The following is a 60,984-nucleotide window of genomic DNA, read 5'->3' as shown; positions in this document are numbered from 1 at the left end:
TTGAGCATCAGGACCTGGAGACACACACAGGAACGGTCCTGGACTATATCCAGTTCTGTATCACGAATGTGACTGTGGAGAAAAACATCCGGGTTTTCCCTAACAAGAAACCCTGGATGACCAACCAGGTCCGCACGCTCCTCAGGGCCCGTGACACTGCCTTCAGGTCAGGGGATAAAGCGCTGTACAGTGCTGCTAGAGCTGACCTGAGACGAGGAGTGAAAAGGGCAAAAACAGACCACAGGATGCAGATAGAGTCCCATCTGTCCAGCAACAACTTACGGGAGGTATGGCAGGGAATACACGACATCACCAACTACAGAGGTCGTGATGCGTCTACAGCAGACCTGAGTGCACCACTGGCAGAAACAGCTTCTTTGCCCGGTTTGGATCATCCCAGCAGCACTCATCTGTTCCTGCCCTGCCCCCACCTCCACCTCCACCAGGCTCCTGCATCACTCCACTCACTGGCCCTCATTTATCAAACTTGCGTAAGACGAAAAACGTGCGTAGGTCGTGTGTACGTTCTTTTCTGCGCAAAGGTTGGCATTTATCAAATCCATCGTGAGCGCAGGAAAGATGAAATCGCCACGACAGGTCTGAGAGAGTGTACGCACTTTTCCATTTTGACTTGCGGTGACTGCAATAGCATACATAAACAGCAGCGTCACTAGTGCGTGCCTCATGAGTCGCAACAAATCCCTAGGTTAAAATTACAGACTTATCACTTCAAAGAAGGCCCATGTTTTATTTGACTTCAACATAAATATAAACATAAACGCAAATTAAATAAATAAAAAAATTAAACAAGTACAACTCCGTAATTGGAAGAGTGATGGCTCATTATTCAACCGCCTATTTAAGAGGTGATTCTAGCGGCGCGGTAATGGCTTAACGATGGCAGATCTGGCTTTGTTAGAGGACCTGAACGCGCGCATCAGGCGCGAGAGAGTGTTCCAGGACCGGCAGGATTTCTTTCGGGAAAATGATGAGTGGCTTATGAGCCGTACAGGAGAGGCGCTTTAACACTGCGCATAGTAACCTTGCCACTGTGGAGAGGTGTACAGGGCTCCTAAAGGGCAGGTGGATCTGTCTCTCGGCTGCGGGGGGAACCCTTCTATATACGCCCGATAAGGTATGCAATATTATTATTGCATGCGGAGTGCCATTTCCAGATGTACATCCAGAGGACCCCGTACCCAGAGATCCCTACCACCAGCCTGCACAGCCAAGAGCGCTCAGGAGGAGAGAGGAACTTATTCAGCGATTCTGACTTTTGGTAAGCATTCTGTTATTCAAGGAAAAAAGACGTAGCTCCGATCAGGCCAGCCACCCTCTCCTCCAAGGCACTCAAATCCAAACCTGGATCGGAGCCCCCCCCCCTGTTTGTGACATGCTGCGTCGGAGAGCTGCGACCTTTGGTGGCAAATTTCATATCGGACCACTTCTTCCTGATCTTATTGGAGAAAAAGTAAAACATCGTTCAATTTTAGATTTCATTTAATCTGGAGTTTATCACATTATATTGACCATCACAGTAGGGGAAAATACATAACTCGTCCGGTCTGCGATTTACATCGCCAACGCTGTTGACAGCGTTTCTTTGCCGCCTTTCGTCTTTCCATGTCGCAAATTCTAGAGGTGCAGCCTTTTGTAGAAGGCGTGATTAGGATGATTACGATGGATTTCAGCCGCCAGATTTATCAACAGCCGCTCGGTCTTACGATGGGATTGGTGTGGTACGCATGTTCTGTAAATCTCACTTGAGCCTCTGCGTACGACGAGTTCTCCGCTCATATCTACGATGCTTTCTACGACGGCTTGATAAATGAGGGCCACTGTCCAGGAGCACAATGTCAGAAGTGTGCTCCTGGCTGTGAACCCCAGGAAAGCTGCCGGCCCAGATGGAGTTCCTGGAAAGGTGCTCAGAGCGTGTGCCAACCAACTCGCCCCCACCTTCACCAGGATCTTCAACCTCTCCCTGGCCCAGGCAGTCATCCCATCCTGTCTGAAAGCATCAACAATAATTCCGGTGCCGAAGAAGTCTCCCATCACTAGCCTGAACGATTACCGTCCGGTGGCCCTCACTCCGGTAATCATGAAGTGCTTCGAGAGACTGGTCCTTCGGCACATCACGGACCACCTCCCCCCAGACCTCGACCCCCATCAGTTCGCATACCGGGCGAACAGATCCACAGAGGATGCCATCGCCGTAGCTCTCCACTCTGCGCTAAACCACCTGGAGCAGCAGCAGAGCTATGTCCGGATGCTCTTTGTGGATTACAGTTCTGCCTTCAATACTATAATCCCGGACAGACTCACCACAAAACTGGAAACCCTTGGCCTCCCCCCTTTCACATGTGCCTGGATCAATAACTTTTTGTCTGACCGACCCCAGACTGTACGACTGGGGCCCCACCTCTCATCCACCCGCACGCTGAGCATCAGCTCCCCACAGGGCTGTGTGCTGAGCCCCCTCCTCTACTGCCTCTACACCCACGACTGCAGACCGGCCCACAAGGATAACCTTATCGTTAAGTTTGCTGACGATACTACGGTGGTCGGTCTCATCTCCAGGGGTGATGAGGCTGCTTACAGGGAGGAGGTCCTGAAGCTGGCAGACTGGTGCTCAGAGAACAACCTTTCTCTGAACACCAAGAAAACCAGAGAGGTCATCATCGACTTCAGGAGGCACAGCACGGATACAGCCGCCCTTCACATCAATGGCGAGCACGTGGAACAGGTCCACACGTTCAAGTACCTCGGCGTCCTCATCTCTGACAACATTTCCTGGTCAGAGAACATCACAGCCATCATCAAGAGGGCTCGGCAGCGGCTACACTTCCTGAGAGTTCTCAGGAAGCACAACCTGCACTCCAACCTGCTGCTGACCTTCTACCGCTCATCCATCGAGAGCCTGCTGACATACTGCATCACAGTATGGTTCGGCAGCTCCACCACCGCTGACAGGGAGAGGCTGCAGAGAGTCGTCAAGGCAGCACAGAAGATCATCGGCTGCCCTCTCCCCTCCCTGATGGACATTTACACCTCCCGCTGCCTCAGCAGAGCCAAGGCAATCTCCAAAGACAGCTCCCACCCTGGCTCTGCCCTGTTTGACCTGTTGCCCTCAGGGCGGCGCTACAGGTGCATCAGGACAAGGACAAGCAGACTTAAAAACAGCTTTTTCCCCAAAGCCATCTAAACTCTGACACTCACTGATCATCCCTTTGGACAATTCCCTACTCTTGTGCAATATCCAAAAATAATGCCAAAAACTGTTGTGTGCAATATATCCTTTTACTTGAATTTACTTACACCTTATTTATCTATCACCACTAACACCATATTTTATTCTATTTATTTTATTTACCGTAAGTAAAACTGTTGAATCTTACACCCTTCCCTTATTGTACATACTTATATATATTTTTTAACATTTTTATTTTCTCTTTGCACTGTTTTGGTGGCTTTAAATCTCGCTGTACCATGTACAATGACAAATAAAGGCATTCTGATTCTGATTTAAAAAAAAATAAAAAATCCTGCATTTACAGCCAAGTTGAATTGTCTTCTCAGCGTAGTAGTTCCAGTCTAAAATATCACTTAAAGGCAAAACACACAACTGATAGCAGCAAGTCATTCAAGGAAACAGACAGTGGAGCGAGGCTTCTACATAAAAACTACAGAAAGATGCTGATGTTAAAAGTGTGTTTGCACAACAAATGTTATGGCACTTTCATTCATATGGCAGCACATTTAAAATAAAGCTAAATGCTAAAAGCTATACGCTACTTTTGGATTCATTTTTGGATTCTGCGTACAAATGTGATTAATCGTGATTAATCAGGGAAATCATGTGATTAATTAGATTAAACATTTTAATCGTTGCCCAGCCCTATTGTAAATATCTTCCAGACCCTTGATCGTTTCTTTCTCAGCATCGTTATGCATCTACAGTCTCCGTCCTGAAGTCCTCAGAGAGCTCTTTGGACCTCACCATGGTGATGCCACAATCAGGAATGAACCAGACTAAATGTCTGAAGCTTAGATACGAAGGCCTCCTCCAAAATCCTCAGTAACAGCTCTAATCCTTTGCACCTGATGCGGTGCACCTGAATCTAATCAAGGTATTTTAGGTAGTGATAATGATGGTTAAGGTGCCGTTTTTCTCTTAATTAAACCTTGCAAACGATTGTTTAAGACATTTTTGATTGCATTTGTTTTGTTATTACTTTCAGTTCTTGATATTGTTAAATGGAAGATTAAATGTCCATCTGTTGACCCATATCTAACAAAAGGATCAGGTTTATTATGGGATGCACTTTTTTCTTTTACAAGCAGCTACTGAAGTTGATTATTTTGATGGTTTTGTGGTATTTGTGTGGTTAAAGATACTTTATGATTTAATTGCACCAAATCCAAACACTGATTTAGACTTAACTAAATATTAATGCAATACTTTGATGTAAATTAATGGTGGATTTACAAAAAAAAGGAAAAAAATCCATGTATACTGATGATATTTGTAATATCAAATTAAAACAGTCATGCAGTCATAAACATAGCCTTAATTTAACCCTACAAATAACTCTATTTCATACAAATAGCCACCAAACACTCACTAAGTGACACCATGAGAGCATTGAGTTATAGAAGTGATGAAGAAGCTCATTTTAACACAGATAGTTGTGTAAAATGTTGCTGTACCACCAAGGATCTGCTGGTTTAAGGAGCACAAAAGAATATGCTGAGAAAACCTGATTTTAGAGTATGTGACGCTGGCTGCAAGCATTGAAGTTACAATATCTGCACTGAATTATTCTATTTACAGAGGTGTTTCATGAACTTTACTTCAAGAACTGCTTTTGGTTTTCTATTTCATAAAATATATGCTTTTTGTATAAATTAAGATATCTTTATGCTACACAAGCAGATTTTCCTCTTCACAAATGAACAATAATTCTGTAAATGTTCTTAAAACTCACAGTTATTCAACATAGTCATATACTGTTAAATACCCAGGTTATGCAGTAATAAATTATAATAAATTTCCTACCAAATTATACATTTAAAAAAGTTCTTAAAGTTTTTTTGAAAGCTAACTAGCTAAATGCTAACTAGCTAAATGCTAACTCAAAGCTTATCTGACTCAAGTTCCTGCATTAAACAAACAGTTTTCTGAACTTTTAGTCTTAAATCTGCATTAATCAGTTTGGAAATGAATAAAAATGACGATTTGATGGTTTCCTAAGCATGTCGACTTTTTAGGAAGTGGCATTTTATAAATACTACTGAATCCTAACTGAACTCGAATGAATCTGATTTAATTTCATCGGGCTTGAATTGAACTTGTTTACTTTCTGTTAAAGTGCTCTAAGACAACTTGTTGTGAACTGGTGCCATATAAATAAAATGAACTGAAATACATGTTGGTGCCTCGTCAGTGCTCTTAGCTCGTGGAGTTTTATTTGTAACATTAAGCAGTCAACATGTATTAAATGAAATACTTTACTTAGACAACTTCACATCTTGTGAATTTTTATTAAACAATAAACACTTGCTGTTCAGAAAAAAAATTACAAATTAATTATACCAAATTAACACATTCACAGTTGCATAGAATTCATGTCAGACTATGGCTGATTTTCCTACATTACATTTTCCTCCAGTTTCCATGTAGTGTTCTGCAGAATTAACTTACAAATACATAAACTGATACATCTGAAAGCAACTTCTCGTTCATCTCGTACTGTACAGCTCTCCAATAAGCAAAAATAATTGCACTACAATGTCAAACACCTTGTTTGATTAATTTGAATAGCATTTTTGTAAGCTTTTACCAAACAAATAGTCTCCATCAGACTCTGTTTATCAGTAAAATCAGATTTTTTGGGGGGGTTTCGCATTCAGACATTTGCCCAAGTTACCTTTTTAAAATTGCAGTTCGTATTTACATTTAACCTCGGTGGGGTCGAGGGGCCTCCATGATCAACAAGTTCAACGACTCTTCATGTGGAACAGAAGAACACCACCTGTGATGGATCCTTGTGGTTAACCTTAAGATAGTTGAGTGACAGAACAAAAGAGGGCTGCTCATCGCTGTGGAGGAACAGATCTTTTAATCAACGAAAACAGTCCCAACAAAGCCCGAGCCTTCCAGCAGTGGGTTAAATCGTGCCGCCCATCCAGAAGACTGCAACAGGGAGGTTGTTGCTTCTTTAAGGTTGGAAGGGGATTGCACATTAATGGCCGCCAAGACTTCGCTTCTCTCCGCTCATCCAGTCGAGCCCGATGAAGGTCAGACTCATGATCATAAAGATGAAACCCAATGTGGTGAAACACACAGCCTGAAAACCCAACAAAGAAGCGTCAGCTTTGGTTGTGCTGTAAAATATTTTTTTAAACTCTTTCCTAAATCAAATCAAATCAAAAGCAAAGCAAAAGCACTTTTCATACATCAAAATGTAGCACAAAGTGCTGTACATGTTTAAAAGCAGCCCCCATCCCCACCCCAGCACATACACACAAACAGACACATGTACACACAGATAAAAAGTCAATAAATAAATAAATAAATTAAATTAAATTAAATTAAATTAAATTAAATTAAATTAAATTAAATTAAATTAAATTAAATTAAATTAAATTGAATTAAATTAAATTAAATAAACTTAGAAACTTAGAAACATACCATGATCTTTGGTCTGGAGTTCAGGGGCTCCTGGCTGGTGGGGACAATGCGGACGTAGAACAGCCCGGGGAGGATGAAGATCAGAGTCGGAGCCGTGGTAGCACCTGGACCAAGATCAGGCACAACAGTCATTTTTACTACTACTACTACTAATACTACTACTTTATTTATAAAGCACTTTAAAACAACAGTAGCTGCGACAAAGTGCTGTACAGACGAAAATCAATAAACATGCAAAATATGGAAAAGACAACAAACAATAAAACACGATAACAGAAAGTAAGAGCAAAAGTCTCAACATGTGTTAAAAGCCAAAAGAATAAAAATGTGTTTTAAGATGAGTTTTAAAAGGGGACAATAAAGGGAAATACTTCTGATATGTAACGGCAGATCGTTCCATAGTTTGGGAGCTAAACACTAAAAGCTCCGTCTCCTCTGAGCTTTGGTTTAGACCTCGGTACCTCCAGGAGCAGCTGATCAGCTGACCTGAGGCAGCGAGCGGGAGAATATGGCTGAAGATGGGGCAAAAACAAATAAAAGAATCTTAAATGAACCCTAAAATGCACAGGCAGCCAGTGGAGAGAAGCCAGGATAGGGCTGATGTGCTCCCTCTGGTTAGAAGCCGAGCAGCAGCGTTCTGGACCAACTGGAGACGCCTGTAGTAAGTAAAGAGCGTTACAGTAATCCAGCCGAGTTGTATTGTAACGAAGGCATGAATTACTGTTTCAAAATCTTGTCTTAAAAGATTTTGCTTAACTCTTGCCAGCTGCCTGAGATGATAGAAACAGGACTTGACCACTGCTCCAACCTGGCGATCTAATTTAAGATCTATTATAAAACCCAAATTAGAAATTTTGTGCTTCAAATAAGACGTCAAGGGGCCCAGATCAATGAGGGATGTTTCACAGGGGCTGCTGGGACAAAACACCATCACTTCTGTTTTCTTGTCGTTAAAGTTTAGGAAATTTAAAGCCATCCAGGCTTTAATGTCTTCGATAATCATTAAGGCTCCTTTTTTTAGTGGCATGTATATTTGACTGTCGTCAGCATAACAATGAACAGAGATCCCATGCTTTCTGAGTATTGAGCCCAAAGGAAGCAAATAAAGAGAAAAAAGCAGGGGACCGAGGATTGAGCCCTGTGGAACCCCATAAAGTAGAGGAGCAGTGGAAGATTCAGAACCAGCTAAGTTTGCAGACATGGTTCTGTCTGACAAATTTTTACTGTCAAACTGAAGTTACCTGACAGCTCAGACAATAAACCATCAGTACTCTGTGACACTCAAATACTGAGCACAAAGTACCAACATAAAATACAGTTTAAAACATATTCAGGACTTAAACACCTACATTTAAGGAGTCTTGTTTAATCCAGAAAGTTAACCAAAATTCGACCAATCGGATTTATTGTTTTAAACTTTCATATTTTTGGTGAATTGTGAATTTTGTGGAGTAACTTTGGTTTTGATTTTTTTTAATTACTGTTATATTTCCTTCTTGGTTTCTTTATTTTAGTTTGATCTCTTGATTCTCTATTTACTTTCCTACAGTTCTTTAATCATCATCAGTTCTATCTTGCATTTTATTGACCTTACTTGTGCTTTAATTAAATCACAGATTTGCTCCACAGACACAAAGGAGTGATTATAGTAAAGAGATGAGGGGACAAAAATGAATTTCCATGTCATGTTTGTTCATCACAGAGTTCATATTCATTGTTCAGTAACCATAGCTACCAGAGCTCAGGCCTTGGATGTTCTGCCATTGTTTCTAGGTTCAGTTCAATTCAATAATACCTTATTAATTATACTGCTGCAGTATAAACGATTGTTACAGATAAAAACATATTTCTGGCTTCTCTCAGTTAAACGTCTTCATAACTATAGACTCACTGCCTGGATGGCAGGAGCAGGTGGATGGTGTCAGTTAAACAACAATAACACAACATGTCTGGTTTGAGCACAAAGTACCAACAAAAAATACAGTTTAAAACATATTCAGGACTTAAACACCTACATTTAAGGAGTCCCGTTTAATCCAGAAAGTTAACCAAAGTTCGACCAATCGGATTTATTGTGTCAAACTTTCATATTTTTGGTGAATTGTGAATTTTGTGGAGTAACTTTGGTTTTAAAACTTTCTGTAGAAATAAAGTTTACTTGTATTACTGTTATATTTCCTTCTTGGTTTCTTCGTTTTAGTTTGATCTCTTGATTCTCTATTTACTTTCCTTCAGTTCTTTAATCATCATCAGTTCTCTCTTGCATCTTATTGACCTTACTTATGGTTTAATTCAGCAGAGTTTCAGCTTTGTGTATTCTGTTGAGTTTCCTTCGGTTCTTGCTTCACACCGGGTCTAAATTTGCTGATTGCCTCACCTGCATGCCATTTCTCGTTATCTCCCTCTGTATATATGCTTCTTGGCGTTCTTTGCTCAGTGAAAGATCCTCGTCATTGTCTGTTGCAACAAGTTCTTTGACCGTGCTTTAATAAGCATTGATTCAGCCTCCTGGTTTCAGTTTTTTTTTTTTTTTACTTCAGCAGAACCTTTGCTTTATTTGAAATAAAGTTAATTTAGCTTTTAATTGACTGCCTCCTGCCCAGTCCTACAAGTCCTCCTTCAACCATAGAACATGACAAATACTTTCTATCCATAAAACTCCATTTAAACCAGTTTAGAACAGATTGTTCAGCCTATTGAGACGAATGGATGCTGATAAACTGATAAACCCTTCAAAAATAAGTAAAAAAACAACAAATAAAGACCTTTTTGCTTGAAATAAGCAAAAAAATCTGCCAATGGAACTAGTGAAAATCGGCTTGTCAAGATTTCTTGAAATAAGATGTGATATTTAGGACTTTTGAGTTAAAAGTGATCTTGAAATTAGCTTAAAAACCTCTTCAAATGAAAAAAAAAAGCTTGTTTCATGTGAAATATGCCTCAAAACAATTTGTTTTCAAGACTTTTTCATTTAACAAGATATTCCAGATGTATTGTATTAAAACAAGTCCCTATATCTGGCTGAAATGGTACTTGTTAGGCAATTGTGTCTTATATCAAGTGTAATGAGATACTCAATGAGAAAAATATACTTGGTAAGATTTAGAGTTTTTCCAGTGTGAAATCTAACCATGTAGATGCAGAATTTGCCATAGTGAACATTGATGTCTGTATAATCTCTATATTCTGATGTACAGTTGTTCTAATTTTAGATGAAAAAGCAACACAGACCATTTAGAAAAAACAAAAACCATAAATGAATGCAAAGATTAATTTAAAACATGATATATTGCTTTAATTCCTTAAAAGCTACTTTTCACAAATCCTCTCACCTGTGATGCCGAAAATATCTCGAATGTTAGGGACAAAGATGACCAGCAGGTTAACGGCAAACAGCAGACACACGGCAATGGCGATGTGACGTAACCAGTGGAAAGACTTCCCTGGAAACAGCAGCTGCATGAGTGCACGACGGATCTGACAAAAACAAAACAATGTTAGGATGCTCCAACCTGCTTATATACATCAGATAAAGTCAAACAGCCACGTTTCCACTCACAAGTATGCAGAACTTTAACTGAACTAAAACATTGCTTAAAGCTTTGTGTTGTGTTTGATGTGCTTTGCTCCACTCTAAAGAATTAAAAGGTTTGGGGGGAATTAGGCAGCTGACGTAAGAATGACTGATGCGCCCCTATACAACACTGCATGGTGTTATAAATGCCCATCACCGGTATCTATAAACTGTATTTCAAGTTTAAATGTGGTACTGAAAACTGCAAAGTCCATTAAAGAATAATTCCAAATGATGATCGTGAACTCTCTAATTAACATATAAATCAGGAAAATGGTAGAAATAACGAACTGGTGTTATTTCCAAGCTGCTGCGAATTCACATCCATGTTGAAGCTCAGTGTTTAAAGGCCTACAGAAAGCTGACACTACACCCAATACATAATGATAATACATACACAGAGGAACAATAATGATCATTGGACCCTACACCAAAACATTTCATAAAGACATGAAATTTGCGATTTTGAATTTGCCGCTTGGAAATCCTTCCTGGAATTCCAGACTGGGGGCGGGGCTTCCGTGCGACGTCACAGGTGCCATGGGTTTTCCTGGCTGCCGCTATTAGTATGCTTGTTGAGTGGTGAAGGCAATAAAACGTTGGGTTCAGTGCAGTTTTTATTGCGAGTAGATGTACGAAGTGCTGTGGGTGCGTGTGTTGCCCTCAGCACCAGCAGCTCACACCACCGGGGACAGAGGAAGCAGAGAGACCTGCGGTCGGAACTTGTGTCTGTGTCTCCCTGGCGGAGAGCGGACACACCACGGGATGGTTGCCCTGAAATCAGCCGGCTGATTTCCGCTCTCCACCTGGCGGAGAGCGGAAATTTTAAATGTTTTAAATGTTTTAAATGTTTAATCTAATTAATCACATGATTTCCCTGATTAATCACGATTAATCGCATTTGTACGCAGAATCCAAAAATGAATCCAAAAGTAGTGTATAGCTTTTAGCATTTAGCTTTATTTTAAATGTGCTGCCATATGAATGAAAGTGCCATAACATTTGTTGTGCAAACACACTTTTAACATCAGCATCTTTCTGTAGTTTTTATGTAGAAGCCTCGCTCCACTGTCTGTTTCCTTGAATGACTTGCTGCTATCAGTTGTGTGTTTTGCCTTTAAGTGATATTTTAGACTGGAACTACTACGCTGAGAAGACAATTCAACTTGGCAGTGTTTACAGATGACTTTGGTTCTGTCGACTCCGCCGTCTGGAAGAACTTTAAAATGAAAATGGCCGAGTAAAAGTTCCGTACCCTTCTCCATGTTTGGTGGATCCGCCGATTACTTTCTTTTCCGGTTCCGCAGCAGACAGCAACAGACTTTTACAAAATAAAAGCCTGTGAGCAACAGACTTTTACAAAATAAAAGCCTCTGAGCAACAGACTTTTACAAAATAAAAGCCAAAATAAAAACCCCGTTTGAGTCCCGTATCGGACGGCCCTGTGCTGCGTGTTGTTCCCCCTCTCTCTGCTCCCTGCTTCCTGTCTCTCTGAACTTTCCTAACCATTAAAGGCACAAAAGGCCCAAAAAATAATAATGAAAAAAAATAAATAAATAAATAAAACCTGCGTTAATGCGCGATAAAATATTTATCGGCGTTAAATAATTAACAAGTTAACGCGATAATAGCGAGTTAACTCGCCCAGCCCTAATTGTTATACTATTAAAGCCTTTTTTTTTTTTTTAGCTTTTTTCTAGAGGAACTCGACAAACCAACTTTAATGAATTATCATCAAAGTCCCCTGAAATTTCAAATATAATAGATGTTGGATGAAGCAGAAATACAGAGTCAGTGACCTGTCACAGCAGTCAGCTGGAGTGGAGCTCTCCACAGGCTGGCATAGCCAAACAACAGCAGCCAAACTATTATTTCAAGCAATAAAATGAGTTTAAGTACATTATTTCTAATTGTTGAATTCATTCAGAGTTCTGCTAAAATTTAAGGATCTCTGTAGGATTAGTCAAATGGCCACAGAGACTGTTCTTTACCTTTTTAGCAATATAATTGTCATGTATTCTCAATGTTTTCATGCTTACATGGTTTATCAAATTAAAAAAAAGTTACTTACAGGAAACAGGACCACGGGCACAGTCAGGGTAACGGCCACCAGGACAGCCAGCCGCACACACAGGATCAGAGTGTCCAAAGGATCAACCTTGTTGTAGGTGTGGAGGAGCTCGGCCTCCGTGTTGCCTGCATGCAAACCAAGGGTTGTGTTTGCATTACTTTCTCTTAGATTTAACCTAAACCTAACCCTAACCCTAACCACAAAAACTACCTAATCCCAAACCCTCCCTTAACTGCAAACCCGGTCTTCATAAAAACCTAATGATTTAGTTTATGGATGCCTAACCCTAACCTCTACCTCACAGTTACCCTAAAATCACTTTTATAATGCTCAAATAGTTGATTTATTTAATGTCATCAAGCATTTTGGGCCCCACGTGTATAGAACGCTCCCTGTTTTTGGCTTAAATGGCATTCAACTGAGGTACGTTTTGCAGCTGACTCAAAGAGAAAGTATGCTCACCGTAGAAGGTCAGATAGCCAAACGTGGCAGTGAAGAAGTACATGGTGAACATGCCCAGTATGGACACATTGCCAATGTTCTGCATCCTTCTCTTGGTTGGGCTTTAGGGAAACAACACCACAGACATGTTAAACAGGGTAAAGCCACGGCTTATCATCAGAGATGCACTCCTGTTATGGAGATCTAGACAATGCATTAATGAATAAATATTAAATAAACAGGCTATTTTGTGTAACAAGGCATATCGTGAGTCAAATCAGCAATCAATGGAGTGGCTTAAGAGTTGTCCAGAGCACCACCTGCATCCTAAGAGAGGCGGGGTTGGACGTGTATTCTACATAAAACATTTTCTCAGGTAGAATATACTTTAGTTAGTTTGGAATCAAAATTTGTAATTAATTTTTATCTTTGAAATTGTTTAGATTATTTTGGTAACTTTTAGACCCTCCTATTAATTAGAGAGTTGAAAGAGCTTTTTGTTTGTCAAATGTCCACTGTAAAGATGGGAAGTTTTGGTAAGCTAACTTTCGTTTTTTATCTAAATTGTAACAGATTTTTAGTTATTGTTTTGTTTATATTTTTTGTTGGAAATAAACTACATATATTTTTTTAAACAATCAAGTCTGAAGCACGTGCAAGAAACAAACCACCTGTTGCCCCCCACGGCCTTTGTTAGAAAATATAGTTTGGAAACTTAGAAGGCTGTGACAACCAGTCCTGAGCTCTTTTTTTAAAAATATTTTTAAACTGTTTTTTTTATTTGTTTATAATTGTATAAACATTTTTATTGCTTTATATCTTGCTACCAGATGCTTGAATTTTCCTCGGGATGAACAAAGTATCTATCTATCTATCTATCTATCTATCTATCTATCTATCTATCTATCTATCTATCTATCTATCTATCTATCTATCTATCTATCTATCTATCTATCTATCTATCTATCTATCTATCTATCTATCTATCTATCTATCTATCTATCTATCTATCTATCTATCTATCTATCTATCTATCCTAGTTCTCGGTTGAACAGATGAACATTAAATTTGAGAAACAGAAGACTATTTAAAGGGATTAATACTAGTCGGAATTGGACTTTAAGTGAATTGCTTTGTCTAAATGGACCCGTTGTTTTCAGGCTTGTTGTCTTAGTGTCTGCTCCTCTTTCTGGTGTTTTAAAGCCCAAATGTAATTGGCCTGTAATCTTTAGGTTATAAACTTTGGAATTGGTTGCATCATAAAAACATCAGGAGCGCAAACTTTGAAAAGCAAGAGGAAGAATTATGTGCATCTTACTTGCTCAGCTCAGTGTAGATGGGAAGTACTTCGGGGTGACATACAAAAGCAAATGCCAGGATGGGGATGGTATATGCAGTCTGTAAAGCAAGCCATAGATTAACTTCACTTGGCATTTTTCTTGGAAGGACATGAACTGAGGGACACGTGCAGCCATGTGTAACACGATGCACCCACGGTCGGTTCCAGGCTAAACATGTGCTCGGAGCATAGTCACACAGGAACAACTTCAAATGATAACCAGGGAGTGCATGTCTCACCTCCTGGTTGATGGTGAAATATTTGGCAGTGCACGTGTTTTCCACGGTGACTGCTTCCACAGAGTAGTTGCCAAACACCTCCAGCGGGCAAGCAATGTTAAATTTCTTGTAGATGACCTGATGTGAAAGAGAAACAGTCGAATGCATTAGACTTTACTGGTGACATTTGTTTGAATTTCCCCCCTTTTAGCCTGCAAACTGTGAACCTGCAGACACTTAAAAGATCCCACAAAGTTGTGCAGCGTGAGGACTCACCACAGACAGGAAGAACACCATGCAGGAGAGGGAAAACCCAGATGTGTAGCCCAGATATCCTGCAAAACGCAAGAGAGGCGTCCTCAGATAAATGGTCAAAACACATGCAAACACCACAACATGCAGAATAAAAATCATCCGGCTCTAAGTTCTTGTTGTTACTCTGGAGCGGCTGACTTACCCAGGTGTTTCATCGTGGCCAATGGAAGGATGATGGAGGCGGTGACTATGATAATGAGGTAGTTTCCATTCATGAACCAGTTACTAGAAGCAGAACACAAGACGCACAAACAACCTTTTAATATTCTATCACACAAAAAAATGGTGACCTTAAAGGGATAGTTCGCCTCTTTTGACATGAAGCTGTATGACATCCCATATCAGCAACATCATTTCTGAACATCTTCTTACCCCCTGCTGCGTCCTGTGAGCAGAGTTCCAGCCTCGTTTTGGTGTTGATGAAGGTAGTCCGGCTAGTTGGCTGGGGTTTAAAAAATAAAGCGTTTTGCTTCTCAGAACAATATGCGTTCAAAAGAGTAATACATTTGCATCACAAAATGGTTCTCCAGGAAAAAGTCAGACCTCACAATCGCTTGGCCCTATTTTCTCTCCCTTCGTATCACTGCCTGCTGTGCAGACCGAGCAGTAAACACCGTAACAGGCGCGGCTGTCGGCAGGCGGCAGCAGGCAGTGATACGAAGGGAGAGAAAATAGGGCCAAGCGATTGTGAGGTCTGACTTTTTCCTGGAGAACGATTTTGTGATGCAAATGTATTACTCTGTTGAACGCATATTGTTTTGAGAAGCAAAACGCTTTATTTTTTAAACCCCAGCCAACTAGCCGGACTACCTTCGTCAACACCAAAACGAGGCTGGAACTCTGCTCACAGGACGCAGCAGGGGGTAAGAAGATGTTCATAAATGATGTTGCTGATATGGGATGTTACACAGCTTCATGTCAAAAGAGGCGAACTGTCCCTTTAAATTGCTTTTAGCGCCTTTACAGAACTTTTCTCAGAGAATCTGAATCTACGTCACATTGGGCTGAATGTTGAGACGTTAGCACGATCTTGTGACGTGTTTATCTTTTAGTTTCATAGTAAATAATATTGTTGTTTAGTCTTGGAACGTGTTTTTTTTTTTTTAATTTGCAGTGTACAGGTGTGTTTCTCATTTGTGTGAGAATAAAAACATTTTCCTGAAGGTTAGCATGCAGGATCCCTGCACAAAGTCTGCGCTGATACAATAATTACAATGTAGCACATAAACAAACCCAATCACCCAAACTTTACACTCTTATAATTACTTCATAGACTAATATACTGCCTCTAACATTAGGTGAATTACATCTTATCAATGCAAAACATTCATAACCAGATTCAACTTTGAGCCCTTCATTTGCTGGTGGAAATCAATCCTAACTCTGGACTTACACCTCTATTTGCTGGACTCAGATTGGTGGTTTATGTGGTGCAGGGAAATCTGAAAAGAATATCGCCTCCATCTGTGTGCTTTGAACTATCGTGGAGATTTTTCAGTGCAGAAAGGAAGTCACTCTGAGCCCCTTTGCAAACATCAGGAGAGCAAACAGTTGGAGAGATAGGTACCTAAGCCTCACATTGTAATCTCAGGTATCCCTGATAGGGAGGCAGGCTCAGAGAGCCCAGCTCCTGGGGCTGAAAATAAACTTTAGAAATGGACTTTGAAAGGTATTCCCAGTATTTCCATCTCCCTGTCTCAATCATCTTGCATGTATTCTTCTTCATGTCTAATAAAATCTGTTAACTTTAAGTTCAGCAGCAGGAAATGCTTTTACTATAAACTAGGGCTGGGCAACGATTAAAATGTTTAATCTAATTAATCACATGATTTCCCTGATTAATCACGATTAATCTCATTTGTACGCAAAATCCAAAAATGAATCCAAAAGTAGTGTATAGCTTTTAGCATTTAGCTTTATTTTAAATGTGCTGCCATATGAATGAAAGTGCCATAACATTTGTTGTGCAAACACACTTTTAACATCAGCATCTTTCTGTAGTTTTTATGTAGAAGCCTCGCTCCACTGTCTGTTTCCTTGAATGACTTGCTGCTATCAGTTGTGTGTTTTGCCTTTAAGTGATATTTTAGACTGGAACTACTACGCTGAGAAGACAATTCAACTTGGCAGTGTTTACAGATGACTTTGGTTCTGTCGAAAATGGCCGAGTAAAAGTTCCGTACCCTTCTCCATGTTTGGTGGATCCGCCGATTACTTTCTTTTCCTGTTCCACAGCAGACAGCAGCAGACTTTTACAAAATAAAAGCCTGTGAGCAACAGACTTTTACAAAATAAAAGCCAAAATAAAAACCCGGTTCGAGTCTCACATCGGACGGCCCTGTGCTGCGTGTCGTTCCCCCTCTCTCTGCCCCCTGCTTCCTGTATCTCTGAACTTTCCTAAACATTAAAGGCACAAAAGCCCCCCCATTTTTTTTTAATTATTATTTAAAAATAAATAGATAAATAAATAAATAAATAAAACGCGTTAATGCGTGATAAAATATTTATCGGCGTTAAAAATATTTAATGCATTAACACGATAATAACAAGGTAACTCGCCCAGCCCTACTATTAACGTATCATTGAAACTCCTTGTAATTTAGTAATATTTTATTAAAAACACAGCGAGGGGCTGCTCAAACAGATGTGTTCTTTAAAATTTATGTCTTTTATCTTTAATGGACACACAAATGGAGGTGAACATCTTTTATCTATAACAGCTGGGTCTCGCTCCTGAGCAGGTGTTGAGTTTCTCTTTGGAACACGACTGTAAAATGCAGAATAATCAAAATAACTGAAGTTAATTGAACCAGTACTCACTCAGAGATGGACGTCTGACCGAGAAAGGCCTGGATTACCAGCGGTAACTCGTATTTTACGATGAACAGGTAGCTGGACATGGCTGCAGTGGAGGAGAACATAGATGACTTCCCGTTCACATGACATGAGAACACACCTGAGCATCAAACCAGAGTCTCACCTCCAATGTTGTGCAGTGTTATGATGACAGCGGCTAGAATCTTTCCTGGGTGGCCGAAAGCTCTGAAGCCGAGCTGCTCATAAGCACGGATACCTGCAGAGACCAGTTACAGAAAACTAGCAAAAACATTCAGACAATAAACGGGATGAAATGAGTTTGGAGACAAAGGGGCTGAAGTCTTACCGACGACTCCGGCACTGCGGAGCAGCAGATGGACGGAGTAACAGGACAGGCAGGCGATGCATGTGAGCAGCATCCTGCACAACACAAGCAGGCCGGAGTTATTCACCGATCCTTTCTCTAATAATCATTCCAGCAAACTTTTTATTATATTATTTTGCAAAGTGTTTTTATGTCGGTCAGTGTTGCTAAGCCTTAATGCTTGGCTTTATTTCAGCGCTGTCCTGTATGTTTGGTGTTTGCTCTGTAAAGCACCTTTGGCTCCTTTTAGTCTTGCTGCGTAAATAAAAACTTTAATCTTTTAAGACATAAAAATGAATGATTGAAACAGTCCCCCTGCTCTGCATGTTTTACACCGGATTCAGTTGAATGGATAATGATCTGGCTTCTGCAGAGCTTGATAAAAACTCCTTCCTTGTCTGGACCAGCTTTTTAGAACTAAACTGTTCATTTTGGTAAACAATCTGCCTTTGATTTCATTGACCCCCACTATTAATTTCTTTAGGCAAGGCAAGGCATTTTTATTTATATAACGCATTTCATAATACAGGCAACTCAATGTGCTTTACATAAAGACAAGGCATTTAAAAAAAAGCATAAAGCAGCATAAAAACAAACAATTTAAAGAGAATAAATAAGAATGAAAACACAGTTAAAAGCAATCAAAGAAGAGGGGAAAAAAGAAAAATATAAAACAATTAAGAGGATTTATAGCATTATGCTTTAAAATTATTGAAAGGAACTCAACCATAAGCACACGGAAAGAGAAATGTTTTTAACCTGGATTTAAAAGTGCTTACGGTTGGGTCTGATTTCAGTTCTGCTGGTAGTTTGTTCCAGTTGTGTGCAGCATAACAGCTAAAAGCTGCTTCACCGGGTCCAGTTTGAACTCTGGGCTCCACTATCTGACCTGAGTCAGTAGATCTCAGAGCTCTGCTGGGTTTATACTCTGCTAGCATGTCATTCATGTATTCATGTACTTGCTCGGAGCCACAAGAAAGCTTTCGTATGAAAGTAAGATTAAAGCCTGATTAAAGGCTGATTTATGGTCGTCATCGGAGACCCTCCCGGAGATGCTCTCCATCACTTGCGTACGTCGGCCAACATTCCTATCTATCTATCCGTCGAGGAGACGGAGACTCGCGGAGACCGCAAGGGTTGTGATTGGTTGGCTAACAACATAATTTCCGGAATCACTTTTCCGGTTTAGCATCTTCCTTTTAGAACAACAACACCGCCATTTTTAAAAGAGTTTACTGTGTGCCGGTCAACATTTGGTCAAAATTTAAAAAGTTGTAGAATACCAAGGCACAAACAAAAAACAAACAGAGATTTTTCTGTTTTTTGTGGGTTACTTTTGTTAATAAGTGGTTTGCCATTGGCTAATTGGTCCCACCCACACACCTGAGAACACTCATGGAACGGATGTCTTTTAATTCAGTTTTGCCACACAAGAGACTGCTCACTTCCTGACGAAGGCTTCATGCCGAAACGCGTCGTAGTGTTTTAATCATGTTTTGCCCATGAAAATAAAGGCAATTTAACTACAAAGAAGATGAGTGCCTTGGTATTCTACAACTTTTTAAATGAACAAAGCCTGTCACCAAAGAGCACCATCTCTACAAAGTACTAGTTCCAGGTAGTACTCCAATTGGACTTTATTCTCTGATATTTGGTCAAAATTATTTGCATTTCAACATCAACGAGCTCCAACTCCAACAACAGTCTTTCTCTGTCGGTCGCCATCGTTCGCTGTGAGGAGTGGAACGGAGCCAGAAGGTGAACCATCAATCAACCACTTTCACCATAGACGTCGCCAGATTGGGTCGTTTAACGTAGCGCCGCCTACTGATCGGGAGGTGAACTGCCTTGCGTATCCGACAGCCCCACGGAGAACTTCGAAAGGTTTAACAGCCTCTGCGTGACCACGGAGTCGGATTGGCTGATTGCGACAGAGAAGCATACCGAGGCCTTAAGGTGTCTACATGAACTTAATAACTGAGTCTTATTGTAATTTAGCCAATAATCCGATCCTTTCAGTGCCATGTGACCCCACTGACTGAACCACCTGACCAGCGTGTTTCGGTCACATTATCCAATGTGCTAACAGTTGTGAAACCGCCTGAATAGGAAAGTTAAGGCTGCGCTGTAGGTGCTAGGAAGGTGATGCTGAAACCACCTCCTCTGCTTAAAGACTCTTCTTCTCCTGTTTAACCGATGCTTCCAGGTAAACAATCAATCAACGACTTTCACGATAGACGTCACGAGATTAGATCGTCTAATGTAGCGCCGCCTACTGATCGGGAGGTGAACTGCCTTGAGTATCCGACGTCCCCACGGAGAACTTCGAAAGGTTTAACAGCCTCTGTGTGACCACGGAGTCGGATTGACTGATAGCGACAGAGAAGCATACCGAGGCCTTAAGGTGTCTACATGAACTTAATAACTCAGTCTTATTGTAATTTAGCGAATAATCCGATCCTTTCAGTGCCATGTGACCCCACTGACTGAACCACCTGACCAGCGTGTGGGTCGTTAAAGTCATTCTTAAGAGTTAATGCTGCGCTGTAGGTGCTGGGAAGGTGATGCTGAAACCATCTCCTCTGCTTAAAGACTCTTCTTCTCCTGTTTAACTGATGCTTCCAGGTAAACAATCAATCAACGACTTTCACGATAGACGTCACGAGATTAGATCGTCTAACGTAGCGACGCCTACTGATCGGGAGGTGAACTGCCTTGAGTATCCGACAACCCGACGGAGAACTTCGAAAGGTTTAATGACCACGGAGTCGGATAGCGACGGAGAAGCATACCGAGGCCTTAAAACCACACGTAGTGGCACAAAATATTCAGTAGCAACGTTTCCAGTTACTTTGAATCCTCTAAAGACTTGTTACCAGCCCAGACTTCCCCCCTTAAGGCACGGGGGGCAGTGTGGAAACCTGTGGTATAGCACCTGTGACACAGGAAAAACGTCCCAGCATGGCAGATAACCTCATGCCAACGCTGCTATTGAGCCCAATGTGTACCTCATTTCAACTGTCAAGTTAGCATTAAAGCAGAATTCATTATTTTATTACGAGCTGAATTCACTGAAGCTCAGAGCCTGGATAAAGACTGTCCACAGAGTGTGGACCAGAACATGTGTGTCTGTGTATCGCGTTCAGTTTTACTCAGAGACTCACAGAAAAAGGACGATGCCGGTGTTTGACATGGCGTATGAGAGTCCCAGGATGCCGCTGCCCATGATGGCGTTGCTCAGGTTGAAAACGGACATCCCAAAGGAGGTTTTCCCCTCAAACTGGAAAAAAAACATCACCAGGAAATGAATTCACTGAATCCAAGGTTTAGCCTCCACTTTAAGTTTTCTTTACAGGAAAAATAAAGCAGGAAACTTGAAATAATAATAATTTTGCATGGTTAAAGTAAGGAACTTAAGCTTGCATATAACTTTTTATAGAAACCACAAAGGTGCTTTACAATGACATATAAATGGTGAAAGCAAACATAAGAAAGAAATATCTCAAAGTAAAAGCTTGTCTGAATAATTGGGGGAAGAGATGAAAGATCCATTTTAATGCTGATATTATGATCGGTAGACTGATTTAGCTGGATTCTTGTGAAATTCCCAACGTCTCAGTCATGACAAAGTGTCTCGAACCCTGTCTATCTGTAGCTGGAACACAAAAGTTTGGACCAATCAGCTTCCTGCAGCTTCCTGGTAGTCTTAGGTCTAACAACGATCTGCATAGCAGCTCCTATTCTGACTGTTTCCATGTGGTTCCACCTGGGCCATCGGATTCGTGAAAGTTCATTTGAGACTTTTATGGACGGATATTTCATCCAATTACCTGCTAAGTATTCTCCAAAAGTGCCCGTCCTTTTCCAAACAGACTTTCTGGACTATTCTGTGAAACAAACCAACTGATTCAGAAGGTTAGGATTGATTGGCTTGGGGGTGGTCGGTGGTGTAGTGGGTACAGCAGGCGCCCCATGTACAGAGGCTATAGTCCTCACTACAGCTGGCCCCGAGTCCCGCATCGGACGGCCCTTTGCTGCATGTCGTTCCCCCTCTCTCTGCCCCCTGCTTCATGTCTCTCTAAAACTGTCCTATCCATTAAAGGGATAGTTCGCCTCTTTTGACATGAAGCTGTATGACATCCCATATCAGCAACATAATTTATGAACATCTTCTTACCCCCTGCTGCGTCCTGTGAGCAGAGTTCCAGCCTCGTTTTGGTGTTGATGAAGGTAGTCCGGCTAGTTGGCTGGGATTTAAAAAATAAAGCGTTTTGCTTCTCAAAACAATATGAGTTCAACAGAGTAATACATTTGCATCACAAAATCGTTCTCCAGGAAAGAGACAGACCTCACAATCTCTTGGCCCTATTTTTGCCTCCCTTGATATCGATGCGTCCAATGTAAACTGTGCAGACCGAGCAGCAAACACCGCAACAGGTGCGGCTGTCGCTAGGTGGCTGAACGCATTGATATCAAGGGAGGCAAAAATAGCACCAAGGGATTGTGAGGTCTGACTTTTTCCTGCACAACGATTTTGTGATGCAAATGTATTACTCTTTTGAACGCATATTGTTTTGAGAAGCAAAACGCTTTATTTTTTAAACCCCAGCCAACTAGCCGGACTACCTTCATCAACACCAAAACGAGGCTGGAACTCTGCTCACAGGACGCAGCAGGGGGTAAGAAGATGTTCATAAATGATGTTGCTGATATGGGATGATACAGCTTCATGTCGAAAGAGGCGAACTGTCCCTTTAAAGGCATAAAAGCCCCAAAAAACAACTAAAAAAAAAAAGGATTGATTGGCTTGAATGAGGTTTAGCTGAGTGTGGCGTACCCGGTGGATATCTCTGAGAGGCAATCAGATGGTACCAAGCTTTGGGTACCGCTGGAAGCTGTGAGGAGATGAGGATGTTTTTCGTTGCTGTGACACTTTGAAAGAACCCAGTGAGGAAGGATTTGAAGTAGGGCTGGGCAACGATTAAAATCTTTAATCTAATTAATCACATGATTTCCCTGATTAATCGCATTTGTACGCAAAATCCAAAAATGAATTTAAAAGTAGTGTATAGCTTTTAGTACTCGCCCAGTGCTAATCTGAATGTTTGTTACCAGCTGCAGACTGCAGACCAATACTCCCCTTTCACAGATCCTCCCTCCCCGATAATCTCAGTCGGCCACAGTGTTCTAATGAGTTATTACTGCAACAGGCCGACAGGCCTCTCCTACTCACATCTGTGAACTGGGGTCTCTTTGAACCACCATCCTTGTGCTGCAGGAACTTTTCCTCCTCTGGCGAGACTCTGAAAGAGCCAAAAAAGACACGCTGCACCTCCTCTTTCTCAAACTTAAATGACAATGAATTGTTGGTTGGCGAACACAGAGGAAACGTACCCGCCCTCCACGGACGCGTCAGCATCGTGGTGAACTCCATTTGAAACCTTCTGCAGCTCCATACCATCAGTGGCCGGATGGAAGCGTCCAAATAAATAAAATGGTGCCGCGGTCTGAACTCTGAAAAACAAAACACAGTAAGTGTGGTGAGTTTTAGCCAAAACAAGATGTTTCATCTCGATGTATCTGACGCTGTTATACAGGTTTCTATCTGTTAAAATTAGGGCTGGGCAACGATTAAAATGTTTAATCTAATTAATCACGTGATTTCCCTGATTAATCACGATTAATCGCATTTGTACGCAAAATCCAAAATTGAATCCAAAAGTAGTGTATAGCTTTTAGCATTTAGTTTTATTTTAAATGTGCTGCCATATGAATGAAAGTGCCATAACATTTGTTGTGCAAACACACTTTTAACATCAGCATCTTTCTGTAGTTTTTATGTAGAAGCCTCGCTCCACTGTCTGTTTCCTTGAATGACTTGCTGCTATCAGTTGTGTGTTTTGCCTTTAAGTGATATTTTAGACTGGAACTACTACGCTGAGAAGACAATTCAACTTGGCAGTGTTTACAGATGACTTTGGTTCTGTCGACTCCGCCGTCTGGAAGAACTTTAAAATGAAAATGGCCGAGTAAAAGTTCCGTACCCTTCTCCATGTTTGGTGGATCCGCCGATTACTTTCTTTTCCTGTTCCACAGCAGACAGCAGCAGACTTTTACAAAATAAAAGCCTGTGAGCAACAGACTTTTACAATAATTAAATAAATAATAAAACAGGGGTACTGCGTGTTGTTCCCCCTCTCTCTGCCCCCTGCTTCCTGTCTCTCTGAACTGTCCTATCCATTAAAGGCACAAAAGCCCCCACATTTTTTTTAAAGAAAATAAATAATAAATCTGCGTCAATGCGCGAGAAAATATTTATATATTTATATTAGGGCTGTGACTCAATTCAAATTTTTAATCGTGTTAACTACAGGCTTTGAAATTAATTAATCGAAATTAATTGCATTTTAATCTCATATACTTTATCCTTTAGAAAATTAACATTTTCAACAATATTTCAACAAACACAGAACATATCCCTATTTGAAATCTGAATGTAGCATGCATGAAAACACAGTATATAGAATCTTGGATGTTAAGCTGCGTTGGGCCCCCGTTAGCTTCCACGCTAGCTGCTACATGTTTAGCGTTGAGGTGATATTTGAGGCTCGATACGCTGCGGTGATAATTCCTTGTTGCATAATCTGCACACAACCACGCTCTTGTCGACGCTTCCAGCCGTCTGTATTTAAAAAAAAAAAAATGATAGTGTGCGATTAAAATGCATTATTTTTTTTAACGCGCTAATATGTGTGTAGTTAATTAATCGAAATTAACGCGCTAAAGTCCCAGCCCTAATTTATATATAAATAATTAACGAGTTAACTCGCCCAGCCCTAGTTAAAATCTTTAATGACTTTCACATGTCGCAGTTTGTGACATTTCATGTCAGACATCTTCCTCAAAGGGCTTCTGGGGTTAATCTGAAGTGAAAATGGTGTCACCTCTGTGAGTCTCTGAAAGACTGAGAGGGCAAACGGTTAAAACCAGACACGAGGGAAGTTTGTGAACCTGAATTCTATGTGCTTCTGACTTGTTTTAAAGTACAACAACTGAAACTGCCTCTGGAGCCACAGGGCTGAGAAACCCCGTTCCCGACTTCTCTCGACACCGCTTTGTTTCATGGTCACTTGACATTTTTGTGGGCTTTTGATGGTGTCTTTGTGGCGTCTCCGGTGTGACTTAAATGTCATGTGTATGGCAGCGCGTGTTCAGGTTTCACATGGAGATATATTTTTCTAACTGTAGAGGAGCAAAGGAACAAAGAATCTGGCAAATTCTACAGTGTTACTTTAAGCTAAAAACAGTTATGGCAGTAAAAAAAAGTCAACGTCAAACTGCAGACAGACACAGTGGGAAATTCTCCAAAAGAGAATCAGAATCAAGTTTATTGCCCAGTAGGTTTGCAATTACAAGGAATTTTACTTGGTGTTGTTGGTGCAGATAATATAGATATATAAACAGAATCTAAAATAAAAGGTGAATGCTATGAATACTATAAAGGTGCAGGTGTACAACAGGATGAAGTGCTCCCAAATAAATAGAGACTGAAGATGCTACGCTAATGTAGCTCGTAGGTCTGGAAGAGCAGAGAGTCGGTGTCATGGGGGCCTTGTTGATAAGGCTGGTAGCGGATGGGAAGAAGCTGTTCTTGTGGCGTGAGGTTTTGGTCCTGATGGACCGCAGCCTCCTGCCAGAGATGGGTGTCTCAAAGAGTTTGTGACCGGGGTGGGAGGGATCAGCCACAATCTCCCCGGCACGTCTCAGAGTCCTGGAGAGATGGAAGCTCGCAGCCAATCACCTTCCCTGCAGACCGACTGACACGCCGCAGTCTGGCCTCGTGCTTGGCGGTGGCGGCAGCGAGCAGATGGTGATGGAAGAGGTGAGGATGGACTCCATGATGGAGGAGTAGAAGTGCACCATCCCATCATTGTCCTTGGCAGGTTGAATTTCTTCAGCTGTAGTACATCCTCTGCTGGGCTTTCTTTTTTGTGATTAACATTTTTTATTTTCATTATTTCAACAATACAATAACAACAGTAACCCCCCCCCCCCAGCAAACAAACCCCTCCCAAGCCACCACCATCCATGCTGATCCCTTTTTGGTTACCAACATCTACTACTGTAGCTACACTATTTGCATCAATGTAGACAACACATAAATTAACTATAAAAATATTAGACACAGAAAATAGCTCCAAACAAGGTCGATACATCAAATTAGTAAAATAAGAGCTACGTCAGAGAAATAATTGGTGTTGTGGCCATTTATGTTTTGTAAGTCATGGGTTCTATCGGTTTGGTTTTCTTTGGGACATTGGAATATACTTTGGTTGATTTGGAATCAAGATCTGGGCTTCATTTTTGTATTTGAGATTGTTTAAATTAATTTGGTGACTTTTAGACCCGCCCATTAATCAGACAGATTAAGAACACACTGGGGGCTCTTTTTTGTTGGTCCGGTGTGAGGACGGGAGGTGGTGGTTAGATGATTTATTTTGACTACTTTTAGATCTTGGTAAATCAGATTAAGTTAACTTTCGTTTTTCATCCAAATTATTAGAAATTTTTTGTTATTGTTTTGTTCATATTTTTTTTGTTGTCAAAAATTAACTACATATATTTTTTAACAATCAACTGAAGTGCATGCAAGAACAAAACCACCTGCTGCCACCCACGGCCTTTGTTGGAAAATATAATTTGGAAACTTAAAAGGCCGTGACAATTGGTTAACAGAAAATAAATAAATACCAATAAGAAGAAGCACTGTTATGTATTTATCCACCACTACTTAAAACTTGCATCTCTCCACTATATGACCCCTATCAGGAGCCCTTTAAAAAGTTCAAGTATTTGCCCCATTTTGCTTCATGTAGATCCAGCCTGACCAGTTCGTTTATATGTCTGCTGGGCTTTTCTGATGGAGCTGATATTCAGCTCTCACTTGAGGTCCTGGGAGATGATAGTTCCTAGGAAGTGGAAAGACTCCACAGTGTCAGTTGAGGAGTCACAGAAGGTGATGATGTACGTGAGGCTGAGTTCTTCCTGAAGTCCACAACCATCGCCACGGTTTTTAGAGTGTTGAGCTCCGGGTTGTTTTGGTTGCACCAGGTGGCCGGATGGTCGGCCTCCCACCTGTAGGCGGACTCATCACCATGAGAGATAGGTCTGATGAGCAGTTTCCTTCTCAAACATGTTTTTCTTCATATGTTTTTGTGTAACACGATAATAGAATATCAGGCCACAGTCACGGCAAATGTTCCGGAAGATTTGCTGCTGACTTTTTCACATCCTGCCCGGTTGTTTTCCAGAGGTAATTACTCGGTAAGTGGCCCCGTAAATGCATGTGGAAACTGTTTCAGAGACCAGATAGCGGACAGCCGAGCAGCTCCAGAAACAGAAGCCTCTTTTACACACGGGTCTGCGGCCTATCTTACGCACATCAAACCGGCGCAGCAGAATCAGCTGATTCAGATGTCATCCCGTCGTCGTGGCAATCACGAGGACAAAAGTCAGACAACACAGAGTCCAAGGAGACCACAGAAGTACAGACTATGCTCGATGTGACATAATTAAATGTTTTCCTAGGTTAGCAGTGTAGTTCTGTCACAGCTGAAGTTTTAAGGTTACACATGTTCAGTGCACATGTGAACATATTTTTGGTACAAACAAAGCTTGATATGGGCGGTTCTATGGGCCGTAATAAAGAGCACAAACAAACTGCCGACTTGGTTGCTTTGATTGGACGACTTGCTGTCCAGACTCTAAACTCTGGTGTTGCTTCAGTCTCTCGGACGTTTCAGCGGTTATTTGCCAACATGTTCCCTGGAGGCCTTGGAAGATAAGAAGTGATGTGTTCACAGCTCGTTTTTCTGCCTTTTACATGGACAAATGATAAATTACTACAGAATATTTTATGTTTATCTAAAGTATTGATTATGTGCCGATAAAGCTATCTCTAACCTTCAGATTTTTATAAATGTAGTTTCTGCCAAGCACTACATTTTCATCCATTTTTTTTTTTAAAAATCCTTGGAATAATCAGCGTGTAAAACAAAGAAATCGACAATTAGAAAAGATAAATCTTACTCACGTAGGGACGTTGGATAGCTGAGTTACGGAGCCAAGCTTTAGTCAGAACTGTGACACTTGATGGGGAAACTTTGTATTGGAAGGCCAAAATATTTCACTGAATCCTAAAGGAAAGCAACGTGGCTCTGCAGATAAGAGGCTGGGCCCAAGCCAAGCCCGGACGGCATCATTTGTGGAAATCTCTTCCCCCGTTGGCCTCGGCAACGGCGGACAGAGCGATAACAGCTTGAACTGACCTCCTTACTCAAACATAACTGCGCTGGTTCCTCAGACATTGACTTTTTGTACAACTCTAGTCACGTGGACTGTATTTGTAAACACTTTCCCAATGCAAAAGCACATTTAAATACGTTTTTTATGGGTCACATGTAGAAAAACTTCATGTTTTACAGACAGGAACCAAAGATCTGTTATTTTTTAGTGTATTGATTTGTATTTTATCAATAAGAAATGTGTGATTTTATGCCGTTTAATATAAAAGATATCAGCACTTTCATTCTGATCACATCAGGACTGGATTAATTCCTCTTCGGATTTTTTTGTAAACTTGGAATAAAGATACACGTTGTCTTTGCAGAGTAAACTGTGGGTTGATTTATTTAATCCCAAAACCATAAGCAAGTATTTTAAATGGCAGCAGAATATATATATTATTATTTCTTTTATTTAACCAAGTTTTATTGGTATTCATATGTATTTACACACATCTTTTAGTTTACAACAGATTTTTCTTTCTGTTACATACATATGAAAAAGAAAAATGTTATACATGAACAACTAAGGAAATGACAGTTTGGCAAACACTCAGTCATTGGACTGTTTCTGACATTCTTCTGGATCACACTTGGACCGTTCTGAGGTAGCATAGATTGTTTATGTTTCACAGGCAGGTTTAAGTATTTGCTTACAGGGCCCCATCTTTTTGAGAAAATGTCCATCTTGAGATGAAGGTATGCTGTTATCTCTCTCCTGCCACTGGGGTATTGTGTTTTAACCACAAGACAGTTATCATCTTCTTAGCTATTAATAATAGGACATGTAATAGATACAGCTTCATTTTTCCCATCTTCCCTTGCAAAATTGTGGGTAAATCAATGTTTAATATAGAGAATATTTCTTTCTGAATCCCTTTCAAATAGTTTTTCAACTTTGGGCAGTCCCAAAATATGTGTGTGTGGTCTCCTATCTGGTGACAATCCCACCAGCACAAATTTGTGTTATGGAGGGGGTTCTAAAATATCTCACTTTCAGCTTCCAATTGCATTCTTTCCACATTGGGCTATTAGTTATTTTATGTCCCTCCTCACACACATCTTCCCTGCACTGGAAAAAAAATGCCCCTCCAAAAAAAAGTAATAAAAAACAACAAATAAAAGACGTTTTTGCTTGAAATAAGCAAAAAAATCTGCCAATGGAACTAGTGAAAATCGGCTTGTCAAGATTTCTTGAAATAAGATGTGATATTTAGGACTTTTGAGATAAAAGTGATCTTGAAATTAGCTTAAAAACCTCTTCAAATGTAAAGAAAAAGCTTGTTTCATGTGAAATATGACTCAAAACAATTTGTTTTCAAGACTTTTTCATTTAACAAGATATTCCAGATGTGTTGTCTTCAAACAAGTCCCTATATCTGGCTGAAATGGTGCTTGTTAGGCAGTTGTGTCTTATATTAAGTGTAATGAGATATATTTGACTAGAAATGAGACAAATATACTTGGTAAGACTTTGATTTTTTTCCAGTGAGCATGTATCTTCGATAATAACATTAATTTCTAACTCCCATTTCCCTTTTATATCAAGAGAGCTCCCTGACAACAACAAATTTAAGCATTTATAAATTCATGAAACAACAGCATATTGAGAAAACGACAGAGTTCTCTATCTTTGCTGGTGTCATTGTGTTGTTTGACTTCTTGTGAACCAGGTACACCCACCCAACCAATGCACCAATCAGAGCGGAGAGTTTTTCCCTCTCGCTCTGATGCCAAAGATCCGTTTGCAGCTGTAAACACATACGTCAGTGTTCTATGCTGTGCTGTCAGCGGCTCACAGGGCAAATGTTTGAACGTGAATTTAAACGAACAACAAACAAAAACGCCCCGTGTCATCGTGGTGAAGAACAGCGGCTCAGCTGGTGTTCTCACCTGAAACGCTGACTGTGTGCAGCAGCATTATGTTTCTGATACTGTCACATGTAAACACCACATCCAGGTAAATGTGCTAAAAGAATGGAAAGTTTCAGTATACTTGTTGTACTTTTGTGTGCTAAGGTTGGACAACTTAAAATATACTTAGTACACTTTAGTACATGGGTGTGTATGTACTAATTTAGTACCAATAGAGTTTACTTACTTTGTTTTATAAGATTATAAGAATTTTATTGTAAAAGTGCCACTAATATGAAGGCAATATGCGATTAATGTGTCCTTATTTCATTGATAGTTGTAAACTTTTCACACATTTCTATTAATAAAAATGAATACTTGATAGTAACTTACCAACATACCTTATTACTTTTTATTTCAAACTTTTTTTTTATGTTTTATTGGCTCTGAATGTATGAATGAATGAAGTGGATTTGAACTGGATTGTATCTTTCAGGTACCTTCAGATGACATTTGTTGTGATTTGGTTTTGTATGAATAAAACAGAATTGAACTTTATGAAACAAAATTAAATGTAAAATGTGCAGAAAATATGCTGAAATGTCATTTAAAATACACTAAAAGGTGCTGAAATGCATATTAGAAAAAAATAAAAAACACTTTAGTAATTGTAGACTTTAAGTATATTTTCTTCTAACATATTTTAAGATTTTAGATTAAGACTTTTATTGTTATGTAGATACAGGGAATAAACTAAATTACTGCTCCGCTTTTAACCCATCCAGGTTGGCACATGTTGCACATGCACATGAACATGCACATGCACATGCACAGGGTCACACACTCATGGAGGCAGATGCCACACACTGGAGCGGTGGGCAGCCAATCAGCCGGGGAGCATGGGGGGGTACGTGGTGGCAGAAGGTCACCAATCTTTGAGCGCTGAAGGTGGGAATTGAACCGCCAACCTTCTGGTTATTGGACTCACTGAGCCACGGCCGCCCAAATCCCAGTAAAGTGTAATACAGTCAGCAGCTTCTGCAGATTCCATGCTTTTGTTTGTCTTGTTCCGTGCAAAAAGCACGACTGAGACACTAACGTGCACGTGAGCACGGACTGAAACAACTGTTCACGCTCAGAGAGAAAAACATCACCTCAGACTTCTGGGATTGTTCGTGTTTTCTTTCTGACGGTGAACATCAGGCCTGGTGCACGTGGATATTTCTGAACTGGGTTTTCCCTTCACGCTGCTCACACATAAAGGCAATAACTCAGCGCTGTCATAAACATACCAAACCAACAGGTGCCATCCTGTCTTTCACCTTCGTGTCATGGCGGATCGCAGGGCTATCTATAGCATATCGTGATACTTACAGTTGTGCAGGAACCGCCTGTTTACAAAGACGCCAACGCTACACACTTGGATGTCAAATGCCAGAAGTTTCTAGTTTCCTGCATCTAACAGAAACTTTTCCCAGATTAAAAACTGAACTACAACTACAACTCTAAGTTTATAAAAAACATCTTTATGTGTGGAAAAGGCCTCATTTTCATGTCTATGTTTAGTTTAGGGTGAAGGCACGATGTTGCTAATTCAGTTTAGCTAAAAGGAAATGGCTCTGCCCCAAAAATAAACATGATTCAATCATGTTTAATCAAAAAATTCAATCCATTATCACAACTAAAACCATTTTTTCTGAAAACAAACAAATCAAGAAATCAAATCTGTTGGTTTTACCTTATTTGTAAGTTTGTGTTTCCTCATCTCCCCGTCATTATGCTAATCTAAGCTAACCGCCTTCCGACTCCATTTTAAAGATCAACTCAGGAAAATAAAATAGGAACATTAAATACAAATCATGTTAAATTATGAGGCTGACGGCAGAGCAGGACTCGCCCCCTCACACATTGGAAAAAAGAGATTTGTGATGCTCAGCAGATATCTTGATGTCACGATGTTTTCCAAACCCCGAATCTGTAGGTTTCATCCCCAAAAACTGACCGAAAACAGAAGTAAAGCTTCAATTTAATCAGAGTATGTTCTTGGATGTTGTGGCTGACAGTTGTGTGTTGCTGCTCCGGCGGGCTCAAATGCAGTGACTATGAATATGTTTACATGCCATCAGAAACTAGAGTTTTAACAAACGAAACCGAAGATCGTAGCAACCCAACGAACAATGACCCCTGAACCTCCAAAACATTTAGGATCTCTGCTGCATCTGCTCCCGATTCCTCGTTATAACCCTCTGAGCTGGACGCCACTGATGTCCCTAACGGGCTGTGATCTGGTCCTGGTGTTAAAGGGAGCGTCTTCTTCTGGTCCTTTGGACAACTTATTCTTCTTCTGTCCCTGCAGGGGGGATGTCAGGACTTTTTCAGCTGGTCTGTGTCGGAGTATTACCAAAGACAAAATGCCCAAATCTTGGATTCTCGTCAGTGTGGATCAGTAAATTATGAGCTGACTGCAGTGAGAGAGGCTTTTAGTGTCAGTTAGTAAAGCAGTTTGGCTACAGGTTAACCTTTTAGCTTTTTCCAATTTTTAACGTTCCACAAACAATGGATCGATGAGGATCATTTTTGTTTGCTTGGAAATCAAACATTTCATTTTCGGACTAAAACTCTGAGTAAATGTGGTTGGATTTACTGCATGTAACCATTTAATGGGACCCAAACGGGCGTTCTGTGCGCTACAGATCCTGTTTAGGTTTTTTCAACCAGAAGAAAAAGCCGATAACAGCAGAGGGAAACCCAGAGGGATGGCGTGCATCTTAGAGATAAAGGAACATTTTTAGGGCTGGGCGAGTTAACTCGTTATTATCGCGTTAACTTGTTAATTATTTAACGCCGATAAATATTTTATCGCACATTAACGCAGGTTTTATTATTTATTTTATTATTGTAAAAGTCTGTTGCTCACAGGCTTTTATTTTGTAAAAGTCTGCTGCTCACAGGCTTTTATTCTGTAAAAGTCTGTTGCTCACAGGCTTTTATTTTGTAAAAGTCTGTTGCTGTCTGCTGTGGAACAGGAAAAGAAAGTAATCGGCGGATCCACCAAACATGGAGAAGGGTACGGAACTTTTACTCGGCCATTTTCATTTTAAAGTTCTTCCAGACGGCGGAGTCGACAGAACCAAAGTCATCTGTAAACACTGCCAAGTTGAATTGTCTTCTCAGCGTAGTAGTTCCAGTCTAAAATATCACTTAAAGGCAAAACACACAACTGATAGCAGCAAGTCATTCAAGGAAACAGACAGTGGAGCGAGGCTTCTACATAAAAACTACAGAAAGATGCTGATGTTAAAAGTGTGTTTGCACAACAAATGTTATGGCACTTTCATTCATATGGCAGCACATTTAAAATAAAGCTAAATGCTAAAAGCTATACACTACTTTTGGATTCATTTTTGGATTTTGCGTACAAATGAGATTAATCATGATTAATCAGGGAAATCATGTGATTAATTAGATTAAACATTTTAATCGTTGCCCAGCTCTAAACATTTGAAATGTTCACGCGCCAGATTGTTTTGTCTGTGGGGTGATAAGTTAGCTAAAAGAAATACCAAAGCAAACGAGCTAAAAGTGTGCACATCGTCACCTGCTGTTGTGGAGTCAGACACACTTTGGCCAACATACTGATTCTCCTCCTGTGCTCGTATTTATCAACAAGGACAGTTGTCCAATTAAATCCCCTAATTGAGCTGTAACTTCACTTATTTCCGCGTGTAAATGTTCTGACTCTGTAATTATATAAACACAAAAAGAAGAGAGTCGTGCAGCAGGGACACAAATCAATTCACAAACTGCTGTGACTCCTGGTTATTCAGGCAGGAATTTGATATCCACCTGAAGCCGTTTTCACACGTACGCTGCAGTCCTGACATTTACTGGAGATGTTTTTCTGAGACGTTTGGGAGAGGCGGGACGTCGGACTGATTGTGTAATTTTTTTAGTTCCAGCCTGCTCTCTCCGTTAAAACCTTTTGGAAGATCGACCGATGAGACAACGTGTTGAAAAAGCAGCAAATCTTCCAAACCATTTGCTGCTAAATCGCACCCCGGTCGCTGCCTCATAACCTTTCATGATGTTTGTATGTTGCTTTCCTCTCATGCAGCTACGTCTGATCAGATACATGTGGCATTGATCTCCACCCACATGCAGTCCCTGTTCAGTGAAAAGTAAAACTGTGGAGAAACTTATCCACACATTCTTCTGAACATCTCCTGTGACCAATTAAATCCTGCATGTTCCCCCACATTACTAATAGAAAAGGTTTCATATAGAAAACCATTTTTACACCAAACAGTAGGTTTTAAACGTCTTTATGAGCCTGCTGAGAGAAAACGATGGTCTTTAACGTAACTTATAGCTTTGAAATGCGTAGTTTTACCCTTCCTGGTGCAGTATAACGTCTGGGACATTGTGTAGGAAGAGGGGGATACACAGTGTACAACATGTGCCTGAATTAGGCCCCGCCCTCATTTCCTAACATGGAATGTGTGAATTTACAGCTTATATAACACTGTCATCTCCTTCATGTGAGTTTCTTTAATGAGCAACATGTTGGCTTCAATCAGCTGAGTTGCATGTTCACATCAACAGCTGCAAAACTCTTTGGTTTTTTGTTGTTTTGCCCCCCCCCCCCCCCCCCACACACTAAATGTTTCTTTATCCATGTGTATAATGAGTGCATTAAAGTGTAAAGACAGTCTGTGAAACATCTGGAGAAATATCCATATTAAAGAGAAAGTTGTCTCACACACAAACTTCAAAGCTAACTACGATAATAATAATGTTCAAACATAGGGAAAAGAAATCATTGCAAACCATCGATAATGCAAAGTTAAAAGTGAATTGATGAAAATAACAGATATAAAGTTTACTCTAATGTAAATAAAAAGCCTGTTTTTTAGAAACTAAAGTTACTTTAAATCATTTATAGACAGAAGAAAAACCTCCCAAAACTGTTCAAACTGACGGTCCGTGGACCATCGCTGCACAACATGTGAATGTCAGCTGGTTGACGTTCACAATCCTGTCAAATTGAAATAATCTGAGGTCTTCTCTCATGGTCCTCCGCTCCTCCTGAGCAGCCAAACCACGTGGCAGAGCAGCAGCTCCAGCTCAGCCAGCAGAGCGAGGACACTTACCTCCAGAAGCAGGCCCAGGAGTCAGTCTGGATCAGAGGGGGGCCGTTTGGGTTAAAGTCCTGGGACCACAGGAGCACTTTGGGCTGGCCGGGTGGGGATGTCGGGCTGCTCTGGAGCCCGGCTGAGAATCCCAGAGTCTCAGGGAGAGGGTGGAGAGAGGGCAGCAAACAGGGGGAGCAGTAAGAGCAGAGGGAGGGCTGCTGAAAATAACGGTTTCAGGTTTCTGGTGATGTCACGTGTAGGAGGCACTCCTCTTCCTTTCCAAGAAAAAAAAACAGAAACAAGTTCACTGGGGCTGTCCGTGGTGATGGATTGCTGTGCGGGGAGTTCACAGGCAGGCTACGGCCTGCTCAGAGACACTGGGCCTATTGAATTGTTTCCACGTTTAAACTCTCACTGTCTGCCACGGAGTTGTGGAAACATGAGGAAATATGGTGAGGAGATCAGCTCCAAGTTGCACAAGAAGCTGGCTGCTGCAGGGCAGCTCTGCTTTAAAGGCAGACTGGAAAAAGCTAGATGTGTTAGATCAATGTGGAAAGGTTCCACAGAAAGGTAAATATGTAAACCAGCGCTGCTGAGAAGAGTCTGAGGCGACTGGCAACCGCGGAGAGCAACACATGGTGCGCCATAAACACATTCCCACAGTGTTGTTTCCACTGGAAAGTGTGTCCTGATGTGATCTATTTCAGTGTGTGTAAAGAATCCGACTGTTTGAACAATTTCCCTCATAAAACTAAGTAAAAGTGTACAATTTTATTTAGTTTGGGAAAATCATTCATGTTTCACAGTTTATTTCCTTTTTATTATCCTTTTAACTTATCTGGACTGTTGCTTGTTTTTAAATTAATTTACATTATTTTATTTGTTTCTCTTTATATTCTTTTATGTATTTTTAATGCTTCTTCCACTCCCTGCTGCAATGCTTTTATTTTATGTAAAGCACTTTGAATTGTTTGTACATGAAATGTGCTATATAAATAAATTTGATTTATTGTTAAATTTATCTTTTAAAGAAACAAAAAACATGACTAAAAATGTAGAAAGATAGAATTCTGTTGCACAAACAGAAAGAGAAAAGTTAAATAAAAGCTGAAAAACTCAATCAAATATTTATCTCCATCAGTCTTTATAAGAGTCCAAAAAAGATCAGTCAAACAAAGTATCTATCGATCGATCGGGCACAATCATAGTCATTCCAGAATCTCAGAATAATCCTGTAGCTGCAATCAACCCAACAACAATATAAGGAAATAAGAAACTGAAGAGCATGTTCAAAACAGGGAAAAAGAACGAGGAAGTTCAAACCATTTCTTCCTTTAATCATCATGGGAAGTGTGAGATTACTGGCAGATAAAATGGATGGCAATATAATTTTTTTTTTGTGTGTAGGAACAACTCTAACACTGTTTATACTCAGCTGTATGATTATACAGGCAGAAAGAGACTGCAGACGGAAAGGTAACAGAAAAGGAGCCCAGATGTTGGCTGTGACTTTCTGTTTCTGTTTTAAGATTTTCTAGATGTTTCAAAACAACTGGTTTCAAGCTGGAATTTTTTTTCTTCTTCTAAAGAAAATGTGGTGGAATCAAAGAGGCAAATAGGACACTATAAAACAGAGATGGGACCAAGTCACACATGTGCAAGTCTCAAGTCTTAGCTTTCAAGTCCCAAGTAATTTTTTCTTGGTCAAGTCAAGTCCCCTTATTATTGCAATTTTACCTGCAGAATCTGATATTAATAAAGTGAAAAGACAAGATATAAGTAACTGTCAGTAAACATCATTGGCCAATGTGTCCAACCTGTCCACCCCGTATCATATCAAGCTAACGCTTGCATAGCTAGTTAACTACCGACTAGGCTAACAGGATCATATTAGCTCATTTGACAGCACTTACTGGTCAGAATGGATCTTCAAGTGACAAACAAAGTTGTCGTCTGGCTGTCTGAGATGTTGATGCCGCATGTCTTGCACTGAGCTGTTCGTCTTTTGCCGTCAAAATGGTGATTACGAAAGCCGAAGACTCTCGGTCCCGCTGACATGTTGATCCTGCGCTCCTACCGCGTAATCAATGTTATTTTTTTAATTATTAATTTTATATTCAAACTGAAAACATGAACTGAATAGCACTCAAGTCATTCAAGTCATCGTGTCTCAAGTCAAGTCAAGTGCCGAGTTTTTAACTTCCAAGTCCGAGTCGAGTCTCGAGTCTTTTCTTTTTTGTCAAGTCAAGTCACAAGTCATCAAAACAGCGACTCAAGTCGACTCGAGTCCAAGTCACAGTGACTCGAGTCCCCATCTCTGCTATAAAACATAGTGTAAGTGACAGGTTTTATTTCACTTGAAAAACAAATGTTACGCGAGGCTTAAAACCTCAACACGGTGTTCAATGTAGCACCGAGAGTGAGGAGAGGACCGGTGTTGTGTTGGAAACACACCTTATGAGTTACAGAACGGAACCGTTCAGCCAGAAAGCTTCAGCTAACAAAGTAATGTCAGAAGAATGATGTTCATCTTTCAGAACGGAACAGCAATAACTCCTTAGAAGCTGGTGTACGTCATCTTAATCAGCTCAGCTGTTAGCGTTAGCTGCTGCTAAGCTGTTAGCGTTAGCTGCTGCCAAAGGAGAAAATAAATCACAGTAAATAAACCATGAGGAGTTTTTTCTCAGATGTTTCCATTTCCCTGCTCTGAAGTTCAGGCTCTGAGAGTTGGAACTGATCTTTCTTTGTGGCTCAGCTTCTTCAGTCCAGATTGCATTAAAACGTCCAGTTTCAACCACCAAGTGGCAAGATGCCACTTCTCAACTGGGCCCAAACAGACTTCTGCGCTCTGCTAAGGTTCAGGGTGACATAATGCTCTGGTTGGTAGACAGACTTTATCAAAAAATACATTCTCAATTTAGGTTTGTACAGAATTTCTTCTGCCAATTTCGTTTATAATTTTCAAATAATGTTATCTTAATTTGTTTAACACTACAGGATAATTTATTTCTATATATGTATTGGAGACTTACTTCATGAAATATTCTGGAAAGTTCCTGTATCCAGCGACTATTTTTTGAAAGATTCCAGAAAAAAAATTGTTTGACAAGTCTGTTGTCAGACATGTAAGTGAATGCATCATCAATATGCAGATTTGAATGAAAACTTGAATTTTCATGATTATTTAATTATTTTGCGAGTTTTCCTTTAATTAATCACGTTTATGATGATAATAACACACAGGAAAAAGTTTTCAATATAAAAATAAAAATAAAAATACTTGTATTAAGTAACTATATATATATATATATATATATAAAATAATAAATACATTTTGTTGAACTTCTCTTCTCACTTACTAACTGACCTGCCTTGGAGAAAATCCAAAATAATTGAGCATGAGAGAAGTGAGAGAAGTGTTGGACGGCCAGTCGGTCACTCTGTATTTTCTGAGTTTTACAGAAGAGAAACTGAAACTTAAGAATCCATCTCATCACACAAGTATCGATCAATACCCAATACCAACGTTAGTATCGATACCATCGACATTTTAAATCGATTCGCCCAGCCCTACTCCTCAGTGCAGCTGACAGCAGAACATTTCCATCAGAAGCTGGCTTCATCCGTCCAGCAGGGTGGATGTGAGTGGGCGGGGCTTAGCAGATGAGGCGGAGTCAACTTAAGCAGTTCTTCATTTAACTGCTCGTTAAATGAGGAACTTTCAAACAAAGGGGAACTAGGAAAATACCAGGTTTTTTTTTGCTTTTGACTTCAGACGCCCTGATATCTGCTCCCATGAAAAAGGAAGAAGGGATTTTAACACAATACGTCACCTTTAAAGTATTGGTAGAACACTATTAGCTTAATTCTATCTGAAGTTAGAAGAACAGTATAACTGTGATGAGAATTTGTTGTTAATCTTTACTCTGGCTTCCAGTCAGTCACAGAATAGATTTTAAAAGCCTGCTGATGGTTTACATCTGTGATGTGTTCAGAGAATATAAAGCCAGCAGAGCTCTTAGATCCAAGGACTCAGGTCAGCTGGTCCAGTCCAGAGTCCAGACTAAACATGGAGAAGCAGCATTTAGCTGTTATGCTGCAAACAAGTGGAACAAACTGCCAGTGGAGATTAAACTTTCACCAAATGGAGACATTTTTAAATCCAGGTTAAAAACATTTCTGTTCTCATGTGTCTATGCATGAAACCTGCACGATATCTTTGAACTTATCTGGACTGTTGCTTTTTTTTAAATTAATTTAAATGATTTTATTTGTTTCTCTTTATATTCTTTTATGTATTTTTAATGCTTCTTCCACTCCCTGCTGCAATGCTTTTATTTTATGTAAAGCACTTTGAATTGTTTTGGACATGAAATGTGTTACAAATAAACTTGATTTGATTTGATTTTGATAAACAAACAAAAAAACAGGTCAAAACGCCTGTAAACGGTAAAATATGGCGGTAAAGGTAGAATCACAACTTAAAGCTGCAGTCTGCAGGATTTGTTGTTGTCATACGTAAAGTCCTAATTTTTGGCATTTTAAGAGTTTACATGATCTATCAGAACGCTTGAAGTTGAAAACGGTGACCTCCGTAGTCGCAAAATGCAAGAAATGCTTATTTTTTAACCGAAAAATAAAAAGTTATTCAACTTCCTGTCCCGCCCCATCAAAACACATGAGAACTCGTGCACGTAGACGTGCACGCCAGATGCGCTTACACGACTCCTCATCCATCAACTCACCTGTCATTTGCGATCATGGAAGACACAGTAAGTAGACTAGCCCGTAATGAAGTTCAATAGTCCAGATAAATAAGCGTGGGGACGAGCCTACCTTGTAGGTAGCGTGCACAATCGGTGATTGACAGGCAGCAGAGCCCAGCTCATAACCTGATTGGTTACCTTTTACCGGTCCGGTCTGCAATTTTGTAAAAAAAACTTGCTGGCTTTGGAGGGACCTAGCGGGACATATAGGGGACCTAGAGAACTCATTTTTTTTTGTATTGGGGTATTTAATGTACTACTTTCAGAATCCCCGGACAGTTCCAGGCATTATGCTTGAAAAAGAGTTGCAGACTGCAGCTTTAAGCTATCCACGAAGCGCCACGTGCACGGGGAGCGGCTGAGATTTTTGTGACCGTGTTAATGTTTTTTTAGCATTTTATTGTTCTTAAAGTCTAATTATGAAGAAATTAATTGAAGAAGTTAATTTGCATTGAAACTGTTGGAAATGATACAGTTACCAAAGTATCATTTATATAGAATATAGCATATAGAAATCGCTTGAACATAACTTGTGTTAAAATGTTGATGGGATCAGGTCACATGTCAAGCATGTTGACATCACTGAAAGCCTCCCGTCTCTGAGGTGAGTGGATGCATTAGGAGCTGCTCAGAGGATTAGAAAGTGAGAGCAACAGCTTCTCACCTGGACCAACACGAGTGAATTGTACACACACACGTGTACTTATAATCAGGAGCTATGACTCATCTGTCTCCATGAAGAGTTCTCCAATCACCTCGGTGCATCAGCTCGATGCTGCACTGAACATGAATTACAAAAAAACTCACAAATTAACACTAAAACTGCTTATTAAAGGCTCCTCGTACAACCTGTGTTATTTTCAACTGCTTATTTACTGAATTAGTTTTATTTTTATACGTTTATTCAACAGGGACAGGAAACATTCATGAGAATTTCTGTATAAGTTTGAGTTATGAGGGTATTTTTAATATTTCACTCCCTGGACAGGAGTTAGAGACTCCTTAAAATGACATAAAGATGTTAAAATAATAAAAATATATATATATATATAAATACAACATTGATTCATGATCTGTAGTTTTTCCAGTTTTGCTCTTGTTAGCTAGTTTTTTGTTTTCTCGGTTTCTTGTCGTATCCGTTATGAGCCTTTTTTCCTGCTTATTCTCTTTGGGTTTTAATTCTTGACTCTGGGGTCAAATTTGCTTTGAGACGCTCCAAAGTATGGAGGACTGAAAGTGCCATAATGTCAGGGTGGGTGTGAGGAAGGATGCAGATGCAGATTCTTGAGAAAACAAAACTTGATTTATTAAAAAAAAAAAAAAAAAAGTTTCAACAAAAAGCGCGGCTGAGCCGGATTCCAAAAATAAGCTGTGACAAAAACAAAGAAGTTGACATGGCCTGGATAAATACTTGGCTTACTGTGACATGGACCATGGATGACGGAGAAGGATCTGACAGTGACTGTGACAAACCAGGGAGCATAAATACTGTGGTGGAACCGATGAGGAAGTAGTTACAGGTGTGGCAGTGGAGCTAATGACCAAACAGGAGGGAACTGAAGAAATGATTCTGTTTCAGAGCCTGTGGAAAGACACCCGACAGAAGAAAGATGAGAACAAAATACAGGAACCTGGAAACTAAGCAACCGGAGACTTTGAGGTTTGTTGGCAAAATATCAGGACATCAAGTTAATGGCTGCTGGTGCCATGTAAAGTTTTTATGATTGTTTTGGGTAAAATATTAAATTTATCTGTGAACAGAGAGTTCTTAGTAGCTGTGATGATGATGGCATGTTCAGAGAAGCTGACTTTTAGCATATTCATGTTGCTTTTGCTGCAACTGTGTCAAAGCCACGGCAGCAGCCTCTTCTATCAGGTCCAGATGTGCCGTTAGAACCTCATATGGCTCAGCCCAGTTCATCTGCCCTTATCAAATCAAATCAAATCAAATTTATTTGTATAGCACATTTCATGTACAAAACAATTCAAAGTGCTTCACATGAAATAATATATGATATAATAATATAATGTGTGGTTTGTATGTTCCGCCTGTCCAGAACTTTGTGGAGGATATGTCCCCTTAATCCCCAGTGCTAAAGCTAATTGTTTTGTTCCTAAAGTGAAATGTGGGACATTATTGGTGTCAGCACCAACTGAAATACCAAATCGAGAAAAAACATGCTCCATTAAACACTCCTAAAAGCCATCTAGAGTCATTTAGAAAAGATATGAATATTCTTTGAACTTAGGCTTCTGAGTAAAATCTGTATAAAGTTCATTAAATGTATGATAAATTAGAACATCTGCCCAAAGAACCCCCCCCTTTATATTATATAATATTTGGATATTTTGTCTGTGAAAAAGGAGGCAAACTCCTAACAGGCTTTGGTGAACAGAAAGTCAGACGCCACCGGCACAGTAGGAGCGTACGAACCTATTTGTCTTTAATTTTTGCCCTGGCTCATTTAATTTGCTTCCTGTGTTTGGTCCCCCCTGTTCTGTAGCTACTGTCAACACCTGGTTAGACCCGGGCATTGCTCTCTGTTCTTAGACTCCCCCGTGAGTAAACTTGCATTGTTCTCTGCCAGATTGTCTAAGTTCCTCTCCAACAGGTTTTCCAGCCATTTAGCTTCATGTTTTCCCAGTGAAAGTATGAGCTCAGCTTGTTCCTGGTTTCTGCCTTCATTTGTTTCTTGAAGTTCTTCTTTTTGGTCCTCTAACTGCAGTCTGACAACGTTGGTCTCTCAGTTAGACGTTTAGCTGGGAGCGACCGTTAGTCCTGGTTTTGGTTCTTTTCTTCTTTTTCTTCATCTTTATTGAAATTTTATAAGTTTATACAAACAGCTTAAACATTTTGTAACACATGTCAACAGTGGGAGTGTAAGACATTGCGTTTAAGCTTAAAATACAACCTAAACCTAAACAACTGTGTAACCCAAAGCACTTTGAATTGCCTTATGCACGAATTGTACTAAACTTGCCTTATATAATTGAAATGGGCTCCAAACTATGTCTGACAAGGTTCAGTCAATAGAGGTAAAAATACTTTATTAATTATCAAAATAAGCACTTAAATGTTTGATGTGGTTGAGGTTAAGTCAAACTCATAAGTTAAAATGCAACAGAAATATCCATTTAGTGCTGCCTGGACATGTGAAACCGTCATATGTGGTTATTCTGCATCCATTGGGTCGTATTAAACTACATCCTATAAACATTTATTCAGCAGAAACTAAAGGAAAAGGTTTATCCTGACCTTAAAACCCCACGCCAGGGGAGACCTCTATAAAAAGAACAGGAGTAATAAGTTAACTGATGAAGAGTGATGAAGCTGACAGGGTGGACAACTAGCGCCCCCTGTTGGTTTCCCACCAGCTTCTGCAGCCTGTGGTCCGTTTCCAACACACAAACGAGAGAAAGGGAGTAAAAAAAGGCGTTTAAGGAGCTACTTTGTCTCTGAAAAACAGAAATGAAACATTTTTATATCTTTTACAAGGCGCAGTGTCATTTAAAACTATCCTCAGCTTTTTGTCCACGGTCGATCCTCATGTCATCGACCTGTTATTCTTGCTGTTTGTCCGCCTCGACCAATCGGCGCGGTGGATCTGAGGCTCCGGCCCGTGATGATCCACTTAGCGCTGACGTCACTAAGCTTCTTACCTGAGCAGGTGAATGAAGGGGAAAACTGGTGAAATATTTGTTTACACTGAATGATGGCTCGGGCAACATCCCGATGACGGCTTTTTGTTGAAAGGAGATCGTATCGGCCTCTTGGATTACCACCTTGGATTATTTCTTCGTAATCTGGAGGTGAAGTCTGTTGGGAAGGCATGGAGAGCAGCGACAAGGTAACTGCTGCCTGGTCGATACATGATGGGGTTAGAGAGTGATCAGTTCGGGGAAAATAGTTCCCAAAAAGACGCCTTGGAGGATCCCCTCCCCGGGTTGGGATTCAGCACCATGGACAGCAGCCATTAAACTGCATTTAATTGCGCGTCGGTCATTTTAATTCATCTTGTTGGTGGTAAAAACGGGTTTTCAGTTTACTTTAAAACGAGATTTTAGCCACAATGTATTGTTAAAGTGACCCTGGATTAAAGCCGAAGACCTAAAACTTCCAAACAGAGAGCTAAACAACATTTGAGAGGTTTTATAATCCTGTTTGGAAACACGTGTCTGACCCTTCTCCTCAGCTTGGTCACCTGAACTTAAAATATCAGCAGATACATAAAAGTTATCCTATTAAAAGCAGCAGAACAGCACCGTTTAATGTTTGATTATTTCCTTAATAATTACTGATGCATTAATGCCAGAAACTCTTTATTTATTTATTCATTTACTTTAATCTAAAATACATCTCAAATCAAATCAAATTTATTTGTTGCACATTTCATGTACAAACAGTTCAAAGTGCTTCACATGAAATAAAAGCATTGCAGCAGGGAGTGGAAGAAGCATTAAAAATACATTAAAGAATATAAAGAGAAACAAATAAAATAATTTAAATGAGATAAGTTCAAAGATATCGTGCAGATTTCATGCATAGAAGCATTAGAAAAGAAATGTTTTTAACCTGGATTTAAAAATGTCTCCATTTCGTGAAATGTACAATGCAAATATCTGTGCAAACATCTGACTTCAGTGCTGATTATGGAATGCACCATCATGCTGCTTTGTTCATTCAGATTTGCTGCATTTAAGTCTTGTTGGAAATGCCATTTCCTCATGTTTACATGCTCTTTTATCTACATCCCGGTTGGATATCTCTTTCTTTACTGTGTCATCTCCCACACGATTGAAACACAGAATCACTAAAGCTGTAAGAAGTGTTTAAAGTGCCACTCTTCTAGAATAAAGCTACCGGCGACTGAACGTGGGCGCTTTGGGTCATGTTTCAGCAGTGGGCTGTGCCCCCCTGGATCCACCCGTGGTTACATGACAAAATCAAACACAAATACACACATATGATCCTTTTACCACCTATTCAGAGGATATCACATGACTTATTCTGTCCATAATCAACCTAAAACTGTTACTTCACCTTTTCTCAAGTCTTCAGACTCAAATTTGATCAAATCTATAACAGATATTTGCATTTTATCCCCAAAGATGTAATGAGATTTATGTCCCTACAACGTGAGCCTCATATAAAGAGCTGATATTTGAACAGAAATCTCAGGTTTATCTCTCATTTTTGTCTCTTTCCACCCTGACAACAGGTGACACCCCAGCTGTTGATGGCTGTGGGGACAGCTGTGATTGGTTCTCTGCAGTTTGGCTATAACACGGGCGTCATCAATGCTCCTCAGAACGTGAGTACTTTGTTAGAGAGGAATGAGGAAGATAAAAGACTCTTAAACAGTTGTGTATTTAAAGTAACGTATCAGGAAAATAATCAGAGAAAAGCAGCACATTTTATTTTAAGAAGATTAATCTGATTATTATATTCTACTCTCACCATCTTATTATCAATATAGAACCTGGAAAGGCTCGAGGCTTAAACTCTTTTTTTGTCATAATTCTTGGACAACTATTGGTAAATAATAAGAGCAGAATTAAGAGGCTGATTTCAGCTCTGTGCACTTCTTTCATTTAAATCTTAAATGCTCACATCTTGAAGGCGACTCTTGAGCTTTAACCACCAGCAGTTTGGTGGTCGGATAGAAACAGATGCAGGATGAATGCTTTCTTGAATGAATCAAAGTTACAAAAGAAGCCAAAACTGATTCAATTTAGAAACCAAGGAGGACAAATAACACCCCATGTAAACCAACAGTAATAAAGTGACTCAGCAAGGCATGAAAAACATAGATGTGTGCGACTTCTCGTTCTGAAATCTCTACAGCTTCTGAGCCCGTCAGCCGTGTTTGAGGGCAGTCTGACTGAAATGTAAAATGGCAGGGAGCTGGTTAATGAGATCCCGCAGCAGTTTATTCAAGGCATTAAGGATTAAGAAGCTCAAAGTAACTGGTTGTTATGTGATGAGCTTGCAAGTGTGCATCTGTGCGGTCCCAGTGTAAAGAAATCACAAACAAGGTAGTAGTGAGGATTAAAAGGAAGGACGGAGAAGTGAAGTTCCTCTGCTTCTTTTTCTGTTTCCCTTGTCAGGACTCGTTTCTTCAGACAGGTGTGATAAAACATCATTTTGCACATGTTTTGGCTGCCAATCCAAATTTAAACAGGTTCTTCTGCTCATACTCCAACTCTCCACCAAGTTTCATGGAATTCAGCTCCGTGGTTTTTGGGGTCAGGGAACAGCAACACTAGAGGAATTATGCTGATGTAAAGTATCATTATTGATATTTCTGATTTTCAGTAGTTTAATTTAGACAAAGACACCACATTTATTACCCTACAACAGCTGTCTGGATCTATGGATCTATGGATAATGTAAAACATGTAAAGATTAAAGATCAAATTCCTAGGGCTGGGCAACGATTAAAATGTTTAATCTAATTAATCACATGATTTCCCTGATTAATCACGATTAATCGCATTTGTACGCAAAATCCAAAAATGAATCCAAAAGTAGTGTATAGCTGTTAGCATTTAGCTTTATTTTAAATGTGCTGCCATATGAATGAAAGTGCCATAACATTTGTTGTGCAAACACACTTTTAACATCAGCATCTTTCTGTAGTTTTTATGTAGAAGCCTCGCTCCACTGTCTGTTTCCTTGAATGACTTGCTGCTATCAGTTGTGTGTTTTGCCTTTAAGTGATATTTTAGACTGGAACTACTACGCTGAGAAGACAATTCAACTTGGCAGAGTTTACAGATGACTTTGGTTCTGTCGACTCCGCCGTCTGGAAGAACTTTAACATGAAAATGGCCGAGTAAAAGTTCCGTACCCTTCTCCATGTTTGGTGGATCCGCCGATTACTTTCTTTTCTGGTTCCGCCTTAGCTGCCTTTTCACCATGATGCTTGTATCAAAGAACGTACATTCAATGGCAACAGACATTTGAAACAGTTTAACTCTAACTAACCTTTTACAGTTAGAACGACCTCAACTTTCAGCTTCAGTTTCCTCACAAAACCAGCGATTTACTGGTTCTTGTTTGTAAAACTGGCATTTGTGAAGTGGAGCAAACAAATTCAATTGTTTTCCCAGCTGTGTTGCTGCTCAGGAAAACCAAAGCCCACCCAAAATGTCAACCCATTGCCCTCAAAACCAAAAAACACAGTTCTGTAAAGAATCACTCATTCTTTGCAGTGCGATACCTTCCGCTTCTGACATGTTTGTGGTTGCTACTGTGCACACTCTCGCTCCCATGCCTGGAGAATTTGACCATAAAGGGGAAATCCTAAACTGTGACGTGTGAGTAAAAAGGAATGAAGAAAAAAAAAGTCTTGCTCATGAGAGTTTGAGACTGGTGGATAAAATAAGTCTGTGCAAAAACACATACCACCTATTTTTTTTAAGGTTGGGTGGCATTAAAATCATTTTAAACACTAAAAATGAGTCAGAAAACATGGAAAAATCAAAACCTTATGCTTTAAAGCTCAAAGGTAAATATCTGGATCTATGTAGCAGACTCTAGTATTAACAGATTTGCTCACCATGACCTGAAGTTATCAAGCGAGCTTCAGGATGAGAGACAACAAAGCGGTGAAATCAGAGCAATAAAATGTTCATTTAAATTAGTCACAGCAGTTATGCTTCAAGGCTTAATTACAAGCACACAAAAAGCCCATAAAACTGTGTACTGTGAAGGGATTTTAAATTAATGCAGCTGAAGTGGATCTCCTGGTTTTACCGTCGGTGTCTAAAGGTCTGTTAACCTTTGACCTCAGTGGACGAGCTACAGACCCAGGACTGGAATAATCTTTTAGCTTCTAGGGGAAAAAAAGCCCCAGCTGCTAAGTTCTGCGTGCTGTTGGTTGAAATGCACCTTTAAACAACAAAAGAATGGTTTCCTTTTTTCTTTGCAACACTACGGAAGCCCAGAGCGGACGTGATACGTATAAACCTTTTTCTGATGGTTTTCTCGAGATAACGAGTTAATTTACCGAAGGCCACTTTTCCTCCCCAGTCCGCCCCTGTTTATATGTGTTTATATGTATTTCTGGCAAAGGTTTTTACCCATTTTCACCCCCCTTTCATTGAAAACTGAATAAAGTAGCCGGAGACGGCCGGCTCGACTGCAGCTCAGCAGGCGTTTACACCTCAGTGATCCTGCTGATATAGTCGACTTCATCAGTCTCCATGGTTACCGAATGATGCACGAGAGGTGCCGTTATCGTTTTCTCGAGATAACGAGATAAATAACTCGTTATCTCGAGAAAACAAAATGCTTGTCACACCAGCGGGATTTGCTTTGTGCATTTTCACAGCAGAATTGTTACACAAACGCTCCAATGTTTGATTCATAGGCTACTTTATTCAGTTTTCAATGAAAGGGGGGTAAAGTAAAAATGGGTAAAAACCTTTGCCAGAAATACATATAAACACATATAAACAGGGGCGGACTGGGGAGGAAAAGTGGCCTCGAAAACCATCGGTAAATTAACTCGTTATCTCGAGAAAACCATAAAAAAAAGTTTATACTTACCAAGTCCGCTCTGGGCTTCCGTACAACAAAAAAATCACCAAAAAACCCTCGAGACAAAAGAATGGGAGGAGCAAAGGGGCGAAGGGTGCTGTTCAAGTCCACATATCATCAGAACAAAAGACACTAATCTAAAGTTGTGGAGATCTTACATGACTCAAGGGAAAAGAAAAAGAACAATGGAAAATAAAACCCTTCTCTTACTGGACTATAAGTAGCGCTTCTGATGTTGTACAGTAGCATGGCACATGAAGCTTTCTTTCTAAAAATTACACAAGAAAACACAAGCTGAGGGTTTCAGAAAGCGAAGATGTAGTTAGAGCACCAGGGCCTTATAATTACACAAGATAAAATTACTACTATGAACAAATGCTACCACTAAACTCAGCCCCAAAAGCCAACAAGGGCGAGGTGCTAGCATTAAATCATAGGCACAGCTTAGCAGCAGTTTGGCTTTTAAAGCAGGTGGGATGATCGGTTGTTGTTCTGGGACACCGGTCCAATCAGTCACGGCAGGAGGTGGGCTGAGCATAGAGAGGAGGTACAAATATAGAAGGAGACAAACACAAGATGGAGGGCAGAGGCCCAAGGCTGTGACAGAGAGCCTTGGGTACATGACAAAAATAATTAGAATCATCATTAAAGATCTGCTATTGTTACAGATCGATAACAAAATAAATGTAATTCAGCTGAAAGCTGAAGTGTAGCAGAGAGGAAGGTGGGGTAGAAACCTTCAGGGGTCTCCATCAGTGGGTTGGGCTGTTGTTTCTGTTGCTTAGCAACAACTCAGCTGATGATGTCACATGCAGCGTCAGCAGGTAACTCAGGTGAACTCTCTCAGCAGACAAGAGGATTGTCAGGCTTGGACATAAGAGGGGACTCAGGTGCAGAGAGTCGGCGGAAGGGCAGACTTTAAAAATCACTCCTAGGGAGGCAACATAAACTGCTATGAAACTAACTTAGACTTAGAAACTAAACTATGAAAATTACAAACCAAAATCGCTCGCAGTGAGACTAAAGAACTGTGACTCGCAAAACGTGAGATAAGCAGGATATTTATCGAGACGAGGTCTGTGGCTGCAAAGACGACAAACTGGCACCAGACAAAGGGAGACGCAGACTGTATGAACACAGGGGGAAAGGGAACATTTCTGTTCTCATGTGTCTATGCATGAAATCTGCACGATATCTTTGAATTTATCTGGACTGTTGCTTGTTTTTAAATTCATTTAAATGATTTTATTTGTTTCTCTTTATATTCTTTTATGTATTTTTAATGCTTCTTCCACTCCCTGCTGCAATGCTTTTATTTCATGAGAAGCACTTTGAATGGTTTTGTACATGAAATGTGCTACAAATAAACATGATTTGATTTTCATTTGATTTGATAAAGCTGAGCAGAGAGCTGTTCCTGCAGCCAGGTCCTCATCAGGGCTCCGAGCTCGTCCATTTTATCTCACAGTGGTCTCACACTTCCCACGAGGATCAAGGTTGAACCCTCTTTCAGCTTTTCTATATTTTTAAGACGTCTCCTCTTCGACTCGTGTTGATTTGGGGTCTTACTCCAGGCATTACTTCAGCTTTGGAGAGCTCAGTTAGCTGTTCCAACAGGTTAAAGCCTTTCCTGTTGCCATGGTTACGCACCATAACAGAAGTAAAAAATGTTACTTGCAGAAGCATTAAAAAAAAAAACAAGCACAGAAAAACTGCTTAAAGATGCAAAGAAAGACACGTTTCCAGAGCTGCTGTAGCAGGCTGCTGCCTCTAGGGCGGCGCCATCCTTTTTTTAAACAAAATGAGGTGTCGGGGTTGAATTGCTAATAGCTATAAATTGATCAAATGTCACAGAACCCCTTCCGCCTGTGATCAAAGTCTTGGTATTATTAAAGTTGATACTGAAAAGAGGCACGTCCCTCTACCTGAAACCAGCAGGTTTGATCTGCCCTAATCTTTGCTGCTGTGGGTTTTAGATCATTGAGAGCTTCTACAATGAGACATGGAGCAGCAGGTTTGATCTGCCCTAATCTTTGCTGCTGTGGGTTTTAGATCATTGAGAGCTTCTACAATGAGACATGGAGCAGCAGGTATTCGGAGCCCATCCCTCAAACCACTTTAACAGCTCTGTGGTCTCTTTCGGTGGCCATCTTCTCCGTGGGAGGAATGTTTGGCTCCTTCTCTGTCGGCCTTTTTGTCAACCGCTTCGGCAGGTAGGACCACAGCTTTTCACGAAACACATTTTTTTGTTAACTGACACAAAGACAGTTAATGGTGGAAGTCATTTGCTCTCTACAGGAAGAACTCCATGCTGATGGCCAACGTGCTGGCCTTCATTGCTGCTGGATTTCTGGGCTTCTCCAAGCTGGCTGCGTCCTTTGAGATGCTCATCGTTGGACGCTTCATTGTGGGCCTCTACTCCGGCCTCTCCACTGGCTTTGTTCCCATGTATGTTGAGGAAATCTCACCCACGTCTCTCCGTGGCGCTCTGGGCACTCTGCATCAGCTCGGTGTGGTGATTGGCATTCTCATGGCACAGGTGAGATCTTTAAACCTCCATTTATCCTCTTCAGTCTCAGATTTAAAAAGGTCTTTATGCCGTATGTACAGGGAAAATAGTTTGATTTGGGTACGTGTTATGGGTCCAAGGGACAAAACTAAGATTGATGTTTTAATATGAATGTCTTCGGATGGAGAGAAGAAGCCGGAGTACCCGGAGAAAACCCATGCATTCGTTGGGGTAAACATTCCAGTTCAGTCTGTTGTGAACACCCAGGAAAAGGCCTTGGTATGCTACTCCGTCGCTATCCGTCAATCTGACTCCGTAGTCACGCAGAGGCTGTTAATCCTTTCGAAGTTCTCCGTCGGGATGTCGGATACGCAAGGCAATTCACCTGCCGATCAGTAGGCGTCGCTACGTTAGACGATCTAATCTCGCGACGTCTATCGTCAAAGTCATAGGCTGTGTTCGAAACCGCAAACTTCTCCCACTACTCCTACTGACTTTAACTTTTTTTAAGTTCCCGGATGCATACTAGATTCTCCTAAATGTTGGGTATGCATCATGAGGTTACTACTCATACTCAAACTACCCAAGATGCAACGTAACGTGACGTCGCCGATCGTCATTTCCCGTCAAAACGGCAGTTTCAAGCTAGCTACAACGAGGGTAGGTTCACTTCCTGTTTTCAAAACAAAAGCACCAATTGTATCGTAATGGCTTTCCCTATGATAAAAGGCAACGGGTATTTTATTTTGTGAAAATAACCGGAAGACGGAGAGCACTCTCTGTAGGCGACCATAAATCAGCCTTAAACCTTTCAAAGTTCTCCGTCGGGATGTCGGATACGCAAGGCAATTGACCTCCCGATCAGTAGGCGTCGCTACGTTAAACAACCCAATCTCGCGACGTCCGTAGCCTTTCCCGGACGACCATAAATCAGGCTTTAGGTTATAATTAGTTAAAAGAAGATGCAGATCTGCACTCGTGAGAAAATGAAGAAATACAAAAAATTTTTTTACAAAAAATGCTCCGTTTTTATAAGACCAAAGGCATGTATGATGTGTGTGTTGTGCAGATATTTGGGATTGAATCCATCATGGGGAATGCCTCCCTGTGGCCCCTCCTGTTGGGTTTCACTGTGCTGCCAGCCGTACTGCAGTGTGTCCTGCTGCCCCTCTGCCCTGAGAGCCCCCGATACCTCCTCATCAACTGCAACGAGGAGAACAAAGCCTGCAGTGGTGAGACACACCTTTCCACCGGGTGTTTATATACCAAAGTACATGTGTTAAACTTAACCGAGCAGTGAAAGTAAAATCATCAAAAATGTGTTTTTCCCCTCAGTTTCCCCTCAGTTGTCGTCAAAGGCATGAACGTATAAAGTTGAAGCACATTTAAACAGAGATGTCTGTTCCTGCTTTATAAATGCCTTTAGAAGCTGATTTAAGGTTTAACTTTTATCTTTCAGTCTTAATGAAGCTGCGGGGCACCGATGAGGTGAGTGAAGACATCCAGGAGATGAGGGAGGAGAGCCAGAAGATGATGAGGGAGAAGAAGGTGACCATCCTCGAGCTGTTCCGCTCTTCCGCCTATCGCCAGCCCATCTTTGTGGCCATCATGCTGCAGCTGTCACAGCAGCTGTCTGGTATCAACGCTGTAAGTCAAAACTACGTGTTATGAAGAGTCAGTCAGTGGGAGGAAGTGATCTATCTCCTGAGCCTCAACCGCCACAACGACAGAAAAACCAAATACGAGTTCCAAAATAAGTCCCGAGCACAAGGGCAAACGGTTCATTTTACAAGTAGAAGATTAAACATGTCCAACTTAATCTGAACAAGTCTTATAAGGTCACCACCAGGGATAAATTAAATTCAATTCGGTGAAGAAAAAGGGATCATCCTAGACCAGTGGTTCTCAAACTTTTTCGGTCATTCCCCACTTTGAACAAGTGGGGATTTCCAAGCCAAATTACATTTCAACTTTATTGAACTAACACCAAGTAACGTCACATTTTATATAACAATAACATCAAATAACACAAAGTTAAAACTGCCACTCTCAAGTCATGCTCATGCTGAGCTGAGATCTGTATTTTGTTTTCAGAGATGCCACAGCTGAAAAGCATGTGGTTGCGTTGCGCGATTCTGTATGTAACTTTGTATGAGGCCATTTGTGCTTGAATGTTAACCGACCATGCGTTGCTCCTGCTGTCGATATTCTGCCAGTTTTCTTTTAAAGAAATCCAGCGGCTTGTTAACGTGACGGGGGGGTGTTGTCTCCAGGTGTCTTCTTAATTTGTTCGATCTCATGCGGTCTCAACGGCTTCAGACACAGTGCACACATCGGTCTCTCCTCTGCACCGACCATTACAACCGTGAATCCCACACCAAGATGGCTTTCATCATATTTTCTTTTCGGTTGGGTTTTTGGTTGACTTGGCCCCTGTGTCTTGTGTGTTTGTGATGGTGCTGGTGCTCTTTTGTGGTCCGAGTCACAAATTTAACCATGTTGCTCACAGTTACGCTACCTGCTACCTTGTTGTCCCGCCGCAATTGTTGTCCAGCTGCAGTTAACAACCCGACGTCAATCATTGACGCTTTTTGCACTTGCAGTTCCAGGTTACATTTTTCTCCCGGTCTCCCAATGCTCTCTTATAATTTTAGCTATTCCTTATTACTTTGTATGTGTGTGGGTGGTTTGTTTAGTGAATTGTCTTTTTTGTCAATAAAGAAAAGCATTTAAGATAGAAATAAAATTTAAAATTTCCTCCCGTTTGTCGCACCCCACTTGCCATGTCTCCGTCCCCCACCAGTGGGGTGCGCCCCACACTTTGAGAAGCACTGCTCTAGACCAGTGGCGGCTGCTGACTTTTAAAACAGGGGAAGCCCATATTAGCGATCAGGGTTGTAGTGGCTCGTGCCATCCCAAAGCAGAAGATAGCAAAGTTAAAAAGAATTAGTTATAACATAGCTGTGTCTAGTATGACAAGTATGCCCAGCAAATACACAGAAAGAAGGTATAGACTTTGAAAATTCACACAGCAAGGCCAAAATCAAGGGCCTGTAAATGGCTGGATCTGAATCTGTGGAGCATTTTTCCCTGTCATAATGAATACTTAGAGTTTGACGCTTGGCTAAAAGCATGTCAACTACATTTGGTGTTGCTAACTGCTTAGCTGCAAGCATAGCCGCCATTGTGACAAAACTACTAGCTAACACGACAAACAAAAGCACAACAGGAATATTATTGACAAAACTTCTAAACAACAAGGATGTGTTTCTTATTTACAGTGTAATATTTACAAAAGTGCATGTGTGTGAGGATGGAAATGGAAACGATGGGAAATGAGTGAAACTCCGACAGCACTTTGACAGACAACCAAGACAACCAAGACTTCTAACAAGTCTCTTTGGTATCCGCTTTGGGACTGAAGTTCCAGCGTGCTTCTCCCCGCTTAAAAGTTCGGCTGCCACATGATGGACAAACACTAACTCCAATCATCACGACACAGCCCCTCATATTGACACGCCCACGTCTAATCTACCCCCAGAGACGCCGGGCTTCCGGAAGTGATGATTTTTTGTCGATTTAGCCAATGATGACCTAGAATTGTAGAAAGAAACTTGACTCTCCCGCCCCCTCCTGAAGCCGGCAGCCCTCGGCTCGGAAGCCCGGCTGTTAGTGGCGGCTTCATCACATGATTTCCTCAGTGAACGGCGGCGATTTCAGAACAAATCACTTCATTAAGCTACAGGACAACATGTTGTAGTTATGAAAGTAAATGCAGTATTGGGCATATCTTGTGTTTTGTGAATAACTGTTTTATCGTCAATTTAACATTGAAGATGTAGCAATTTTGCCAGAGAATGGGAGAGGCTGTCCGGCTTCCCGTGTTGTCTCTGAATAGCCGCGGCTTCTCTAGACACTACAAAGAAACCACAGCAAACGAGAAAAAGCTCCAACAAAATAAACACACAAGACGAGACACCGCCACCAGGGGTCACCACCGCCATCACACGGAGTCTGAGTTCCTGGAAGAAATAAACAAAAACAGCCTGAATAAAACAGTGGCGTCACAACAAATACAATAATTCAGTTAATTCGATTTAAAAAATGGTACAGTCGAAGCCCCAGCCAACAGAGGAAGACCCAAGTTGGTCTTAAATGAATCTTCCAGTAGGCAAAAACAGCAGCGGGTGACATCCAGGTGGAAAGCCGGCAGAAGAGCTCATCAGTTAGCTGTAAACTGGTAGGTTATGGCACCGCCAAATTTCAGCCATAAAACGCACACAAAGGACGGATCGGTCCTGATAATCCGCAGGTGCAGCAGAGGACGGGCAGAGAAACAGTTAGCAGCCGCAACACCAGGAGCAGGCAGACGTCATGACGCAAATAGCCTCATGACAGGTGGAGACGTACTTATATACAGGCGCTGAAATTGGTCTTAAAGTGGCAGCATACCATTTATGCTGCTACAGTAACAACATGTATTTTACATCCAGAGGATGAGTTGTGGCTTTGTTGAATATCTGTTAAAACCTTCAATAAGACTTCTGAACTTCACTCCCATTATCTCAGTGGCCACATTCACAATCTTTAAAAGTCCATTTTTTTTACTCTGATAGTCAGGGTCACAGACCAGCAGATGATAGAAACTGTCAGAACAGAGTCAGTAAATCTGTAAAACAAGCTCATCAATGTTTGTCCAACTGGATTCCTGAGTGCTCTTCTTAAAGATGTGGAGAAATCTTATTCTAATAGTAAGAGAAACACAACAGTATTGCACAAAAAGCTTGGAATGAATTGAAATTACATGTGACACATCTTCAAAAGTGTCACGCTTTTATTTATAGAGATATTTCTCATTGGTTAATTAAACAGATCTTTGGTGAATAATTTGGCTTCAGCTGCTCCTTTCTGATGGAAATGATGCTGAAGATCAAGCTTTTAAAAAACAAAATTTATCTAAAAAAGAATAAGCAAATCTAACATCTCCCTTCCATTTTATGTTCAGTTGCTTTCTTATGTCTCATGTATAGAGGACAGCAATTAATAAGATGGGAATATGTTACTAAGACACCCACCCCAGGATGAGCATTGAATATAAGTGACTTCACCTTAATTATATGAATACCATGATAAGGAATAGGATTGAATTGGACTACATCTAATTTGACTTGTACTGAGATAGTTACCTTTCTTTTTAAGGTGTACAGTCTCGGGTGTTGCACTCGGACAAAAAAGCATGCTGAGCTGCAGAAGTAAAAGGGGTAAACCCCAGCAATCCTCACCAGGACAATTACAGCCCATTCTCACTGGAAAACATTAAATATGTATGTTTGTCCACATGTTTGCAACATAATAGTGCCACAAAAGCATCTCTAGGCTTTTATTTTTCATCAGAAATGATTCACATAACATGATGAGAACCACAACGCATCAACTCAAAAATGTGTCTGCCATAATAATGCCGTAATTCGGAATCTAACTCTTGAATCACTGTCTATGGATGTAACATGTACATTAATTCTAACCCTAACCATTTACTTTAAATGTCTAACTATAACCATCTGCAAGTGAAAGCAGAGTATAAAAGCAAGAAATTTAGAGTGGGAGGGAAGTAGAAAAGTCCAATAGTCTCAGAAAGGTCCATAGAATCAGCGCATCCTCTCCTTAATATGAGCGTTTGTGGCCAAATTAAACTCTAGCACTTGTGGAAAGTGGATGTCATCAGTGGAACAGGTATGCTAACACAGGATGTTGGAAATGCTGACAAAGAATAGCAATTGGCTGACAAATCCAAACTTAATCTGTACCTGTGTTGGGAGAAAGGTAAGAAAAACTTAGCGTTTGTTAAATTTTTTTGCCTTTTATTGAATTTTTTTCATATTTTCCAATAAGGAAGCCCGTGCACCAACAGCAGACTCGAACGAGCCTGGCTTTACATGAAAATGTATAAGTGGAAACTGACACTGAAAGTGGAAACTTAGACTTTTTAGGAGTTAAAGATTTACTGATCTTACAAAGAAAAAGACATTAGACATTGAAAAGGTGAAAGATCCCGGACAATCCCCCATCCTCTTTTCTTTTGGGGATCAAGGAGTAGTGGTCATAGCCATCGAAATGGCCACCAGTGCTACAGCTGAAGCATTAGATGACCACCATGTGTTGATCCCCAAAATAACAGACCCACCTATGCAAAGTGAAGAGGTTGGGCCAAGGGGGGGAATTGGGATTTGGATGAAATGTAGAATGACATACAAGCAAAAATGGTGATGCCCTGCAAGCTTCAGCAGATATGTCTGCCAATAAAGCCTGAGTAAAGCCACTGTTTCCTATGTATACCATCCTCTGTAGGTGTTTTACTACTCGACTGGGATCTTTGAACGAGCAGGAGTGTCTCAGCCTGTCTACGCAACCATCGGTGCCGGAGTGGTCAACACTGCCTTCACTGTGGTTTCAGTAAGTCTTCAAAAACCGTTGGAGTAAAATCCAAAAAGCCTGCAGGATGTTGGAAGCATTACATTCTCTCTTCTTCCGTACAGCTGTTTATAGTGGAGCGTACGGGCAGGAGACCCCTTCACCTCATTGGTTTGGCGGGGATGGCAGTTTCAGCAGTTTTTCTAACTGTTGCCATGGCGTTGTTGGTAAGTGTTTAACTCCATTGAAGAACCCATTGGACTTCCGAAACTAAGTCCCTGAAAACCTCAGCGATGTGTTTTGTTGCTCAGGACCAGCTCAAGTGGATGTCTTACGTCAGCATTGTGGCAATCTTCAGCTTTGTGGCTTTCTTTGAAATCGGCCCGGGCCCCATTCCCTGGTTCATCGTTGCAGAGCTCTTTAGCCAGGGCCCCCGGCCTGCTGCCATTGCAGTTGCTGGTTTCTCCAACTGGTCCGCCAACTTCTTAGTAGGGATGGGCTTCCAGTATGTTGAGGTAAAGAATCTCTTATTTAAGACTTTGTTTTATGTTTCTTTGTGAGTTGCAGCAGGGCCGGCCTAAGCCTTTATGGGGCCTTAAGCAGAATTTCATTTGGGGCCCCCCTACCATCACCTCAACTCCAGATGCCTCATTATTCCATAGGCTACACTGTTATGTGTGTAACGGACCCACAATCATTAGCATTATTTGTAATCATCTTACATTATACAGGTGTCATTCTTGTTTTTAACCTTAAAGGGATAGCAAACTCATAAGTATGGTTTAATTAACTTCTACATAAAGAGTGATGTATAAGTATGGTTCATTAATTTAACTATTTGAAAGTAACATCAGCAGGCTGGAGACTGCATTTATAGTAAACACGTTAAATAGTTTAATTTCTTTCAGATGTGCAATGGTGTGCAAAATGTTCAAAATCCAAATCCAAAATATAATCAAATGACATTCACATTATCTTACAGAAAAATAAAGTTGTAATCAAAATTAAATACTTAAATAATAAATACAATACTTAAATAATTTTGCCCAACGGTGGCAGCAGCCAACAGGAGGCATAAATTAACCTAGTATTAGTATTTTGTCAAAATTATTATTATTTTTTTTCTGGTGTAATACAATTTAGTTTAAATTATTCAATGTTATTTTAATTTCATGTATATATTTACTTTTTTTATCACAACGACCGCGTAGTTGCCATATGCCTTGGGCCGGCTCTGAGTTGCAGAGTAACTCCCAGTATCTCCCCAGTCCGCCCCTGTTTATATGTGTTTTATGTGTTCGCAATTTGTTTGTCTTGTAGAGATAACTTTCATATCATCCCGCGTCATTTAAGGAGACGGCCGGCTCGACTGCAGCTCAACAGGCGTTTACACCTCAGTGATCCTGCTGATATAGTCAATTTCATCAGTGACCAGCTGAGGGGACCAGGCCGTCTCCATGGTTACCGAACGATGCACGAGAGGTGCCGTTATCGTTTTCTCGAGATAACGACATAATTATCTCGTTATCTCTAGAAAATCATCCAAAAAAAGTTTATACGTACCATGTCCGCTCTGGGCTTCCGTAGAACTCCCAAGATTCATTCCAGAAAAAGAAAATCCAGTAACTAAATAAAAGGTAGAATCTATTTCAATGTCAAATGATGCCCACAACATAAGCAAAGAGACCTGAGTTCTATGTTTGGTAACACAGGTCTTCTGTGGGCCTCCTAACTCTGTTGGTATTGTAAAGACATTGTTACGTAAAACATAATTACTTTGTCTTTATTGCAGGATTTCCATTTAACCGTCTATTGGCTGCTGAATAGTTTGACCATTGTATAGCTTGTGTCCACAAATAAAATAATTCAACACTTTCCTTTGTTGCAGCTACTCTGTGGCCCCTACGTCTTCATCATCTTCACCATCCTGCTGGTTGGCTTCTTCATCTTCACCTATTTCAAAGTGCCGGAAACTAAGGGCCGCACCTTTGACGAGATCGCAGCAGGTTTCCGCCATTCTGGTGGTCAGGGTGCCGACAAATACTCCGCCGCCGAAGAGTTCAACACGCTGAGGGGGGACGACCCCGACCTCTGAGAGCCGAGGCACGTTGGCGCACACTCCTACAGCAGAGCAACAAGTCATGCTTTAAGATCTGAGTTTGTTGTTTAGGTTTGTGTTCTTTTAGAGTTTATCCTTCGCACAGACTGTTGTGTAAAACAAATGATGAGACGGACGCCATCTTTGTGGTATCGCAGGAAGTCTGTCTTAGTTACAAGCAACAGAAGTAAAAAAAAAAAAATCAGCTTTTAAGATAAAGAGTAAAGTGAGAGGTGCAGCAGAAGAATCGGGGGTGTTTTTACTCTTAAGTACCTTCATGTGGTCACACATGAGAATATTATCTCTGTTTCTCCCACATGTTCTACTGTATTATCGTTATCCTTTTATAAATGTGATGTTTTTTTTTAGTTTAAATGATCTAGTATGAAGCATTAGGGCTCCTATACGCCAAACTGACATTAAGAACCAGCAACTAGAGGCTCCACACTGGGCGTCCTTGTGTTGGCAGCGTAACCGCGGCGACGACATCAAGCTGCTGTCTACACCTGACATAAGAGGACGTAGCTTGCCAGTTAAGAAGGTCGCATTACCACATGTATTATACAATAACAGCAGCCAAAGGGCTGCATTGATTGATTGATTTATTTTTTTAAAGGCAGACATAGCAGCATGTGCATGGATTTGGAGATGATGGAGAAACTGGAAACACCAGTAGATGAAATACACAGATTATCACATCAAAACTTGGGCAGTTGATGGAAAAGAACGATATTTTGCCATTTTGTGAATGTTTGAAGGAAATTTGAAGTTGGTCGTCTGACTGCAGAGTTACGGTTTGTTTGATTTATGCTAGCAGAGCTGGGAGTTGACCTGGTTCTTCACTACATATTGAAGTGAGCTCAAACTCATTGGTCTATTGTTGTTGAACCGGTTGATAACACCACATTTCTTTATATATTTATTGTGCATACAAACTCTGCAGCGATATGTTCACAGACTAAAGTGTTAATGAACAGTGAATATGAAAGAATATGTAACCTGTAGGGGTCCCGTGAAGAACTAAAAGGGAAATTAAATCAAAATGGCATCCATTAAGATGATGCTGTTGTACAGATAATGTTTTTTAGTTCAACCATGATGTTTTCTAACTTAAACCTAGTAATGTTATCTAAACCGAACCAGGAAGTGACAACGAGTCCTAATGTGTTGACGTGCCACCGGTTTGGAATCGATATAACGAATATTTCTGCCTCAACCCAACCGGGAGGAGACTGAAGGTGTTTCGTGTTATTGGCCGAACATCACTCAGTGTTTCTGGGTGCATGTTATGGTTCAACCAGCCCACCTCCTTCTTCCTTCACAGAGGACTTTGTGGTTTGTTAAAGGAAACACGTGAGAATGATGTGGAAATGTTGTGCGTCCCTCATGTCACCTGTGCAGGTGTTAGTTCAGAGAGTCCCCCACCGGTTGCATTCCAGGGTTTAAACCAGAGATGGGGACTCGAGTCACTGTGACTTGGACTTTGTGACTTTGTT

At 40.6% G+C, this 60,984-nt stretch overlaps 2 protein-coding genes across 2 annotated transcripts; one reads left to right on the top strand and one right to left on the bottom strand.

The window, feature by feature from the left end:
* Positions 1–5,440: 5,440 nt before the first annotated feature.
* Positions 5,441–35,334, bottom strand: slc38a5b (solute carrier family 38 member 5b). The gene is made up of 16 exons (XM_075475539.1): positions 35,178–35,334; positions 23,225–23,344; positions 23,064–23,133; positions 20,995–21,110; positions 17,813–17,886; positions 17,630–17,722; positions 17,470–17,551; positions 14,792–14,874; positions 14,611–14,669; positions 14,356–14,472; positions 14,096–14,175; positions 12,799–12,899; positions 12,337–12,461; positions 10,024–10,168; positions 6,692–6,795; positions 5,441–6,347 (listed from the first exon to the last, which is right to left on the bottom strand). The coding sequence occupies exons 2-16, from the start codon at positions 23,284–23,286 to the stop codon at positions 6,243–6,245; spliced, it is 1,416 nt and encodes a 471-aa protein (XP_075331654.1). The 5' UTR covers positions 23,287–23,344; positions 35,178–35,334; the 3' UTR covers positions 5,441–6,242.
* Positions 35,335–45,129: 9,795 nt separating this feature from the next.
* LOC142390504 (solute carrier family 2, facilitated glucose transporter member 1-like) lies at positions 45,130–59,726 on the top strand. The gene is made up of 9 exons (XM_075475972.1): positions 45,130–45,237; positions 50,523–50,683; positions 50,769–51,009; positions 52,049–52,211; positions 52,439–52,626; positions 57,328–57,432; positions 57,516–57,617; positions 57,702–57,905; positions 59,279–59,726. The coding sequence occupies exons 1-9, from the start codon at positions 45,163–45,165 to the stop codon at positions 59,483–59,485; spliced, it is 1,446 nt and encodes a 481-aa protein (XP_075332087.1). The 5' UTR covers positions 45,130–45,162; the 3' UTR covers positions 59,486–59,726.
* The last annotated feature ends 1,258 nt before the right edge of the window (positions 59,727–60,984 follow it).

Source organism: Odontesthes bonariensis, chromosome 10 (assembly GCF_027942865.1).
Source record: "Odontesthes bonariensis isolate fOdoBon6 chromosome 10, fOdoBon6.hap1, whole genome shotgun sequence".
NCBI lineage: Eukaryota > Metazoa > Chordata > Actinopteri > Atheriniformes > Atherinopsidae > Odontesthes > Odontesthes bonariensis.
Note: the sequence above shows the minus strand (reverse complement) of the source record. Positions and strands in the feature narration are given on the sequence as shown.

Coding starts and splice junctions, on each gene's coding strand:
- slc38a5b (XM_075475539.1), bottom strand. CDS start 23,286: ATGGAGCTGCAGAAGGTTTCAAATGGAGTTCACCACGATGCTGACGCG. Junction 17,723..17,812: donor CCGCAGTGCCGGAGTCGTCG/GTAAGACTTCAG, acceptor TGGTCTCTGCAG/GTATCCGTGCTTATGAGCAG. Junction 10,169..12,336: donor TGCCCGTGGTCCTGTTTCCT/GTAAGTAACTTT, acceptor TGTTTTTGTCAG/ATCCGTCGTGCACTCATGCA.
- LOC142390504 (XM_075475972.1), top strand. CDS start 45,163: ATGGCTGTGGGGACAGCTGTGATTGGTTCTCTGCAGTTTGGCTATAAC. Junction 52,212..52,438: donor GGAGAACAAAGCCTGCAGTG/GTGAGACACACC, acceptor TTTATCTTTCAG/TCTTAATGAAGCTGCGGGGC. Junction 57,618..57,701: donor CTGTTGCCATGGCGTTGTTG/GTAAGTGTTTAA, acceptor TTTGTTGCTCAG/GACCAGCTCAAGTGGATGTC.